The sequence below is a fragment of the Bubalus bubalis genome, chromosome 5 (genome assembly GCF_019923935.1).
Source record: "Bubalus bubalis isolate 160015118507 breed Murrah chromosome 5, NDDB_SH_1, whole genome shotgun sequence".
NCBI lineage: Eukaryota > Metazoa > Chordata > Mammalia > Artiodactyla > Bovidae > Bubalus > Bubalus bubalis.
Genome location: NC_059161.1, coordinates 108,006,871 through 108,078,959, shown reverse-complemented (window position 1 = coordinate 108,078,959; position 72,089 = coordinate 108,006,871). Strand labels below are relative to the sequence as shown.

Below are 72,089 nucleotides of genomic sequence, written 5' to 3'. Positions count from 1 at the left end.
GTGATTCCAACATGATCAGCCATTACATGTGTGACATTCTCCCACTCCTCCAGCTCTCCTGCAGCAGCACTTATGCCAATGAGATCGTGGTTTCTGCTGTTGTGGGGACAGTTGCCATAGTATCTAGCCTCATTATCTTAATTTCTTATGCTTTCATTCTTTTCAATATTCTTCATATACCATCATCTAAAGGTTGGTCCAAAGCCTTGAGCACCTGTGGGTCCCATATTACAACAGTTGGTCTATTCTATGCATTTGGGCTGCTCACTCATGTCAGGCCACCGTCTTCTAGTTTTGTGGAGCAGGGAAAATTTTTCTCAGTGCTTTACACTAATGTGGTACCCATGCTGAACCCTCTCATTTATAGCCTCAGGAACAAGGATGTCAAAATTGCTGTGAAGAAAACCTTGAAGAGAATCACAAAATGAATGAAACCAGTTATGCCACCTTTTCTTTATTTTTTTAATCTTTTGTTTTGCTCCACTGTATCCTCTTCCTCTTATTGTTTTGTCACGCTCTTCATTTGTCTTTCTAATGTCCTCTTGACAGGATTTCATTTCTAATGTCTGATGTCTTTTCTTCTCTTATCACTTAATGTAACCTGTGGGCCTATTTAACTGGAGAATCATCTTCAGCCTTAAGTGATCCCATAGCAGGTGCAGAGTAGGGACCAATAACCTTTCCCATCTGATGATAACACTATTATTTCCTTTGTGTCTGTTCGTCCAAGGTACGCCATAGAGTAGGATGCAGTCTGACCAATTCTCTTCTTGCTTGCTTTCATTACTTAGAGCCCTTTCCTGTATCAGTGCTGTCATTACTTACCGTTCCACTAAAACTGAGACATACCGACAAAAATGTGGACATGGTAAAGATGTAAAAATTCCCCCAATTTTTCTGGATTCTTTTAGCAATAGCTCCTGTTCTGTATCTTAAGTCCCACATAGGTAAAGAAATTGAACACTTTGTTGAACCATAGTTCTTTATTCTTGAGGGTACTTGAAAATGAATAACTAAATTATTCTGTCCACCTTTCTCAATCCACACTAATAACATATGCCTCTTTTTATTGTATTGGTCAATTGATACACTGCCATAAAATATGATTGAAATTGTTATCAATTTGCATATCAGTGGATTCTGATAGTGATTAAAAGTTAAACAGTGATATTTTTGACTATAGAATTCATTATCAAATGTAAGGTCAAGATTCATTGTCTAATTATGTAAGAGTACCTCACTTTTGCAAAGAAAGATGTGTTTCCCACTTTTCAAAACAAAGCAAAAATATTTGACAGAAACATTGTCCTGTTGATATTTATTCTTTTAGTTCATAAACTGGGCTCTTTCCCTTTATTAGAGGAAAAATTAAATCTCTAGGAAATAATATGTTCTAGAATTTTATAAATGGTCTTAAAAGATAAGTCTCCTTATCTGAATTTTTGCTAAGGAAATAGTTCTGTGACTTGCTGAGAATCAAATAGCTAAAAATGCAGAGACCAGTTTTTGAACCCACTGTTCATCTTTTGAAAACATGGAAGGAAAGAAACAACTGTGAAGAAAAAGATGGAACTTCTGGAGAATTGTTTCTGAATGAGCTTGCAAGTGGAAATTTTCCAGTGTGGAGGTATTTCAAAAAGCTAGAAACAGAAATACCATATGTCCCAGTAATTCCACACCTGGGTATATATCTGAAAAATATGAAAAGACTAATTCAAAAAGATATTTGTACCCCAATATTCAGCACAGCATTATTTACAATTGCCAAGATATGGGAGCATCCTAAATCTCCATCAACAGATGAAGGGAAAAGATGTGGTAAATAGATAAAATGGAATATTACTCATCCATCAAAAGAATGAAAACGCCCCATTTGCAGCAACATCAATGGACTTGGAAGGTGTTGTGGTAAGTGGAATAAGTCAGGCAGAAAAAGACAAATATGGTATCACTTATATGTGGAATCTGAAAACTGTAACAACTTAGTGAATAGAACAGAAGAGATAGATTCACTGATTAAGAGAACAAATTTATGGTTACCTGTGGGGAGACGGAAGTGGAGACAGGCAGTATAGGGATAGGTGATGAAGACATACAAAATATTATGTATAAACTAAGTTATAACAATAGAATGTACAACACAGGACATATAGCCAAGATTTTATAATAACTATAAGTGGAATATAACCTCTAAGAATTGTGAATCTCGTAGCTCATATAATGTATATCAAAAACACTTCAATAAAAATAGAAAAAAATGAATTCTTGATTGGTAATTGATATTTCATTACTAAAACCAGATAGAAAAAATTACATTCCACATACAAGTACACATTTCCATTAAGATTATGATGATATTTTGTATGGAAATATTATCTAATAGATAAAATCATCATAATTTTGGTTTGTTGTTGTTCAGTCACTCAGCTGTTTCTGACTCTTTGCGACCCCATTGACTGTAACACCCAGGATTTCCCTGTCCTTCACCATCTCCTGGAGCTTGCTCAAACTCATGTCCATTGAGTTGGTGATGCCATCCAACCATTGTCATCTGTCATCCCCTCTCCTCCTGCCTCCAATCTTTCCCAGCATGAGGGTCTTTTCTAATGAGTCAACTCTTTTCTAATAAGTCATCACTTTGCATCAGGTGATCAAAGTATTGTATTAAGTTCTGCTTTAAATATGAGTATTTTGAGTTTTTAGATAGTTTACATTAACATTGAAAAAACCTGTTTTTCTTATTTATTCATCAAACATAACAGCCATACTGAAAAGTTCACTGAACATTCATTTGCTGCTGCTGCTGCTAAGTCGCTTCAATCGTGCCTGACTGTGTGCAATCCTATAGACGGCATCCCACCAGGCTCCTCTGTCCCTGGGATTCTCCAGGCAAGAATACTGGAGTGGGTTGTCATTTCCTTCTCCAATGCATAAAAGTGAAAAGTGACAGTGAAGTCGCTCAGCCGTGTCTGACTTTTGGTGACCCCATGGACTGTAGCCTACCAGGCTCCTCCACCCATGGGATTTTCCAGGCAAGCCTACTGGAGTGGGTTGCCATTTCCTTCTCCAGAACATTCATTTATGTTTTGGTAAATAATGAAAACTTCAATTTAATGTCTACCAAGGTCATAAAATATTTCCACCATAGTTTAGTCAGTGCTTATAGCTTTATTTTCCCCATGTGTATTTGTCCTCTAAAATCTAGCTGAATGATATGAGATGGGTAAGTTTTAGAAGAGCTTATTTAGTCATATGAGGGTGAGTAAACTTTGTGCTGTCACTGACTTTTGCTGACTGTCTTTTTACTTGGAGAAATATTTGTGTAAATAGACATATATATATATATATAGTTGAAAACTGAGATAACATACATCATAGTTTGTGAGTTTTTGGTAGTTTTCTTAATGAAATACTTGACAGATATATTTTAGAGTCCACAGAGTCATGTACCTGTTGTACACAAAATATTTTGGAAATAAATTATTAGATAAGTTTAGACAGCTAAATAGGTCTTTCATTCTAAATTTTCTCATGCCAGATGGATTTACCTCCCTTGATTCCTGTACCGGAAATCTTATATCTGATCTTTCATAATATTGTATTAACTCTTTGTGGTTTGTCTAAGACCCTTTTCTTATCATTTTTGAACTACAAACATATTTTAATGCTGGAATTTATTTTTTAAATGCATTTTTATTGAAGTATAGCTGATTCACAATATTATTTTCAGGTATACAGCATAGTGATTCAGTGTTTTTACTGATTATACTCCATTAAGATTTATTACCAGATAATGGCTATAATTCCCTGTGCTATAAAATATCTTCTGCTGCTGCTAAATCACTTCAGTTGTGTCCGACTCTGTGTGGCCCCATAGATGGCAGCCCACCAGGCTCTCCCGTCCCTGGGATTCTCCAGGCAAGAACAATGGAGTGGGCTGCCATTTCCTTCTCCAGTGCATGAAAGTGAAATGTGAAAGTGAAGTCATTCAGTCGTGTCTGACTCTTAGCAACCCCATGAATTGCAGCCCACCAGGCTCCTCTGTCCATGGGATTTTCCAGGCAAGAGTACTGGAGTGGGGTGCCATTGCCTTCTCCAAAAATATCTTCTAGTTGTTTATTTTCTTCATACAGTCATTTGTGTTTCATAATCCTGCACCCTTTCATTCTCCTCCTCTTTTGGTTACATCTAGTTGTTTGTTTTTTTTTTTTTTCCCCTTTTCTTTGTGAATTTCTCTATGTTTTGAAGTATACATTTCTTTGTTTTATTTTTAAGATTCACATATAAGTGGTATCTTATTGTGTATTTCTATATGAGAATTATTTCACTAATCATAAAATTGTCTAGATCCATGTATGTATTTGAAAATGAAAAACTTTATTCTTTTTATGGCTGTGTAATATCCCATTGTATGTATATCCATTTGGTTGTTTATGGACACACGGGTGGCTTTCATTTCTTGGCTATTGTAAATAGTGTTGCAATGAATATTGATGTGCATGTTTCTTTTTTTGTATTAATGCTTTATTTTTCTCCACATACATACCCTGATGTGGAATTGCAGGATATGTGGTAATTCAATTTTTACTTTTTTAAAAATTAATTAATTTATTTTAGTTGGATGATAATTACTTTACAATATTGTGGTGGTTTTTGCCATACATTGACATGAATCAGCCATGGGTGTACATGTGTCCCCTGATCCTGAACCCCGCTCCACCTGCCTCCCCATACCATCCCTCTGGGTTGTCCCAGTGCACCGGCTTTGACTGCCCTGTTTTATGCATCAAATTTGGACTGGTAATCTATTTCACATATGGTAATATACATATTTCAGAGCTATTCTCTCAAATCATCCCACCCTCACCTTCTCCCACAGAGTCCAAAGTCTGGTCTTTATATCTGTGTCTATTTTGCTGTCTTATATATATGATCATCATGACCATCTTTTTAAATTCCATATATATGCGTTAGCATACTGTACTGGCATTTTTCTTTCTGACTTACCTCACTCTGGATAATAGGCTTCAGTTTCATCCACCTTCTTAGAACTGACACAAAAGCGTTCTTTTTTGTTAACGGAGTAATATTCTATTGTGTGTATGTACCACGGCTTTGTTATACAAACGTCTGCCAATGGACATCTAGGTTGCTTCCATGTCCTAGCTATTGTAAACAGTGCTGAAATGAACATTAGGGTACACGTGTCTCTTTCAATTCTGGTTTCCTCCATGTGTATGCCCAGCAGTGGGATTGCTCGGTCATATCGCAGTTTTATTTCCAGCTTTTAAAGGAATCTCCATGCAGTTCTGCATAGTGGCTGTACTAGTTTGAATTCCCATCAACAATGTAAGAAGGTTCCCTTTTCCCCATACCCTCTCCAGCAAGTATTTTTTGTATACTTTTATTATTGTTTGTAGACTTTTTTGATAGCAGCCATTCTGATGGGTGTGAGATGATACCTCATTGTGGTTTTGATTTGCATTTCTCTGATAATGAGTGATAGTGAGCATCTTTTTATGTGTTGGTTAGCCATCTGTATGTCTTCTTGGGAGAAATGTCTGTTTAGGTCTTGGGCCCATGTTTTGATTGGGTCATTTATTTTTCTGGTATTGGGTTGCATGAGCTGTTTGTATATTTTTTAGATTGTCAGTTGCTTCATTTGCTATTATTTTCTCTCATTCTGAAGGCTGTCTTTTCACCCTGCTTATAGTTTCCTTCATTTTGCAAAAGCTTTTAAGTTTAATTAGGTCCCATTTGTTTATTTTTGCTTTTATTTCCATTTCTCAGGGAAGTAGGTCATAGAGGATCTTGTTTTGATTTATGTCAGACAGTGTTCTGCCTATATTTTCCTCTAAGAGCTTTATATTTTCTGGTCTTTAATTTAAATCTATAATCTGTTTTGAGTTTATTTTTGTGTATGGTATTAGAAAGTGTTCTAGTTTCATTCTGTTACAGGTGGTTGACCAGTTTTCCCAGCACAACTTGTTAAAGAGATTGTCTTTCCTCCATTGCATATTTTTTCCTCCTTTATCAAAGATAAAGTGTCCATAGATGCATGTATTTAGCTCTGGGTTTTTGGTTTTGTTCCATGGATCTATATTTCTGTCTGTGTCAGTACCATACTGTCTTAATGACTATAGTTTTGTAGTATAGTCTAAAGTCAGGCAGGTTAATGCCTCCAGTTCCATTCTTCTTTCTCAAGCTTGATTTGGCTATTCAAGGTTTTTTGTGTTTCCATATAAATTGTGAAATTATTTGTTCTAGTTCTCTGAAAATACTGTTTGTAGCTTTATAAGGATTACATTGAATCCATAGATTTCTTGGGTAGTAAACTCATTTTCACTATATTGATTTTTCCAATCCATGAACATGGTATATTTCTCCATCTAGTTGTGTCATCTTTGCTTTCTTTCATCAGTGTTTTATAGTTTTCTGTATATAGGTCTTTTGTTTCTTTAGGTAAATTTATTCCTAAGTATTTTGTTCTTTTTGTCTCAATGGTGAATGGGATTGTTTCCTTGATTTATCTTTCTGTTTTCTCATTGTTAGTCTATCAGAATCCAAGGGATTTCTTTGTATTAATTTTACATCCTGTAACTTCACTATATTCATTGATTAGCTCCAGTAATTTTCTGGTGGTGTCTTTGGGTTTTCAATGTAGAGGATCATGTCATCTGCAAACAGTGAGAGTTTTACTTCTTCTTTTCCAATCTGGATTCCTATTATTTCTTTTTCTTCTCTGATTGCTGTGGCTAAAACGTACAAAACTATGTTGAAGAATAGTGGTGAGAGTGGACACTCTTGTCTTGTTCCTGACTTTAGTGGGAATGCTTTCAATTTTTCGCCATTGAGGATAATGTCTGCTGTGGGTTTATCTATGTGGCTTTTATTATTTTGAGATATGTTCCTTCTATGCCTGCTTTTTGGAGAGTTTTTGTCATAAATTGGTGTTGAATTTTGTCAAAGATTGTCTGTGCATCTATTGGAAGAAATGGACAAATTCTTGGAAAAGTATAATCTTTTAAAACTGAACCAAGAAATAAAAAATCTTAACATACCCATCACAAGCATGGAAATAAAAACTGTAATAAAAAATCTCCCAAAAAACAAAAGCCCAGTACCAGATGTCTTCACAGGTGAATTCTGCCAAAAATTTAGAGAATAGCTAACACCTATCCTATTCAAACTCTTCCAGAAAATTGTAGAGGAAGGTAAATTCCCAAACTCATTCTCTGAGGCCACCATCACCCTAATACCAAAACCAGACAAAGATGCCACACACACACACACACACAAACTACAGGAGGCACTGATGAACATAGATGCAAAAATCCTCAACAAAATTCTAACAAACAGAATCCAACAACATATTAAAAAGATCATACATCGTGACCAAGTGGGTTTATCCCTGGGATGCAAGGATTCTTCAGTATTTGCAAATAAATCAATGTGATACACCACATTAACAATTTTTAGTTTTTTTGAAGAACTTCTGTATTGTTTTCCATTGTGGTGAACCAATTTACATTCACACCATTATACAAGGGTTCAATTTCCCTCACATTCTTTCAAGATTTGCTATTTTTTGTTTTTTTGATGATAGACATTCTGACAGGTGTGAGGTAATATCTCATGGTTTTGATTTGCATTTCCCAGGTGATTTGCAAGGGTGAGCATCCTTTTATGCACTTGTTGGCCATCTGTATGTTTTTTTTGGAACAAATGTCTATTCAGTTCTTCCACTCATTTCTTAATTTGGTTACTTTTTTCCTTGATATTGGTTTGTATGAGCTGCATATATATTTTGAATATTAACGACTTGCTGGATATGTAATTTGCAATCATTTTCTCCTATTCATTAGACTGATTTTTTTATTCTGTTGATAATCACCTTTGCTGTGCAACAGTTTAAAGTTTAACTAGGTCACATTTATGCATTTTTCTTTTTATTTCATTTGCCTTTGGAAACACATTGAAAAAAAAATATTGCTACCATTATTTCAAGGAGTGTTCTGCCTATGTTTTCATCTAAAAGCTTCATGACCTCAGACTTTAATCTAGGTTTTCAACCTATGTTGAGGTAATTTTTCGTATGGTTTGAGGGAATGTGCTAATCTCATTGCTTTACATGAATTTCTTCAGTTTTCCAGCATCACTTCTTGAAGAGACTGTATTTTGTCCATTGCATATTTTTGACTCCTTGTCATTATTTATTTAAGCATAATTGTGTGAATTTATTACCAGGCCCTCTCTTCTGTTTTACTGATATATGTGTTTTTTTGTGTGTGCAAGTTCCACACTGTTTATATTGCTATAGCTTTGTATATAGCAATATAGTATGGTCTGAAGTCTGGGAGGGTGATACACCCAGCTGGTTCTTTTTTCTTAAGATGGCTTTCACAGTTTGAAGTCTTCTGTTGTTCCATATTAATTTTATGATGATTATTTTTAGTTCTTTAATAAATTTCATGGGTGGGAACTGCCTTAAACTTGTAGATAGTTTTTGGTAAATGGCCATTAATATTAATTCTTCTAATCCATAAATATGTGGGATATTGTTCCATTTCTTTGTATATTCTTCAGTTTTCTTCATCCATGTTTTATATTTTCAGAGTATAGTACTTTCCCCTTTTTGGTAAGTTTATCCCTGGGTAAGTTCTCCTTTGCATGTGGTTTAAATGGGATTTTTAAGTGTTATTTTTCGAATATTTCATTATTTTTTATGGAAAAGAAACAGAATTTTGCATATTAACCTTATGCTAATTAACAAATCCAAATTTCTTGCCTTCATTAATTAGTTCTGATAGCTTCTGAGCAAAGACTTTAAGGTTTTCTATAAAAGTATCAGGGCATCTGCAAACAGTGACAGTTTTCCTTCTTCTCTTGTAATGTGGATGCCTTTTTTTTTTTTTTTTTCCTGTTTCTTATATGGTTTGTATGGCTAGATCTTCCAATACTGTGTTACATAGAAATAGTGAGATTAGTCTTTTTGTCTTGTTCCTGATTTTAAAGGAAAGGTTTCCAGCTTTTCACCACTGAGTATGATGAAAGTTGTCTTACATGGCCCTTTATTATGTTAAAATATATTTCTTATTTATCCACCATCATGAGAGTTTTTACCATTATTGGATGTTGAATTTTGTGCAATGTATTTTCTGCATCCATTGAGATGGTCATATGACTTTTATCCTTCCTTTTGTTAATCTGATATATCAGTGGAAAGTTGCTCCAGTATTCTTGCTGGGACAATCCCATGGACAGAGCCTGGCTGGCTATAGTCCACAGTAACAAAGAGTCAAACATGACTGAGTGACTAATCACACACACACACACACACCGCACATTGATTTAACTGAGAATATTGAGCCAACCATGCATCCATGGAATAAATTCTACTTAATCGTAGTATATAATCTATTTCATGCATTGTTGAATTCATTTTGGTATTTCATTGAGGGCTTTTGCATTTACATTCCTCAGAGGCATTAGCCTGTAATTTTTTGAAGTGTCTTTGGTTCTGCTTTCAGCATAGTGGTGGCCTTTTAGAATAAGTCTGAGAGTTCTCCATTCTTTTCAAATTTTTGGAATAGTTTGAAAAGGCTAGGTGTTAGCTCTTCTTCATAGGTTTGGTAGAGTTTCCCCATGAAGCTGTTCAGTCCTGAACTTTTGTTTGCTGGGAGACATCTTTTATTGCAACTTTAATTTTGCTACTAGTGATCAGTCCATTCACATTGTCTGCTTCTTTTAGATTCTATCTTTCCTGGTTGAGTGTTTCTAGAAATCTGTCCATTTCTTATTGGTTGTCCATTGAGTTGGTCTGAACAGTTCATGGTATTTGCTTATAAATTGTTTGTATCTCTGTGAAGTCAGTTGTTATTTCTCTTATTTCTTTTCTTACTTTATTTATTTGCGTCCTCTTTCCTTTCTTTTTGGTAAGCATGGCTAACAGTTTATCACTTTTTATTATATTTAAAGAAAAGCTAACTCTTTTTTCCATTAACATTTCTGTTTTTTTTCTATCTATATTTTATTTATTTATTCTCTGACCTTAGCCATGGTTTGTTATTTGAGATTTGTTTTGTTTCTTGAGGAGTGCCTGTAGTACACACCACACACATCTGTATAGTTTATTGAGTAAAGAAATTAATTTTTGGTTTATAGATACTTGTCAGCAGAAATAAGACCAGGAGCTGACTGTGGCTCAGATAATTAACTCCTTATTGCCAAATTCAGACTTAAATTGAAGAAATAAGGGAAAACCAATAGACCATTCAGGTATGACCTAAATAAAATCCCATATGATTATACAGTGTAAGTGAGAAATAGATTTAAGGGACCAGATCTGATAGACAGAGTGCCTGATGAACTATGGATGGAGGTTCGTGACATTGTACAGGAGACAGGGATCAAGACCATCCCCATGGAAAAGAAATGCAAAAAAAGCAAAATGGCTGTCTGAAGAGGCCTTACAAATAGCTGTGAAAAGAAGAGAAGCAAAAAGCAAAGGAGAAAAGGAAAGATATAAGCACCTGAATGCAGAGTTCCAAAGAATAACATGGAGAGATAAGAAAGACTTCCTCAGTGATCAATGCAAAGAAATAGAGGAAAACAACAGAATGGGAAAGACTAGAGATTTCTTCAAGAAAATTAGAGATACCAAGGGAAAATTTCATGCAAAGATGGGCTCAGTAAAGGACAGAAATGGTATGGATCTAACAGAAGCAGAAGATATTAAGAAGAGGTGGCAAGAATACACAGAAGAACTATACAAAAAAGATCTTCACGACCAAGCTAATCACGATGGTGTGATCACTCATCTAGAGCCAGACATCCTGGAATGTGAAGTCAAGTGGGCCTTAGGAAGCATCACTAGGAACAAAGCTAGGTGGAGGTGATGGAATTCTAGTTGAGCTATTTCAAATCCTGAAAGATGATGCTGTGAAAGTTCTGCACTCAATATATCAGCAAATTTGGAAAACTCAGCAGTGACCACAGGACTGGAAAAGGTCATTTTTCATTCCAATCCCAAAGAAAGGCGATGCCAAGGAATGCTCAAACTATGGCACAATTGCATTCCTCTCACACGCTAGTAAAGTAATGTTCAAAATTCTCCAAGCCAGGCTTCAGCAATACGTGAACCATGAATTTCCAGATGTTCAAGCTGGTTTTAGAAAAGGCAGAGGAACCAGAGATCAAAGTGTCAACATCTGCTGGATCATTGCAACAGCAAGAGAGTCCCAGAGAAACATCTATTTCTGCTTTATTGACTATGCCAAAGCCTTTGACTGTGTGGATCACAATAAACTGTGGAAAATTCTGAAAGAGATTGGAATACCAGACCACCTGACCTGCCTCTTGAGAAACCTATGTGCAAGTCAGGTAGCAACAGTTAGAACTGGACATTGAAAAACAGACTGGTTTCAAATAGGAAAAGGAGTACATCAAGGATGTATTTTGTCCCCCTGCTTATTTAACTTATATGCAGAGTGCATCATGAGAAACGCTGGGCTGGAAGAAGCACAAGCTGGAATCAAGAATGCCAGGAGAAATATCAATAACTTCAGATGTGCAGGTGACATCACCTTTATGGCAGAAACTGAAGAGGAACCCAAAAGCCTCTTGATGAAAGTGAAAGAGGAGAGTGAAAAAGTTGGCTTGAGGCTCAACATTCAGAAAACTAAGATCTTGGCATCCGGTCCCATTACTTCATGGCAAATAGATGGGGAAAGAATGCAAACAGTGTCAGACTTTATATTTTTGGGCTCCAAAATCACTGCAGATGGTGATTACAGCCATGAAATTAAAAGACGCTTACTCCTTGGAAGGAAAGCTATGACCAGCCTAGATAGCATATTCAAAAGCAGAGATATTACTTTGCCAACAAAGGTCCGTCTAGTCAAGGCTATGGTTTTTCCAGTAGTCGTGTATGGATGTGAGAGTTGGACTGTGAAGAAAGCTGAATGACAAAGAATTGATGCTTTTGGACTGTGGTGTGGAAAAGACTCTTGAGAGTTCCTTGGGCTGCAAGGAGATCCAACCAATCCAACCTAAAGGAGACCAGTCCTGGGTGTTCATTGGAAGGACTGATGCTGATGCTGAATCTCCAATACTTTGGCCACCTCTCACGAAGAGCTGACTCATTGGAAAAGACACTGATGCTGGGAGGGATTGGGGGCAGGAGGAGAAGGGGGTGACAGAGGGTGAGATGGCTCGATGGTATCACCGACTTGGCGCACATGAGTTTGGGCCAACTCCGGGAGTTGGTGATGGACAGGGAGGCCTGGCGTGCTGCGACTCATGCTGTCGCAAAGAGTAGGACATGACTGAGCGACTGAACTAAACTGGATAGACAAACAAGATGGTGGAGGTGTAGGTGGATGTGGAGAATATCTCTCTCCGTAGATACATCTGGAATACACCTTCAGACACAGATGTGCATGCAGAAAACCAGCTGAGATCAGACAGGAGTATCTGAGCAGCAGAAAATAATATATAGAAGACACAAAACTCAATAGGACAAAGGAACTAGAGGCAAAAACAGGAGTGTTAGTAGGACTGGACCTACCCTCTGCTGGTCAGGGAACTGAAGCAGGGGTCTGAGCCCCACAGTGGCCCAATTGTCTGAGTCAGAGGAGAAACATTTTAAGGCTGAGAGTGAAACAACTGATCTGTGGCAGCGTAAATGGAAAGATATTCAGACAGTCCTCGTCACAGTCATATATACCCCGGACAGGGATGCAAGTCCTCTGGAAGGTGCAGTGGCTGAAAGCTGGAGTTTAGGGATTATGGAGCAATCCCATGTCTAGGGCTGCTGTTGACTGTGGAGAGACAGATCAAGGGGATGTGAGGGAGGAGATTGTGGTGGGAAATGCCTGTGGAGGAAAGCCAGGCAGCCATGAAACCAAGGCGATGTTGCTGAGTCACACCTAGGGGCTGGAGCCATCACCATAACCTCTCTCTCCACAGATGCAAGTGATGGCAGCTGAACAATAGAGACTGGCCCATCAAACACCTGATGCACTGACTAAAGAGTAGGAACCCAACCAGGATACCCCTCTAAGTGCCTGATATGTGATATACTGAATAGGATCCCAGCCAGGTTGGTCCCTCTATGTGCCTGATGCACCAAACAACAGAGAAGGACCCAAGGAAGGAAGACCTCTAAGTGCCTGAATGGGTGGCACTATGGAGAAAGACTGGATAGAGAGGCCTTCTGATCTCCATCTACAAGAGGCTCGAAAAAGACTCTGATAGGGCCAAACTCCTGCGACAGAGGCAGTCTGCATCCCTTCTAACTTGGCACCGCCAGGGTCCCCAAAAGCCAAGCAGCTGTGCCGCCTTCACACTCAAACTTCACTGAAGCAGAGCTGCGATAGGCAAAAATATTCTTGCGTCTATGCATGCAGGGTGACTTCTGTCGTGTCCAACTCTTTGCGACCCTGTGGACTGTGGCCTGCCAGGCTTCATTGTCACAGGGGCTCTTCAGGCAAGAATAACGGTGTGCATTGGCCAATACTGGTTGCCACTCTTCTGGAGCACTATATTTCCTGCTGCCCTAGCTGCCAACTCCCCTGAGTACCTGGTGCTGCCAGAACCCCTGCAACCAAAGCAGCTGCACCACCTCCACACCTGGCCCTCACTGGGGCAGACCCACTCCTCCAGAGAAACCGCAGGAGCAAACCCCAGTGGACAACCCACATGCAGAGGTGGAAATAAAACCACAATTGAAACCCAGAGGTGGTATCTCTAAGGAATAAGATCCAAAACATTCCCACCAGCTGTACAAGCTGCAGATTAAATCCACATGACCAACTAAGCAGACTCTTTCTCTATGGAATATATAAAAGTACACTGAGAGCTCCCACAGAAGAAAACGCACTAGTTCTGATAGATGTGGACACTGGAGGCAGGAACACATGGGTGCAGGGCCAGATTAGAATCTGAGCTGCCCTCACAGCACATCCAGAGACCAGCACAGTGTTGGAGGGCATCCTAGGGAGGTGAGGTGGACTGTGACTCCCAGTGAGGGAAAGGACTCAGACAGCAATGACTCAAGAAAATTCTTTATTATTCTTATGTTTTGACTTCTTCTGTAGATTCTTTTGATTTAAATTTTTTTTTTCTTTTCCTTTGCCCTGCCCCAGGTGTAGTTGTCAATTTTATTGGCACTATGAATTCTAATTAAGCTTTTGAGGTTTTTTTTTTTGGGGGGGGGTCACTTTTTTTTTTTTTTTTTTTAATTGTTGCTACAAACCTCTGCATCTACATCAGGCTTTTGCAGTTCTGTGGAGTTTTCCTTTTTTACTTTTTTCTGTCTTCTTCCTTTTTCTTCTTTCTTTTGATTTTCTCTTTTTTGGTTTGTTTTCATTTTTCAAACCTATTATATTTTTTCTATATTTATTCCTTTGTTTGGTTTTCCTACTGTTCTCTTCCCCTTGCAGTTAATCTTTAGTGTATATAAATCTTCTTTATCTACCTTACTTGACTTTACCTATCTGTTCTTTATTTCTTTACTTTCTTTCCTTTCCTCTCAACATATTTGTTAGTTTTGTTTTCATTGCTTAATTCCCCACATGGCAACTTGCTTTAGTTTTTTTTTTTTTTTTCCTCCAGTTTGTGCTTTAGTTAGTTTTGTTCTCAACTGGTAGATATAATTTTTTATTTCCTTTGTATGCTGGATCAATCTACTATATTTTAGTTGGATTGTTTTGATTTTACTTATGGGTGTATATGTGTATATTCCATTAATTTGATTATTATTTGCCTGGTTTTGTAACTGCCATTTGTCTGGGGTTGATCTTTGGTTTATCATTTTTTTGGTATTTGTTTTAATGTCACTTAATGCCATAATAGACCACTTGTGAAATCTTCATTCCTGAACAGACATCAAGCCTTGAGCCTTGGAGTGGGAGCTCTGACTCCAAGACCCTAGACTACCAGAGAAATAACCATAGGGAGTATCAAATAGTGAGAACTTACACAAAGGAAACCACTTGAGTACAAGACCTGGCATCACCAATCATCAGTAGCACCCTGTGCAGGACACCTCATCGAAACAACAAACAAAGCAAAAATACAAACCCAGTCATCAGCAGACCAGGATTGCCACCTTACTCAGCCATGCCTATCAGAGTTTTTTTTTTAAAGAAAGCAAACAAACATCTGGGACAATATCAAATGCACTGACTTTCAAATTATAGGGGTCCCAGAGGAGAAGAAAGAATAAAAAAGGGGTATGAGAAAATTTTTGAAGAAATTATAGTGGAATATTTCTCCAACATGGAAAAGAAAATGGTCAATTATGTCCAAGAGGCACAAAGTGTCCCAAACAGGATAATCCCAAGGAGAAACATGCCAAGACACATACTAATCAAACTAACAAAGACTAATCACAAAGAAATAATATTAAAAGTAGCAAGGGAAAAGCAACAGGTAGTATACAAGGGAAACCCCATACGTTTAACAGCTGATTGTTTAGCAGAAACCTTGCAGGTCAGAAGGGAATGACAGGATATATTCAAAGTACTGAAAGGGAAAAATCTACAATGAAGATTATTGTACCCAGAAAGGATCTCATTCCAAATAGATGGAGAAATCAAAAGTTTTTCTGACAAGCAAAAGTTAAGAGAATTCAGTACCACCAAACCAGCTTTACAACGAATGTTAAAGAGACTTTTATCATGAGGAAATGCAAGAGAAGAAAAAGATCTACAAAATGAACCCCAAACAATTAAGAGAACATCAATAGGTACATACATATCAATAATTACTTTACATATAAAGGGAATAAATGCTTCAACTGAAAGACACAGACTGGCTGATGGATGTAAACCAAGACCCATATATATACTTTCTGCAAGAAACCCACTTCAAACCTAAAGACACATATAGACTGAAAGTGAGAGTATGGAAACGTATATCCCATGCAAATGGGAAGCAAAAGAAAGCTAAAGTAGCAAACTTCATATCAGACAAAATAGACCTTAAAATAAAGAAGATTGCAAGAGATAAGGAAGGATGCTACATAATGATCAAGGGATCAATCCAAGAGGATTACATAACAATTGTAAATATCTATGCACCCAACATAGGAGCACCTCAATGCATAAGACACAACACTAGCAGACATAAAAGGAGAAATTGACAGTAACACAATAATAGTAGGAGACTTTAAAACCCCACTCACACCAATGGACACATCATCAAAGCAGAAAATTAATAAGGAAACACAAGTCTTAAACGATACATTAGATGAGATGGATTTCATTGATATCTTCAGGACATTCCATCCAAATTCAGAGGAATACACCTTCTTCTCACGTGCACATGGAACGTTCTGCAGGATAGACAACATCATGGGTCACAAATCAAACCTCAGGAAATTTAAGAAAATTGAAATCATATCAACCATCTTCTCTGACCACAACGCTATGAGACTAGATATCAGTTACAAGAAAAAAAACTGCCAAAAGCACAAACAAATGTAGATTAAGCAATATTTTTACAGGTTACTGAAGAAATAAAAGACGAAATAAAAAATTCCTAGATACAGAGTCCAAAAGACTGTTCTATACATCTGTGTCTCTTTTGCTGATGTGTGGCAGAACCAATACAATATTGTAATTAGCCTCCAATTAAAATAAATAAATTTAAAAAATAAAGCAGTAAATGTTGAATTAAATAGAAAAAAAAATTCTAGATACAAATGACAATCAAAATGAGACAACTCAAAACCTATGGGATGCAGCAAAAGCAGTTCTAAGAGGGAAGTTCATAGCAATGCAATCCCACCCAAATAAACAAGAAAAACATCAAATAGACATCCTAACTTTACACCTATAACAACTATAAAAAGGTGAATGAGAAACCCCAAAATTAGTAGAAGGAAAGAAATCATAAAGATAAGAGAAGACTTAATTGAAAAAAAAATTAAAGAAAGAATAGTAAAGACTAATTAATCTAAAAGCTGGTTCTTTGAGATTAAAAAAAAAAAAAAAAATTGACTAACATTTAGCCAGACTAATCACGTAAAAAAGAGAGAAGAATCAAAACAACAAAATTAGAAATGAAATGGGATAGGTTACAACAGACAATGCAGAAATACAAACAGTGACAGTTGAACTGTGAAGAAAGCTGAGCACTGAAGAATTGATGCATTTGAACTGTGGTGTTGGAGAAGACTCTTGAGAGTCCCCTGGACTGCAAGGAGATCCAACCAGTCCATTCTGAAGGAGATCAGCCCTGGGATTTCTTTGGAAGGAATGATGCTAAAGCTGAAACTCCAGTACTTTGGCCACCTCATGTGAAGAGTGGACCCATTGGAAAAGACTCTGATGCTGGGAGGGATTGGGGGCAGGAGGAGAAGGGACGACTAGGATGAGATGGCTGGATGGCATCACTGACTCGATGGACATGAGTCTGGGTGAACTCCAGGATGATGATGGACAGGGAGGCCTGGTGTGCTGCGATTCATGGGGTTGCAAAGAGTCGGACACGACTGAGTGACTGAACTGAACTGAACTGATGAGACTTTTATGAACAATTATATGGTGATAAAATGGATAACCTGGAAGAAATGGACAGATTCTTTGAAAAGTTCAATCTTCCAAGACTGACCCAGGAAGAAATAGAAATTATGAACAAGCCAATTACAAGCACTGAGATTGAAGCTATGATCAAAAATCTCCCCAAAAAACAAAAGCCGAGGGCCAGATGGTTTCATAGGAGAATTCTATCAAACATTTAGAGAAGCGCTAATGCCTATCTTCTAAAACTCTTTCAAAAATTGCAGAGCAAGCAACAATTATGAACTCATTCTATGAGGCCACCATCACCCTGATACCAAAACCAGACAAAGACAACACAAAAAAAGAAAACTAAAGGCCAATATCACTGATGAACATAGATGCAAAAATCCTCAACAAAATTTTAGCAAGCAGAATTCAGCAACACATCAAAAAGCTCATACACCATGATCAAGTTGGGTTTATTCCAGGAAAGCAAGCATTCTTCAATATACATAAATCAAACAATGTGATACACCATATTAACAAACTGAAAGATAAAAACCGTATGATAATCTCAACAGATGCAAAAAAAGCCTTTGACAATATTGAGCACCCATTTATGATTGAAACTTCAAAAATGGTCATAGAAGGAACCTACCTCAACATAGTAAAGGCCATATATGATAAGCCTACAGCAAACATTTTTTTTAGTGGTGAAAAACTGAAAGCATTCCTCCTAAGATCAGAAACAAGACAAGGGTGCCCGCTTTCACCACTATTTTTCAACATATTTCTGAAAGTCCTAGCTATAGCAATCAGAGAAGAAAAAGAAATAAAAGGAATCCAGATCAGAAAAGAAGACATAAAGCTCTCAGTGTTTGCAGATGACATGATATTGTATGTAGAAAATCCTATCAGAAAATTACTAGAGCTAATCAGTGAATTTAACCTTGCAGGGTATAAAATCAATACACAGAAATCACCTGCATTTCTATATACTAACAATGAAAAACCAGAAAGAGAAATTAAGAAATCAATCCCATTCACCATTGCAACAAAAAGAATAAAATATCCTGGAAGAAACTTACCTAAGAAGACAAAAGAACTGTACACAGAAAATTATAAGGCACTGATGAAAGAAATCAAAGACGACATAAATGGTTGGAGAGATATTCCATATTCCTGGGTAGGAAGAATCAATATTGTGAAAATGACTATTCTACCAAAGGCAATCCACAGATCCAATGCAATCACTATCAAATTACCAATGGCATTTTAACAGGACTAGAACAAAAATTTTCACAATTCATATGGAAGCACAAAACCCCCAAATAACCAAAGCAGTCTTCAGAAAGAAGAATGGATGGATCAACCTTCCTGACTTCAGATTATACTACAAAGCTACAGTCATCAAGGCTGGATAGTACTAGCACAAAAACAGAAATATAGATCAATGGAACAAGATAGAAAGCCCAGAAATAAACCATTCACCTATGGGTACCTTATTTTTGACAAAGGAGGCAAGAATACAAAATGTGGCTAAGACAGCCTCTTCAATAAATGGTGCTGGGAAAACTGGACAGCTACATGTAAAAGAATGAAATTGGAAAAATTTCCAACACCATAGACAAAGATAAACTCAAAATGGATTACAGGCAGAGATGTAAGGCCAGAAGCTATGAAACTCTTAGAGGAAAACATTGACAGAACACTTCATGACATAAATGAAGATCCTCCATGACCTACCTCCTAGAGCAACAGAAATAAAAACAAAAGTAAACAAGTGGGACCTGATTAAACTTAAAAGCTTTTTCACAGCAAAGGAAACTATACGCAAGGTGAAAAGACAACCCTCAGAATGGGAGAAAATAATAGCAAATGAAGCAACTGACAAAGGATTAACTTCCAAAATATACAAGAAGCTCATACAACTCAACACCAGAAAAACAAACAACCCAATCATAAAATAGGGGAAAGACCTAAACAGACATTTCTCCAAAGAAGACATACAGATGACGATCAAACACATGAAAAGATTCTCAACATCCCTCATTATTAAGGAAATTCAGATCAAAACTACAATGAGATATCACCTGACACTGGTCAGAATGGCCATCATCAAAAAGTCTACAAACAAATGCTGGAGAGGGTGTGGAGAAAAGGGAATGCTCTTGCACTGTTGGTGGGAATGTAATTGATACAGCCACTATGAAAGATGGTATGGAGATTCTTTTAAAAACTAGGAATAAAACCATCTTATGACCCAGCTCCTAGGCATATACCCTGAAGAAACCAAAATTAAAAAAGACACATGAATCCCATTGTTCATTACAGCGCTATTTACAATAGCTAGAATGTGGAAGCAACCTAGGTGTCTATCAACAGATGAATGGGTAAAGAAGTATGGTATATAATATACATATGCACAATGGAATATTACTAGCCATAAAAAGGAACACATTTGAGTCAGTTCTAATGAGGTGAATGAACCTAGAGCCTATTATACAGAGTAAAGTTAATCAGAAAGAGAAAGAGGAATATTGTATTCTAACATATATACGGAATCTAGAAAAATGGTACTGAAGAATTTATTTACATGGCAGCAATGGAAAGACAGACATAGAGAATAGACTTATGGACATGGGGAGAGGGGAGGAGAGGGTGAGATGTATGGAAAGAGTAACATGGAATCTTACATTACCATATGTAAAATAGATAGCCAATGGGAATTTGGCTCAGAAAACTAAAACAGGGGCTCTGAATCAACCTAGAGGGTTGGGATGAGGAGGGAGATGGGAGGGAGTTTCAGAAAAGAGGGGATATATGTATACCTATGGCTGATTCACGTTGAGGTTTGACAGAAAACAACAAAATTCTGTAAAGCAATTATCCTTCAATTGCAAATAAATTAAAAACAAAAAGTACCTCAACATTCAGAAAGCTAAGATCATGACATCTGGTCCCATCAGTTCATGGCAAATATTGGGGAGACAATGGAAACAGTGAGAGACTTTATTTTTGGGGGGCTCCAAAATCACTGCAGATGGTCACTGCAGCCATGAAATTAAAAGACACTTGCTCCTTGGAAGAAAAGCTATGACCAAACTAGACAGCATATTAAAATGAAGAGACATTACTTTGCCAACAAATGTCCATATAGTCAAAGTTCTGATTTTTCCAGTAGTCTTGTATGGATGTGAGAGTTGGACCATAAAGAAAGCTGAGTGCTGAAGAACTGATACTTTTGAACTGTGGTGTTGGAGAAGACTCTTCAGAGTCCCTTGGACAGCTAGGAGATCCAACCAGTCAATCCTAAAGGAAATCAGTCCTGAATATTTATTGGAAGGACCTGATAATAAAGCTGAAACTCCAATATTTTGGCCACCTGATGTGAAGGACTGACATTAGAAAAGACCCTGATGCTGGGAAAGATTGAAGGTGGGAGGAGAAGGGGACACAGAGGATGAGATGGTTGCATAGCATCACTGACTCTATGGACATGAGTTTGAGCACACTCTGGGAGCTGGTGACGGACAGGGAGGCCTGGTGTGCTGCCATCCATGGGGATCCAAAGAGTCAGACAAGGCTTGGCAACTGAACTGACTGACTCACTTCAGAGAAATATTTGATTTATATAACACACAGAAAGACAACTTTCTGGGATGTTATTGAAGTAAAAGTACTGGCATAAAATGATGTATGTATACTGGTGTTTAGTTTGTCATTGCTTTTGATGATAAAAACTGGAAGTATATAAAATCTCTGTCTATGTGAGATGGTTGGATAAATTATGTTTACAGCATAGAACACTGAAGAGGCTTCAATGAAGTTGTTTTAAATGGTCAGAAATGTTCTTCAAAATAAGAGGTCAGATACTCTTTTAAATAATATTTCTTTTAAGTCAAGGACATAGCACCTCTAAATGTATTTGAGTATATCAAACAAGTAAGAAATATGAGAGGGTATGCTAGGTTTAAACTTGTGCAACTGGGTTGATGAGCTGGAGGGTAGCTGTGAAAAGAAATGGATTGCTATGTAAAAGGGGAAGGAGGAGGATCCCAGGAAGAGGGTAAATAGGAAGCCCTGCAAATATTTCCCCACTTAAAAATAATTGCACTACCAGAATCTATCTTATATAACTATTTTGGAGCTGTGTTGCCAGGAGCAGGAGCTCCACCTATGACAAAGGTCATGAGGAAGGAGGCTTGGCATACACAAAGGCGGGATCGAGCCTCAGGAGTCCCTCTGGAAATTCTCGAGCATCTACCCCCAAAACCAGAATCTGCCTACTTTCTGCTTTGTGCTCTCACCTACACCTCTGACTTTGCGGGGAGCTGTCCCCCACTACCTCGCTCTGAAAAAAAGAGTTAACTTACAGCTCCAGTTAATAAAGTTCCTGGGTGTTATAGTGTTTCAACCTACAAACTCCTTTGGAAGTCCTCTAGCCTGCTTGAATAGGTTTTTCCGGCCACATGTGATTGCTCAGAGCCTCCCAACTGTGAGAGGGATGAGATGTTCTAAACTGTCTAAATACAGATTCCTTTGAGCAGTTAAAAGATTGATTAGAATTTGTATTGGTGAAGGGTTTTTCACTTGTTGGGCCAATGTTTGCTGCTAAGTCTCCATATCCCTTACCTGCTGTGTCCCTGGCAGTGTATTGATTAATATAATTGGTGTAAGTAGTACCTTTAATGTTTGTAACCTTGGACCCTTGAGTTAATTCTTTTTCTTGTTATAGCCCACCACACCTTTGCCCTATAGGAAAGCAACTTTATCTAATGCTTTTGGAGGGTGGCGCTTGACTAATCACCTTTAGAGAAAAATAAGTTTTCTGAAGAAAGGGTCTTAAAATGTTAACAGGCCTCCTGGCCAGAAGATGATGCAAATCACCTAAACTTTTGCATATGATAAGTTTGCAGGAAGAAAGCTTGGCTTACTGCATGACTCTACCCCTTCCCCCATTATCCTCTATGCATAACTTAAGGTATAAAAACTACTTTGGAAAATAAAGTGCGGGCCTTGTTCACTGAAACTTGGTCTCCCCATGTCGTTCTTTCTTTCTCCTTCTGGCTGAATTTTTCCTCTGAGGTGGGGAAGCTCCTCAAGCCTACTAATTTTGCCTGGGCTTCTAAGATCTGACCGGGGAGGCCTTAGTGTCTCCTCTCCTTCCGGAGAACGGGAGGACGCCTGCGGCCTTCGTTGGTGACGTAAATTCCCTGCTTTGGAATTTTATTCAGCCTCTTTTCTTCACTGAATTTCTTCGCTGAGCTATCCTTATTTCACCACTCTTTATATCCTTAATTAACGTTTAATTAAGCAGATGTTTCCTGATCCTCGCCGACGCCGTCCCCGCTTCAAATTCCCTGGATCCACTGGGGCTGGACCCCCCACTGTGTAGTCTATTGAGGCCTCACAACTTCCAGGACACTTGCACAGTTAATTGTGGTTGATTTCAGTCATTTCACTGTAGTGCAGCTAACCACGCCCAATCACAACTCTATGGCTAACCCACCTGCATAAGTTCCAGTTGAACTTTGCAAGAATGCTTATGGATGCCAGGTGGTAAATAGGACATTTTCCTTCAAATATCCAATGTCTATTCTCTGATTATTGATGGTTCCTTCTGAATCAGAGGTGCAGAGAGGACAGCAGTCATAATTGGTGCATCTCTCCACCATGGCTTTGCCCCGTCTCCCCCCTGCCCAGCTTAAGTGAGTTTCAGGGAATTTAAAGACCAGTACCTTGTATCCCTCCCATCTTCATTTTTTTTTTTCTTTTTTTTTTTTTTTTTTGTCTTTTGGAGGCCAGATATTAAAGACTTGAACTTTTAAGAGGCATACACACAAAAAATTAGAAAGTCTTCATGCATGTACAGTGAGAAGTGCAGGCTTAAACAGACCACGGAAGAACTTGTTTTGCCCGAGACTGGCCCTCAACACAGAGATTGCCTATAACAATCAAAACTACAAATATAAAAAGGGAGATCAAGATGGCAGAGTAGGAAGACAGTGGGTTCACCTTCCCTGAAGAACATATCAGACTACAACCGCACATAGAGCAACTCTTGCTGAAATCAGCCTGGGGAAAGCAGAACAGCTGTCCACAACCAAGGCTGTAAAGAGAGATCCACATGGAGTCTGGTTGGAATGTAAACTGATACAGCCATTATGGGAAACATTATGGAGGTTCCTCAGAAAAGTAAAAATGGAATCACTGTATGATCCAGCAATTACTACTCTGGGTATATATCTGAAGAAAATGAAAACACTAATTCCAACCCCGTTGTTCATAGCAGCATTATTTATAACTGCCAAGATGTGGAAGCAACCTAAGAGTCCATTAGTAAGTGAATGGGATGAAGCAGATTTGGAATATATATGCAGCAGGTACTAATCAGTCAAAAAAAAAAAATTTTTCCTATTTGCAAGATTGGTGGACTTACGAAGTTATTATGCTTAGTGAAATAAGTCATATAGAGAAAGACACATTCTACATTTTTCACTTATAAATGAAATATAAAAATTTAAATGAATGAATAACTATGCTGTTAGTATAACTAATGTGAGACTAATATAACAATGTAAATCAACTATGCTTTCATTAAAAAGTAATTAATTAATTAAAAACCTTTCTAGGATTAATGTTAAGGAGGTTGGCACCTGTGTTTTCTTCTAGAAATTTTATGGTTTCAGGTCTTTCACTTAATTCTTTAATCCATTTTGCATTAATTTTTGTGTTTGGTGTAAGATAATGGTCTAATTTTACTCTTTTGCTTGCCACAGATCTTTATTTGATTCATTTTTGGTTAGTTTTGTGCTTCTAGGAAAATCTCTTCTATACTCTTGGTATATTTCTTAGAGCAATTTTTTTTCTTTTAAGTTAGTTCCAACATTATTTAAGAAAAAAGTTCCCATCAGAGGGAGCTGTTTACTTAGATTATTGCTGAAACAATTTCCAATTGAGACTAATTCTCTTCACTGATAGGGACTGTTTCATACCTCACAACTCTATTCCTTAATACACAAGGACAATTAACACATTAATTTTTTTTTTTCACAAAAGGTTGTAGTTCTGATACAGATGAAAAGCTTATTTTAGGATACTTGAAATTTTAAGAAATCTGTCCCCTAAAAATTGGTGTCCTTTCTTTCCTTTGCCAAGAGTTATATTTAGACTATGTAGATAATTTATCTATATGAACTAGTGAATCTAAGAGAAAACCTTTTTCCTCCAAGTCATTGTTAGGACTGTTGATATGCATAGAAGGGTAAACCCCAGATAACTGCACTTCTCTTCTAATAATACATGTATGGTAACACTGTGGGATTTGCTAGGACACATTTCTAAGTTCTGTTGTCCAGAAATGCAATTATCCATTGCCTTTGCCCCCAGGATTTCTATTCTTTTGATCTGTTTAAAAATTCAAAATATGACAAGATTTGACTAAAAGAACATCCCTCAATCATGGCTACTTGCTTTGAAATGGGGAGTTTTGGTTGTCAAAATAATTCTTGTGAAGAGAGTCTGGTGTCTCTTTTTAATACCACAAACATTTCTGGAATTTCCTAGAAGGATATCTATTTGCAATTCATATAATTAATAATCATCTATTTATTTGGATTCTTTTCAAAAATGCTACATTATGAATTTCCTCATTCTCCTAATTCTATGAGGATAGCATTTTCAAAATCCAATGTGATATACTGGAATGATCCTAAACATAGATCTTAGGTTGTAGATACAAAGAATGAAGGAAAACATTCAAAGTGAAACCTAAAATTAAAATGTCAAACTGTGTAATCTTTGAGTGAAGATCACTATAGACTGACTTCTGTGTCCTCCTGAAATTCATTTTTTTTTTTTTAATTATATTTTATTTTTAAAGTTTACATAACTGTATTAGATTTGCCAAATATCAAAATGAATCCGCCACAGGTATACATGAAATTCATATATTGAAACCTAAGTGACGGCCTTAGGAGGTGAGAACTGTGGTAGTTGATTACATCATAAGGATAGAGCTCTCATGGATGGGATCAGTGCTTTTGTAAAAGAGACAGCAGAGAGGTCTCCTTTATCTTTGGTCCTGAGAGGATATAGCAAGAAATGGCAGGCTGTGAACCAGGAAGAGGGACCTCACCAGACACTGAATCTTCCAAGGCCTTGATCTTGGATTTCCTTGGATCCAGAACTTTGAGAAATAAACTTTGGTTTTTTATAAGGCCCTCAATCTGTAGATTTTACTGTGTGTGTGTGTGTATGTGTGTGGTTTGTGTTAGTTCTCCGTCATGTCTGACTCTGCCGCCCTATGGGCTGGAACCTGCCAGGCTTATCTGTCCTGAATTCCCAAGAAATTCTCCAGGCAAGAATGCTGGAGTGGGTTGCCATTCCCTTCTCCAGGGGATCTTCTCAACCCAGGGATCGAACCTAGGTTTCCTGCATTGTAGGCAGATACTTTAACATCTGAGCCACCAGGGAAGCCCCAGATTTTATTGTAGCAGCCAAAATGGGCTTCCCTAGTAGCTCAGATGGTAAAGCATCTGACTGCAATGCAGGAGACCCAGGTTCAATCCCTGGGTCGGGAAAATCCCCTGGAGAAAGAAATGGCACCTCACTCCAGTATTCTTGCCTGGAAAATCCCATGGACAGAAGAGCCTGGCAGGCTGTACAGTCCATGTGGTCACAAAGAGTTGGACATGACTGAGCGACTAACACACAGCCAAAATGGAATCATGCAATGTCTTTTAATCTTTTCAATATTTCTCCCTTTAGAGTTGCTTTGCAAAAAATATCCCATAATTGTGGTAGCACAGGTCATTGTTCTGGGTTTTGAATTGTGACCACTTCTTATTCTGTGCAGTTTGACAAATTTCAGAGAGTCTGGTAATTTCTTTAACTACTTAGGGGACCCTGCTATATAGGTAAAAATGATACTGTTTTTCCCTACTAAATGTTGTTTATTTCTAAGTTGTGTCTGACTCTTCTGTGACCCCATGGACTCTAGCCCAGCAGACTCCTCTGTCCATGGGATATCCCAGGAACGAATACTGGAGTGGGTTGCCAGTTTCTTCTCCAGCGTATCTTCCTGACCCAGGAATTGAACAACATCTCCTTTGCAGGTGGATTCTTTACTATTGAGTCACTAAGGTAGCCCTACTAAATATGTGTGTGTGTAAATAAATATGTATGTGTTCTTTAGGCTTCCCTGGTGGCTCAGGCGGTAAAGAATCGTCCTGCAGTGAAAGAGGTGTGGGTCAACCCCTAGGTTGGTAAGATACCCTGGAGAAGGAGAAACCTGTTCCAGTATTCTTGCCTGGAGAATTCCACGGACAGAGGAGCCTAGCGGACTACAGTCAGTGGGGTCACAAAGAGTCGGACATGACTGACTGACATTCTACATTCTCTCTATTCTATTTTTCAGCTCCATGATTTCTGCTTAGTATTTTTAAGTTTTCTGTATCTTTGTGAAATTCTCACTTTGTTTATGTATTATTCTCTGATTACAGTAAGTGTGATACTTTTTTGAATTCTATGTCAGGTAATTTACATATCCATTCCATTAAAGTCAGTTTGGAGTACTTTATCTTAAACTCTTTTGGAAAATATTTCAACTATTTTCATCCTCATTAACTCTGCTTTGGTGTCTGCATGTTGCACAAAACACTCACCTGTCTAATTTTCATGGGCTGGCCTTGTGCTGGAGAAAGTACTAATAAGCCTGGCCAGTGTGGACTGCTCAACCTTTGTGTTAGTTCAGCCTTCTCTCTTTGTTCTTGGTGGGCTTCCAGGTATTCCAAGTGTGCGTGGTCTCCTCAGTGGTCTAAACAAGCAAGACCGAAGCCAAGACCACATGCAGCCCCCAGATATGCTGTATCCTGAGATGTATGGTGCATTTCCTTCCTCTCCAGGGAAAGCTGTAAGAGAGGGGTTTTCAGTACTTTGCTCTCTGCTGATCTGGTAAGGGGGAGCTATAGTGACTTCCAGCCCTGGATGGTTCTCTCTCACCCAGGATAGCTACTAATTCTTTATCCTGGGTCCCCTCTGCTTTCTGACACACAGGCTGTCTTGAAGCCAGTCTCCTGGGCAGCCCGAAGAAAAGTTGGGGCATTGGCCACATAGTGCATACCTTTCCTTCCTCAGGGAGAAGCTAGAGCTGGGGAGTTGGTCCCCACCTGAAGGTTCTTTGGAAGAATAAGTCCTATGAAAAGAAGACATTTTTGGACTCTGTGGGAGAGGAGGGGGGGATGATTTGGGAGAATGGCATTGAAACATGTATAATATCATATAAGGAACGAATTGCCAGTCCAAGTTCGATGCAGGCTACAGGATGCTTGGGGCTGGTGCACTGGGATGGGGAGGGCGGTGGGAGGGGGATTCAGGATTGGGAACACGTGTACACCCATGGTGGATTCATGTTGATGTATGGCAAAACCAATACAATATTGTAAAGTATAAAAAAATAAATTAAAATAAATAAATAAATAAAATAATAAAAAATAAAAAGAAAAAAAAACCAATGCAATATTGTAATTAGCCTCTAATTAAAATAAATAAATTTAAAAAATAAATAAAAATAAAAACTAAAAAAAAGGAAAAAAGAAAAGAAGATATCCTGAATTTCCCTAACAGTTTTGTATAACTGGTTTCACACATTACTAGGAGCTGAACCTTTTTAATGGCTCTATGGATTTCTTACAAAGGAAATCTGTACTTGAAATGTTTCTGAATCAGTGTGTTCATGGAGGGTAGGCGATTCTAGGGCTTCCTTTTCTATCATCTTGCTGAATAGGTAACAGGAATTTATTTTCAGCTTTTCCTTGGGGGATGTATATCTCTATGAAAGTGAAAAGTCACTCAGCTGTGTCCGACTCTTTGCAACCCCATGGACTATACAGTCCATGGAATTCTCCAGGGCAGAATACTGGAATGGGTAGCCATTCCCTTCCCCACCCAGGGATCAAACCCAGGTCTCCCACACTGCAGGCAAATTCTTTACCAGCTGAACCACCAGGGAAGCCCAGAATATATTTTGTCTGCACCACGTGGCCTGTGAGATAAGTTCCCTGACCAGGGATTGAACTTGGCCCCCTGCATTGGAAGCTTGGAGTCTTAACCACTGGACGGCCAAGGAGGACAATAGTCCCTATAGTGATGGGAAAACTTGAGGAAACATTTGAATCCCTAAGGGATGAAAAACACATAATGGTCATATTTGTAAATAAAATCCCCTCAGGTCCTTATTACACCTAAAATGTTTTCCTGAGGAAGTGTCTGAGCAAGCTTCTGCCCTGGGATAACTGAGTATATGACATCATTACACTCACGTTAAATCTTCTGTGGCTTTCCAAGTGGCAAAGATGATAATAATAAAAACTCATTTTGCTCAAAAATTATGAGCTGTAGTTCTGAAAAATTTATGGGGCATATCAGAAAGTAAGTGTAGGTTGCATCCTCTTAGAAAGAAAGGAAACAAAGCCTCAGAGCCTGAAGTTGCTCTTCCAAGACATGGGGGTAAGAAATCAAATTAAGGAAATAGCAAGGTTGATGGCCTAAGAAAGGTGAGTTTCTGAATTACACTTATATTAATGCCCTCCTTTTGTGATGAGTGTTCAGGGAGCTAAGATAGATGACTTTTTTTTTTTTTTTTTCATTTTTGTAGTCCTGGGATTCAGCAAAACTGGCAGAAGAATATGTTAAAAGAAGGGTGCCAGGAAAGTTTAAAGACATTATTTCTCTCAGAGAATGCGTTATCTCAATCAGTTCCATCAAAGACATCTCATTCTTCTATATTTATGGTTTTTACCTTGTGACATAGAGCAGTAACTTAATCCCTCCTAGATTCTGGTCCCTTAGTTTTGGTTTAGAAAATCCTCTTGATTCTTCCTCAACCAAGTCTAATCTATGTTTGAGACAAGTACCAGGTTAGTGGGGTTGCTGTCTCCAATTTTACTGTGAACAGAAGGGTCATGTGAAGGAACAATTGATGAGGGGTAGAAGGGTAACTATGTCCTTGTCCAAACTTCTCCAAAATCCTGTGGATTTTACAGCAGTCATATTTGCATCTGGAAGCAAAGTGCTTCATGCTGTAGGCTAAGTTTTGATACTTTTTGCTCATATAGCTTATAAAGACTAACAAGGGAATGCGCATGTCACTCAGTTTCATGATAATGGTAAAATAGGCAATGGTCCACATTGTCCAGGTCTCAGATCTTGCCAGTGCATGCAGCATTCTTTGGAGAACAGATGTTGTCTGAAAGTTGAATTTTTCTCTGTGTAATTCTTTCTCCTCTGTCCACAGATTCTCTTAGAGAAGAATGGCTTCTGGAAATGGTTCATTTGTGACTGAATTCCTTCTATTGGGATTAACAGACCAACCAGATATCCAACTCCCCTTGTTCTTCCTGTACCTAGTAACATAAAACAGTCACTGTGTTGGGAAACTTGGGCATGATAACTTTAATTGGGATGAATTCACATCTACACACCCCCATGTACTTTTCCCCTTTTAACTTGTGCTTCATAGATTTCTGTTATTCTTCTGTGTTTACACCAAAAATGCTGGTTACCTTTATATCAAAGAATAACATTATTTCTTCCATGGGGTTCATGACCCAACTTTTTGTGTGTTTTTGTTCTTTCTGAAATCTATTTGCTGACATCAATGGCCTATGACTGCTATGTGGCCATTTGTAATCCACTTTTGTATAATGCTGCCATGTCCCCTAAAGTGTGTTCCAGCCTTGTGCTTGGTTCCTACTTGATGGCATTTTCTGGTGCCATGGCTCACGCTGGAAATATGTTGACACTGACTTTCTGTGATGCAAACATCATCTGCCATTTTTTCTGTGACATGCTCCCTCTTGTCAGCTCTCCTGCACAATTACCACATCTATAAGCTAGTACTTTTCATTGTGGTGGACATCAATATCATTGTGCCCAGTCTCACCATCTTTACGTCTTATGGTCTCATCTTCTCCAGCATCCTCCATATCAAATCCATGGAAGGAAGATCCAAAGCCCTCAGCACCTGTAGTTCCCACAGAATTGCTGTTTCCCTGTTCTTTGGATCAGGTGCATTTGTGTATCTTAAACCATCTTCTGCTGGGTCCAAGGATGAGGGGAAAATCTCTTCTGTCTTTTATACCAACACTGTTCCCTTGCTATACCCCTTAATTAATAGCTTGAGGAACAAAGACATTATACTTGCTCTGAAAAAAACCCTGAGTACGAGATAGTTTTGATCAAAGAGTATCTGTCTGCACAGTTGGTTATATGACAAGGAGATTCTGTGCTGCAATTATATATTATTCATGGCAGCCTCTTAATCCTATTTTTCCCTTAACCTGATAAAGGAAATTTGAGTCTTTTTTCATAAGTAATTTCTAGTCTTTCTGGAGTAGGTCTTTTTTTTTTTTTTTCTCGTGATTACCAAAACATCTTTCTACCCTTTTTTTTTTTTTTCCCGTTTACTAATAGCATTAATTAAATCATAGCATTATCTCCATCTTTTTTATATTATTGTCACCTTTGAACTCTTTTTTCCCTTTGGAACATTATGCTGCTGCTGCTTCTAAATCGCTTCAGATGTGTCCGATTTTTAGTGACCCCATGGACTGCACCCTACCAGGCATCTCCGTGCATGAGATTTCTCAGGCAAGAGTACTGGAGTGGGGCAATTGCAGTCTCCCAGAACATTATGCGTGGTCTTCAAATAAAGACATTCTTTAACAATAGAGTGACATTATATCCTCGAGGGTGTTTTTATCTGCCACTTGCTATTAAAAGCATGAATTAAATATTTCTACTCTTTTCATGCTGTTTTCAAGAATGCCAGAGTTCAAAGGTTCTATGATAATTATCAAGGATAATCCAGTTTACATATATAAATGTTACACGTTAAGCTTCTTTTGGCAAAAAGTTTTTTTTTTTTTTTAACCTTTGTACAGTCAAGGTGAGACATAACAGTTCATCAAACTATATTTATTGTATGCATGCAAAAGTTAACATTAGAGTGGTTAGATTTCCTTAAGTCACTTAGCTTTACAAAGAAAACCTGATTTCAAGTTTCCTACTTTGTAATCTATTTTGCTGTTACTTTCTTCTATTACTTTTATTTCAGTAATGGTGGAATATGAGAAAACACTGCTAATTTCAAAGGTGACTCTGCTTTGTCCCAAGATGATAAATGAATTTCCCTCAGTGTGCTTATCATGTTTTTTAGTTATTTTTTAGAAAAACAGCTCAATTGTTCTTTTTGTTGGGACAGAGGAAAACTTTGGGGTTAATATATTGGGGAGCAGATTGGCTCAAATAAGGAAGTTACTTTTTCTGGAAAAAAAAATTAAAGAATTGAATTTAGAAAGTTTGCAACTATCTGTAATTCAGGAACAGTATATGTGAGAAAAAGGAGTCTAAATCATGCAATATGTCAGGACTGAGAGAGACACATGGTCAGAAAATAAGAGGTCCCCCTTGGGAGTGATCATGATACAGTTTCAATCTGAATTTATATCTCACTGAGTATTGTAAATACATTCTGGTGTCCATAAGGCCTTAATAAAATTATAATGCACAATGTCCATACAATGGTAGTGTTTGGAAATGAAGATGGAAAAGTTATAGCCATGTTTGGGGAAGCAGGTAGAGAGCTCTTCAGGAGATAAAATTGTTGTTCAGTGGCTTAAGTCACATCCAACTCTGTGAGCAGGACTCTAGCCTGCCAGGCACCTCTATCCGTGAGATTTTTCAGGCAAGAATACTGGAGTGGGTAGCCACTTCCTTCTCCAGGGGATCTTCCCAACCTGGGGATTGAACCTTTGTCTCCTGCACTGGAGAAGGAAATGGCAACCCACTCCAGTGTTCTTGCCTGGAGAATCCCAGGGATGGGGGAGCCTGGTGGGCTGCCGTCTGTGGGGTCGCAGAGAGTCGGACATGACTGAAGCGACTTAGCAGCAGCAGCTCCTGCATTGATGGGCAGATTCTTTACCATTGAGCCACCTGGGAAGCTCCAGAAGATAAAATAGCTAGGGATAACTGGAACTCAATTTAAGAAAAAGGAATTTAGAACAAAGAATGGTAGATAATGGAAGCCCTTACCCATAGCTTTCTACATTCTGGAAGGCCCTAGATATGTTGTGGAGGTCACATAACTTGGATGATAAAACATAATTTACTCTAATAAAAAGAAAAAATAAACTAAACCCACGGAACTGGAGGACTTGGAAATGACTAAATAGCACCTTCTTGTTGGCTTCCATATGCTATTTCCATTTGGATTTTTAGGTATGAAAACCTTGAACTGCAGTTGGTGTAGCAATGAGAAATTAAAGAAATTAAAAAAAAAATATTGGCTGAATGAACCAAGTTGTGACCATGACTTCTGGAAAGGATTCTGAATTATTATAATTTTGGGGAAAAAAATGCAACTCTAAAAAAAGCAACTCTAAAAACCCTCAACTCAATGTATCAAGGGAGAATTTAAATATTTTCTAGGATACCTTTGTTGATATTCACCATTTGCCACATTCCTAGTCTCCACTCACTATTCAGTTATTTTAAAATTCAGCATAATTGGCTTGTTTGTCTGTTAGTTTTTTGGATGCTGTGATTGTTAAATACTGTCTTAGTTTAAAAACACCACTCATTCCCCTCCCCTGACCCAATATTAACACAATTTATTTTAACTTCACAAGTTCTAATTATGTGAAATTGTTGATTTTGGCTGCAGCTTTCTGCTTCTTTCCCTTTCTTTTACTTAATCTTTATTTCAAAAAACTTGTTTTCTTTGCTGAAAGAAAAGTATATATAAACAGGTACAAATAATATCCAAGTGGTATTTGGAAATCTGTGGACATCACAGAGGTGTGTCCACTAGATTATATGTTCTATCATAACTTGAGGTGGCAACAAGAGTGGCTGAAACCCAGTTACTAATATTTCATGAACATGAAAATGCAAATAAAATGTGCTTCATTTACAGAAAAAATTAAAGTTTCCTTGAAAGTAATTTGTCTTTGACTAAATGGAAAAAATTAATAAAATAGTTTAAATAGTATTTGTTATAATAAAGAGTGGTGACATTTCCAAAGATATAATTTAGCTGAGAGTTGAGCAATTTGAACGCATTTTAGTTAGAAACAAGTACAGCTGCTGCTAAGTCGCTTCAGTCATGTCCGACTCTGTGCAAACCTACAGATGGCAGCCCACCAGGCTCTCCCGTCCCTGAGATTCTCCAGGCAAGAACACTGGAGTGGGTTGCCATTTCCTTCTCCAATGCATGAAAGTGAAAAGTGAAAGTGAAGTCGCTCAGTAAGTGTCAGACTCTTCGTGACCCCATGGAGTACAGCCTACTGGGCTTCTTCGTCCATGGGATTTTCCAGGCAAGAGTACTGGAGTGGGTTTTGTACTTCTTTCAAAAGAGGGAAATCAAGTCAGGCTATTTTGCTTGCACAGCATAGTTATGCTTAGTTGTTTTTGCTTCTTTGATATACATGACTGGAGCCAAAAAGTAACAAGGGAAATTGTTGAAATTATCACAACTGAGAGTTCATCAGGTAAACCACGGAATGTGACTGTAATTATGTACTAAATATAGCTGAAAGCTCCGGTTTTCTAGTTTTAAGAAAAATGGTCCTCTGAATCACAGACCAGAAAGTTCCTAAATTACATACTGAAAAATGGTAGCGATTAACGACCATTAGTTAAAATGGTAAAGCATAAATAGAGTCACAGATGTAGAGAACAAACTTATGGGTACTAAGAAGGGAAGAGGCTTCCCTGTTGGCTCAGACAGGTAAAGAATCATCCTGTAACATGGAAGCCCTGGGTTTGATCCCTGGGTTGGGAAGATCCCCTGGAGAAGGGAATGACTACCCACTCCAGTATTCTTTCCTGGAGAATCTCCATGGACATAGGAGCCTGGTGGGCTGCAGTTCATGGGGTCCCAGAGAGTTCCCTGGACAGAAAAATCAAGTCATTCAATCCTAAAGGAAATTAACCCTGACTACTCATTGGAAGGACTGATGCTGAAGCTGAAACTCCAATACTTTGGCCACCTGATGCAAAGAATTGAGTCATTGGAAAGGACCCTGATGCTGGGAAAGATTGAGGGCAGGAGGAGAAGGGGATGACAGAGGATGAGATGGTTGGATGGCATCATCGACTCAATGGACATGAGTTTGAGCAAACTCTGGGAGATAGTGAAGGATAGGGAAGCATGGCATGCTGTAGTCCATGTAGTCCCAAACTGTCAGACAAGACTGAGCAACTGAACAACAACAACAACAAAAAAAAAAAAAAAAAAGAAGAAGAAGGAGAGGAGTTGGGATGAATTAGGACATTGGGACTGACATATAAACACTACTATATATAATATAGATAACTGATGAGAACCTGCTGTATAGCACAAGAACCTCTATTCAATTCTCTGTAGTGAGCTAACTGGGAAGGAAATGAAAAAAAAAAAAAAAGATTGGTTATATCATTACATATAGCTGATTCACTTTTCTGTACAGCAAGAAACTAACACAGCATTGTAAAGAACAATTACACTGAAATAAAAATTAACTAAAAAATGAAAACTATTAGGCACCGTCTATGTGCTAGACCAGTGATATCCAATTTAAATATACTTCAAGTCCTTTTACATGTGATTTCAAAATTTTTGCTAGCCAAATTAAAAAGGTAAAAGAGAAAGATGTGACATTAATTACAATAATGATTCATGTAACTCAATATACCTAAAATATTATCACTTCATTGTACCACCAATATAAAAATTAAGACATTTTTACCTTTTATTATACTAAGCCTTCAAAGCATTCTCAGAACAGCCCAGATCAATGTTACACTAAATTTTTTTAATTAAAAACGCTTGATCTCTATTTAGATTTCATTAAATTTACAACTGAAGAAATAGATTCCCATACATAAGTTGTTCCAAACATGCATCTGGGCTATCTCTAGTTGTGGCGAGTGGGGGTTGCTCTCAAGCTGTGGTTCGTGAACTCAGTAGTTGCCGCACAGGCTTCAGTTGTTGAGGCCCAAGGGCTCAGTTGTGGTGAATGGACTTACTTGTACCAGGACATGTGGAATCTTCCTGTATCAGGAATTGTACTCATGTCCCTTGCATTGGCAGGTGGATTCTTTACTACTAGACCACCAGGGAAGTCCAATGGCCATACATTTTCTGTCATTTAAAAAGAAAATATCTTATTTAGTAACTTTTCATACATTTGCAGTTTTACTGAGAAAAAATTGACTGTATACTTTTAGTGAAAGTGAGAGCTACTCAGTCATGTTTGACTCATTGCAACCCCAGGGACTATACAGTCCATGGAATTCTCCTGGCCAAAATGCTGGAGTGGGTAGCCTTTCCCTTCACCAGGGGATCATCCCAACCCAGGAATCAAACCCAGATCTCCTGCATTGCAGGTGGATTTTTTACCAGCTGAGCCACAAGGGAAGCCCAAGAATACTGGAGTGGGTAGCTTATTGCTTCTCCAGCGGATCTTGCTGACCCAGGAATTGAACCGGGGTCTCTGCATTGCAGGCAGATTCTTTACCAACTCAGCTATCAGGAAGCCCAGTTTTAGGGAACATGGTTCAATATGGTGACATAGGAAGATCCTGAGCTCATCTCCCTCCATGAATACAGTGATTCTACAGCTATATATGAAACAATCACCTCTGAAAAAGATCTGGAAACTTGCTGAGCACTTTCTTCACCTTGTAAGGTGACAAAAAGGCCACACTGAGGTAGATAGAACAGGCTGAGATACAGTCTCACTGTAAACTCTACTCTGGTGCAGAAACCAAAAATGGTGAGGGTACACACAAACCTGAGTTTTTTGCACTGTTCAAGTTCTGATATAGAAGAAAATTGTTATTTCAGAACCATTTAAATTATAAGACAGCTTTCACCTGAAGACCCAGTGTTCTTTTACTCCTTTTTTTTTTTTTTGATAAAGTATTTTGTCCTTTTTTATTTATTTTATTTTATTTTTTATAATTTAATTTTAATTATTTTTAAATTTTATTTTATTTTTAACTTTACAATATTGTATTGGTTTTGCCTTTAATAAGATTTATTTTCTAGACTGTGTAGAGAATTGATGGATTAGAAAATCTCAGAGGGAACATTTTTCCTATAAGTGAGTCATTGATAGGCCAGTTTATTGGGATTTCCAGCTGGTAAAGAATCCAAATGCAATGCAGGGGAACCTGATTCCATTCCTGGATCAGGAAGATCCCCTGGAGAAAGGATAAGCTACCCACTCCAGTATTCTTGGGCTTCCCTGGTTTCTCCGATTGTAAAGAATTCATCTGCAATGAATGACACATGGGTTCAAACCCTGGGTTGGGAAAATCCCTGGAGGAGGGCATGGCAACCCACTCCAGTATTCTTACCTGGAGAATCCCTATGGACAGAAGAGCTTGGCAGGTTACAGTCCATAGGGTCACAAAGAATTGGACAAGACTGAGTGAGTAAGCACAGCACCAGTACTGATTTGCTAGGACACATTTCTGAATCATATTCTACAGAAATGCAATTGCTCATTGCCCTTACACCCAGCTTCAATATGTCTGACTTCATGCATGAACAGGGTGAAAGACTCTCTTAGCAATTTTCTGAATCTTACATATTTGGTACATAAATTGTTTTTATATCATTTTTTTTTTTTTTGTAGGAAAAAAGAGACTAGGGCTTCCTCTTCATTTCTGTAATCTAAATGAACAGAACATGGGAGTTTTGGCTCTTCTTTGGTGAATGGACAATCCCTAAGTGAAGGGAAAAGTTGAGTAAACTATGGAATCTCTAAGGGACTAAGGACAGATTAAGGTACAGGATGCAAATGCAATCCTCCCAGGTCCCTATTATACATAGAGTGTTTCCCTGGGGAAGAGATTGAACAAGCTTCTGCCACATTTATAACTGAGTGCATTATAGCATTACACTCACATGAAATCTGTGGCTTACCAATAAAGAAGAATGTTTATTTTTCTCTGCTGCTTGAGTGGACTGAAAGTCATAAACAGAAATTATGATCTATATTTTTAAAAGATTTTGAAGTCAAATCAGAAAATACATGTGGGCTGCATTCTCTTAGAATCAAAGGAACCAAAGCTTCAGAACCTGAAATTGCCCTACTAAGACCAGAGGGTAAAACCAATGATAAGAAAGCCCTGGGGTTTTCTGGAGAAAGGAAGGTGAGTTTCTGAATTCCATTTATTCAAGCCCTTCTTGTTTGAATTGGAAGTGCAAGGATCTAAGATATTGCAATTTATTTCCAATTTAGCACCTTGAGACTCACATAAAACTTAGAAAAATGTCTATTCAAGGCATGGATCAGTGAATGCTCAGAGACACTAGGGGCCTAAAAGGATGCATTAGATCAGTCAGTAAGTTCCCTCTCCATGGACAGAAGTCTCACTCATCTACAGTTACAGCTTTTACTCTGTAATGTGGGGCGAAGAGTTAACCTCTCATAGACTCTGGCCATTTAGTTTTAGTTAAGAAGCAATTTGCTTTGTTCTCACCCCACCAGGTCTAATCTGCTTTAAAGGCCAGCACCTGATTGCTAGAGTCTCTGCCTATAGTTTTACTGGTGAGGGGAGACTCCAAGTGAAAGGAGAAAAGTTGAGATGTGGGAATGAGTCAGTCCTCGTCCAAACCTCTCCTTTATCCACTGTTTGTTTCCTTCCCCAAACAGCCAAGTCTGCACAGGGCAGTAGTTTCCTTCCTTCTGTAGGCTAAGTTTGATATTCTTTTCTACTTAGTTTATAAAGACCCCAAAAAGTGAAATTCCCTGTCACTTAGTTTCAGGATAATGGTAACACAGTTCCATGAGAGAGTAGGTAAGACAATTCCATAAGTCCAGGCTGGGTGACTCTCAGATATCCCCAGCCCAAACACTACACTCGTGAGAGGAGATATTGTGTGAAAATTGAGTCATGGTTCTCTATGTAACCTTTTTCTTCTGTTCTCACAGATCACCTTAGAGAAGGATGGCTCCTGGAAATGGCTCTTTTGTGACCAAATTCATTCTGTTGGGATTAACCAACCAGCCGGATCTCCAACTCCCTCTATTCTTCCTGTTCCTAGGAATGTACATGGTCACTGTGCTGGGAAATTTGGGATTGATAGCGCTAATTGCACTGAATTCACACCTACACACCCCCATGTACTTTTTCCTGTCTAACTTATCTTTCATAGACCTCTGTTATTCTTCTGTATTTACACCCAAAATGCTGATTAACTTCTTACCAAATAAGAATATTATTTCTTACATGGAGTGCATGACCCAGCTCTACTTCTTCTGTTTTTTTAGCATTTCTGAATGCTATGTGCTGACATCAATGTCCTATGACCGCTATGCGGCCGTCTGTAAGCCACTCTTATATAATGCTGCCATGTCCCCTAAAGTGTGTTCCAGCCTTATGCTTGGTTCCTACTTGATGGCATTTTCTGGTGCCATGGCTCATACTGGATGCATGCTGAGACTGACCTTCTGTAATGCAAACACCATCAACCATTATTTCTGTGACATCCTCCCTCTGCTCGAGCTCTCCTGCACAAGTACCTACGTCAGTGAGCTGGAAGTGTTTATTGTAGTAGGCATCAATATCATTGTGCCCAGTCTCACCATCTTTGTCTCTTATGGTCTCATCCTCACCAACATCCTCCACATCAGCTCCACAGAGGGCAGGTCCAAAGCCTTCAGCACCTGCAGTTCACACATCATTGCTGTTTCTCTCTTCTTTGGATCAGGGGCATTCATGTATCTCAAACCACCTTCTGCTGTGTCTATGGATGAGGGGAAAATCTCTTCCGTCTTTTACACCAATATGATTCCTATGATGAACCCATTAATCTACAGCTTGAGGAACAAAGACGTTAAACTTGCTCTGAGAAAAGCTCTGAGTAGGAGACAGTTTTAATTAGAACTGTCTGTGTGCACAAGTAACTTGTACCATGAGATTTTGAGTTTTTTAATTTTAATGACAACCTTTTTACCATATTTTTATTATCTTTTTTTAAACCTAGTATCTTAAAGAAATTCGAGTCCTGTTTGAATAATTTATTCCCATTTTTATATATTTTTCTTAGTGTTTTCAAAATACATATCATCTATTTTTCTTGCATAGTAATAACATTAAATAGTGAATATAATATCTTTTTCATTTTCATTTTGAAAGTATTTTTCCACTGGGAAAAGACGAATGGCCTCCAAATAATGAATTACATAACATTAGACTGAAACATATCACATGGGTTACTTTTAATCTATCAACTTGTATTAAGAAGGATAAATAAAATACTCTGTTTCTACTCTTATCTTTCCACATTTCATTTGGCAATATATGCCTTCTTGAAATACCAGAGATTGATGGTTCTAAGAGTAACAAGGATAATCCCTTTCCCATCTGTAAACCTTTAATGTTAAGCTTCTTTTTGCAAAGAGTTTGATTTTTAATGTTTGTAAGTAAAACTGACACATAACCAGTCATCAAAATACATGTTTTGCATGGGTGGGAAAGTGAAGCCAAGAGTGGATAATGATTTACTTAAAGTCACACAGCTTTAGAAAGAAAAATCGTAGACTAAATTCTTACCATTTTGACTTCAAGTGTATTATTCTTCAGTATACTCTATACACACTTGATTATGTTATTCTATTTCAAAGAGCATGAAATATAAAAAAAAATTCCTGATTTAAAGTCAACTCTCCTTTGTCTCAGAATGACATATGAATTTCTCTCAAGCTGGGTATTCCTTTCTTTTCTTTTTAGCAAAACAGTTTGATTGTCTTTTGCTGCTGTTGTCAGAAAGAGAAAGACTTTTGGGCTCATATATCATGCTAGTAAAGTAATGTTCAAAATTGTCCAAGTCAGGCTTCAGCAATATGTGAACCGTGAACTTCCAGATGTTCAAGCTGGTTTTAGAAAAGGCAGAGGAGCCAGAGATCAAATTGCCAACATCTGCTGGATCATCAAAAAAGCAAGAGAGTTCCAGAAAAGCATCTATTTCTGTTTTATTGACAATGCTAAAGCCTTTGACTGTGTGGATCACAATAAACTGCGGAAAATTCTGAAAGAGATGGGAATACCAGACCACCTGACCTCCCTCTTGAGAAACCTATATGCAGGTCAGGAAGTAACAGTTAGAACTGGACATGGAATAACCAACTGGTTCCAAATAGGAAAAGGAATATGTCAAGGCTGTATATTGTCACCCTGCTTATTTAACTTATATGAAGAGTACATCATGAGAAACGCTGGGCTGGAAGATGCACAAGCTGGAATCAAGATTGCCAGGAGAAATATAAATAAGCTCAGATACACAGATGACACCACCCTTATGGCAGAAAGTGAAATTTGGCTTGCTTCCCTGGTGGCTAAGAGGTTAAAGCGTCTGCCTGCAATACGGGAGACCTGGGTTTGATCCCTGGGTCAGGAATATCCCCTGGAGAAGGAAATGGCAACCCACTCCAGTATTCTTGCCTGGAGAATCCCATGGACAGAGGAGCCTGGTGGGCTACAGTCCACGGGTCGCAAAGAGTCAGACATGAGTGAGCAACTTCACTTCACTTCAAGATCATAGCATCAAGTCCCATCCCTTCATGGCAGATAGATGGGGAAACAATCGAAGCAATGAAAAACTTTATTTCGTGGGGATTTAAAATCACTGAAGATGGTGACTGCAGCCATGAAATTAAAAGATGCTTGCTCCTTGGAAGAAAACCTATGACTAACCCAGACAGCATATTAAAAAGCTGAGACATTACTTTGCCAACAAAGTTCCGTCTCGTCAAAGTTATGGTTTTTCCAGTAGTCATGTATGGATGTGGAAGATGGACTATAAAGAAATGTGAGCACCGAAGAATTGAAGCTGTGTGGTGTTGGAGAAGACTCTTGTGGGTCCCTTGGACTGCAAGGAGATCCAACCAGTCCATTCTACAGAAAATCAATCCTGAATATTCATTGGAAGGACTGATGCTGAAGCTGAAACTCGGATACTTTGGCCACATGTTGTGAAGAACTGACTTATTGGTAATGACCCTGATGCTAGGAAAGCTTGAAAACTGGAGCAGAAAGCATACAAGAGAGGATAAGATGGTTGGATGGCATCACCTACTCCATGGACATGAGTTTGAGCAAACTCGGAGAGTTGGTAATGGACAGGGAATCCTGGCATGCAGCAGTCTATGAGATCACAAAGAGTCAGACATGACTGAGCGACTGAACTGAACTGAGAAAATGGAAGCCAAATTCCCTTTTCCTATTTGCCTCAAAGTTCTCCCAGGAGATACACATATACTGACATAGGTAATAGTACAGTGAAAATTACAACACTACTTCTAAGAGCAGTGGTAACACCCTATTCATTCTCTTTATTATTATTTGAAGTGGATTAATTTAGTTTGATGTCAGAGAGACTTTAAATATCCAAGGTGACTCCATCATTCTACCACTCACTGAGGAACCTGGAAATTCCAGCCTCAGAATGTAAAACTTCACTACACAGAGAGGAAATTTAACATACAAATGTATATATTTTGTGCAGCAAAACCTTGCATATAAACCACCTACTTCCTCTGATGCTAAAATGAATATAGAATGAAATGTCATAAAGATATAGAAAACACCAACTGTGCCAGACTAAGGGCAAAATGGCATGTCTATCCTCAACAAGGGCATTTGCTGACATAATCATTTTTTAGGAATAATTGTAACCATGTAAGATCTGTTTTGGGATCTACGCACATATAGGATGTAACTCTGTTATTTAGTCACTACATCGTGACCAGCACTTTTGGGACCCCATGAACTATAGTCCACCGGGTTCCTCTGTCTATGAAATTTCCAAGGCAGGAATACTGGAATGCCTTGCCAAAGTCTACTATATTGCAAATGAAAATGTAAATGTATATCATTATTAGAGTAATGCGAATCAAAACCACAATGAGATACCATTTCATGCCAGTCAGAATGGCTGTGATCCAAAAGCCTACAAGCAATAAATGCTGGGGAGGATGTGGAGAAAAGGGAACCCTCTTACATTCTTGGTGGGAATGCAAACTAGTACAGCCACTATGGAGAACAGTGTGGAGATTCCTTAAAAAACTGGAAATAGAACTTCCATATGAGCCAGCAATCCCACTGCTGGGCATACACACCAGGGAAACCAGAATTGAAAGAGACACGTGTACCCCAATAGCTAGGATGGAAGCAACCTAGATGACCATCAGCAGATGAATGGATAAGAAAGCTGTGGTACATATACACAATGGAATATTACTCAGCCATTAAAAAGAATACATTTGAATCAGTTCAAATGAGGTGGATGAAACTGGAGCCTAGTATACAGGGTGAAGTAAGCCAGAAAGAAAAACACCAATACAGTATACTAACACATATATATGGAATTTAGAAAGATGGTAAGGATAACCCTGTATCAGTTCAGTTCAGTTCAGTTCAGTTGCTCAGTCGTGTCTGACTCTTTGCCACCCCATGAATCACAGCACACCAGGCCTCCCTGTCCATCACCAACTCCCGGAGTTCGCTGAGACTCACGCCCATCGAGTCAGTGATGCCATCCAGCCATCTCATCCTCTGTCGTACCCTTCTCCTCCTGCCCCCAATCCCTCCCAGCATCAGAGTCTTTTCCAATGAGTCAACTCTTCACATGAGGTGGCCAAAGTAAGCATCATTCCTTCCAAAGAAATCCCAGGGCTGATCTCCTTCAGAATGGACTGGTTGGATCTCCTTATAGTCCAAGGGACTCTCAAGAGTCTTTTCCAACACCACAGTTCAAAAGCATCAATTCTTTGGCGCTCAGCTTTTTTCACAGTCCAACTCTCACATCCATACATGACTACTGGAAAAACCATAGCCTTGACTAGATGGTCCTTTGTTGGCAAAGTAATGTGTCTGCTTTTCAATATGCTATCTAGGTTGGTCGTAACTTTTCTTCCAAGGAGTAAGCATCTTTTAATTTCATGGCTGCAGTCACCATCTGCAGAGATTTTGGAGCCCCAAAATATAAAGTCTGACACTGTTTCCACTGTTTCCCCATCTATTTCCCATGAAGTGATGGGACCAGAGGCCATGATCTTAGTTTTCTGAATGTTGAGCCTCAAGCCAACTTTTTCACTCTTGTCTTTCACCTTCATCAAGAGACTTTTTACTTTCTCTTCACTTTCTACCAGAAGGGTGGTGTCATCTGCATATCTGAGGTTATTGATATTTCTCCCGGCAATCTTGATTCCAGCTTGTGCTTCTTCCAGCCTAGCACTTCTCATGATGTACTCTGCGTATAAGTTAAATAAGCAGGGTGACAATATACAGCCTTGATGTACTCCTTTTCCTATTTGGAACAAGTCTGTTTTTCCATGTCCAGTTCTAGCTGTTGCTTCCTGACCTGCATACAGGTTTCTCAAGAGGCAGGTCAGGTGGTCTGGTATTCCCGTCTCTTTCAGATTTTTCCACAGTTTATTGTGATCCACACAGTCAAAGGCTTTGGCATAGTCAATAAATCAGAAATAGATCTTTTTCTGGAACTCTCTTGCTTTTTTGATAACCCTTTTTGGAGGACAGCAAAAGAGACATAGATGTATAGAACAGTCTTTTGGACTCTGGGGGAGGTGGAGGGGGGGATGAATTGGGAGAATGGCATTGAAACATGTATGATATCATATAAGAAATGAATTGCCAGTCCAGGTTCGATGCAGGATACAGGAAGCTTGGGGCTGGTGCACTGGGATTACCCAGAGGGATGGTATGGGGAGGGAAGAGGGAGGGGGGTTCAGGATTGGGAACCCGTGTACATCCGTGGCAGATGCATGTTGATGTATGGCAAAACCAATACAATATTGTAAAGTAATTAGCATCTAATTAAAATAATTAAATTTAATTTAAAAAATGAAACAAGTTTTATTTTTATTTATTTTTAAATATAAATTTATTTATTTTAATTGAAGGTTAATTACTTTACAATATTGTATTGGTTTTGCCATACATTGACGTGAATCTGCCACAGGTGTACATTTGTTCCCCAATCCTGAACCCCCCACAAGTTTGATTTTTGTTTTGAGGCTTCACAAATGAAAGACTTGACCAACTTTTAACACAATTTTGGCATCTCAAATAGTGATAAAATATATAATGGACTAGATGGGCCTCTGCAATGCCCAGAAACGTTCCCAAATTGTGTAATTATTATTTGCTTATTTAGATATACTTTAGAAGCAGAAGTGGACTTAAAATCAGAAAGCTAAATTTGGTCTAGACTTTTTCATTGAAAAGATATATAACTGCAAATAAGGCAATAACTACATTAAACTTTATTCTCCCAAACAGGCAATAAATATATATTGACAATCCATGAGGTACAGGACTGGGTGTGCAAAGGTAAAAATACCCTTTGCCAGATGAAGCCTAATGTGAAGTGTTACAGATACAAAATGGGATATACTAAACATTTATTATAGAACCTTCCATCTCAGGCATTAAAGGAGAAATAAATATTCTTGCTCAATGAAGGCTAGAGACACACAAAAATCAAACATTGTCTGATTCATGCTTCCAATAACAAGGGGCAGATAAGACATCTCCAATGATATGTCAGTCTAATGGTCCCTGCTTCCAACAACACAAGAGAAGACTCTACAATTGGACATCACCAGATGGTCAACACAGAAATCAGATTGATTATATACTTTGCAGCCAAAGATGGAGAAGCTCTATACAGTCAGCAAAAACAAGACTGGGAGCTGACTGTGGCTCAGATCATGAAATCCTTATTGCCAAAATCAGACATAAATTGAAGAAAGTAGGGAAAACCACTAGACCATTCAGGTATGACCAAAATAAAATTCCTTATGATTATACAGTGCAAGTGAGAAATAGATTTATGGGACTAAATCTGATAGAGTGCCTGATGATCTATGGATGGAGGTTCGTGACATTGTATAGGGGACAGGGATCAAGACCATCCCCATGGAAAAGAAATGCAAAAAAGCAAAATGGCTGTCTGGGGAGGCCTTACAAATAGCTGTGAAAAGAAGAGAAACAAAAAACAAAGGAGAAAAGGAAAGATATAAGCATCTGAATGCAGAGTTCCAAAGAATAGCAAGAAGAGATAAGAAAGCCTTCCTCAGTGATCAATGCAAAGAAATAGAGGAAAACAACAGAATGGGAAAGACTAGAGATCTCTTCAAGAAAATTAGGGATACCAAGGGAATATTTCATGCAAAGATGAGCTCGATAAAGGACAGAAATGGTACGGACCTAAAAGAAGCAGAAGATACTAAGAAGAGGTGGCAAGAATACACAGAAGAGCTGTATAAAAAATATCTTCACGACCAAGATAATCACAATGGTGTGATCATTCACCTAGAACCAGACATCCTGGAAAATGAAGTCAAGTGGGCCTTAGAAAACATCACTATGAACAAAGCTAGCTATTTCAAATCCTGAAAGAGGATGCTGTGAAAGTTCTGCACTCAATATGCCAGCAAATTTGGAAAACTCAGCAGTGGCCACAGGACTGGAAAAGGTCATTTTTCATTCCAATCCCAAAGAAAAGCAATGCCAAAAAATGCTCAAACTACCGCACAATTGTGCTCATCTCACACGCTAGTAAAGTAATGCTCAAAATTTTCCAAGCCAGGCTTCAGCAATACGTGAACCATGAACTTCCTGATGTTCAAGTTGGTTTTAGAAAAGACAGAGGAACCAGAGATCAAATTGCCAACATCCGATGGATCATGGAAAAAGCAAGAGAGTTTCAGAAAAACATCTATTTCTGCTTTATTGACTATGCCAAGGCCTTTAACTGTGTGGAATACAATAAACTGTGGAAAATTCTGAAAGAGATGGGAATACCAGACCACCTGACCTGCCTCTTGAGAAACCTATATTCAGGTCAGGAAGCAACAGTTAGAACTGGACATGGAACAACAGACTTGTTCCAAATAGGAAAAGGAGTATGTCAAGGCTGTATATTGTCACCCTGCTTATTTAACTTGTATGCAGAGTACATCATGAGAAATGCTGGGCTGGAAGAAGCACAAACTGGAATCAAGATTGCCGGGAGAAATATAAATAACCTCAGAGATGCAGATGACACCACCCTTATGGCAGAAAGTGAAGTGGAAGTAAAAGGCCTCTTGATGAAAGTGAAAGAGGAGAGTGAAAAAGCTGGCTTAAAGCTCATCATTTAGAAAACTAAGATCAAGGCATCTAGTCCCATCACTTCGTGGGAAACATGTTGAAATAGTGTCAGACTTTATTTTTGGGGGCTCCAAAATCACTGTAGATGGTGATTGCAGCCATGAAATTAAAAGATGCTTACTCCTTGGAAGTGAAGTTATGATCAACCTAGACAGCATATTGAAAAGCAGAGACATTACTTTGCCAACAAAGGTCCATCTAGTCAAGGCTATGGTTTTTCCTGTGGTCATGTATGAATGTGAAAGTTGGACTGTGAAGAAAGCTGAGCGCCAAAGAATTGATGCTTTTGAACTGTGGTGTTGGAGAAGACTCTTGAGAGTCCCTTGGACTGCAAGGAGATTCAATCAGTCCATCCTAAAGGAGACCAGTCCTGGGTGTTCATTGGAAGGACTGATGCTGAGGCTGAATCTCCAATACTTTGGCCACCTCATGCAAAGAGTTGACTCATTGGAAAAGACCCTGATGCTGGGAGGATTAGGGGAAGGAGGAGAAAGGGACGACAGAGGATGAGATGGCTGGATGGCATCACCGACTCATTGGACAAGAGTTTGGGTGAACTCCGGGAGTTGGTGATGGACAGGGATGCCTGGCGTGCTGCAATTCCTGGGGTGGCAAAGAGTCGGACACGGCTGAGCAACTGAACTGAACTGAACTGATTTCATCATCTATAGAACAGTCTCGTATTTCCAGAGACAAAATCACTGGAAATGATAAAGAAAAAAACCCAGAGATGCCTTTCTTCTTACTAGTATTAGTAAGTGGGAAAAGAGGAAAGGAAATTGTGCAAACCATGCGGAAAGAGGAGACCTACTCTCCAAAAGCTGAAAATAAGAGAAGATTCAAATTTTCTTCAACACGGTGAGAAAGAAAAAAGAAAATTGTCAATAAAGTTATTTTAAACACAGAAAATTCCTGCCCTGTGACTAATTGCACAGAGAGATGATTTCTAATTAAATTTGTCTCCTACTCAGAGTTTTTCTCAGAGCAGTTTTCACATCTTTATTTCTCAAGCTGTAGATTAATGGATTCATCATGGCAACCACATTGATGTAAAAGAGAGAAGAGATCTTTCTCTCATTCGTAGACCCAGCAGAAGATGGTTTGATATACATAAATATGCATGATCCAAAGAACAGAGAAACAGCAATGATTTGGGAACTGCATGTATTGAAGACTTTGGACCTGCCCTCTGTGGAGCATGTGAGGAGGATGTTGGTGAGGATGAGCCGTAAGAGACAAAATGGTGAGATTGGGTATAATGATGTTAATACCTACCACAATGAAAAGTTCCAGCTCATTGATGTAGGGACTTGTGCAGGAGAGCCGGAACAGAGAGTGGATGTCACAAAAGTAATGGTTGATGGTGTTTGCATCACAGAAGGTCAGTCTCAGCATGCATCCAGTGTGAGCCATGGCACAAGAAAATGCCACCAACTAGGAACCAAGTATAAGGCTGGAACACACTTTAGGAAACATAACAACATTATACAAAAGTGGGTTGCAGATGGCCACATAGCGATCATAGGCCACTGATGTCAGTGCATAGATCTCAGGAAAACAACAACGACAACAACACAGAAAAAATAAAGCTGAGTCGTGCACCCCATGTAAGAAATAATATTCTTCTTTGATGTGAAGTTAATCAACATTTTGGGTGTAATCACAGAAGAATAACAGAGATTTATGAAGGACAAGTTAAAGAGGAAAAAGTACTCGGGGGTGTGTAGGTGTGAATTTAGCCCAGTTAGAATTATCAATCCCAAATTCCCCATCACAGTGATCATTGCATTATGACAAACAGGAAAAACAGGGGGAGTTGGAGATATGGTTGGTCTGTTAATCTCAACAGAACGAATTCAGTCACAAAAGAGTCATTTATAGGAGCCATTCTTCTCTAAAGGAATCTGTGGACTCAGGAGAAAAGAGTAACATTAGAAAACACCTCAGTTGTTGCCATAATATTTCATCCTACAATAGAGTGTATATACTGTCAATGGATGAGCTTAGACCCTACCTAGACCCGTGGAGTTTACCTTTACCATTATCATGATACAGAGTGAAATGGACTTTCATTTTATCAGAGCTTTTATAAGCTAATATAGCAAAGACATCACAAACTTAGCCTATAGTGGGAAGACAATAGGCAATGATGACGCTGGAAAAACCAAGGGAGAAGAACTGTTGATCAGGACTGGATTGTATTACTTTCCTCTCAACGTTTCCTCATTCACCTGAACTCTTCCCTCACCAGGAAAATTGGAGGCAGTCTTCCTAGCAATCTGGCGCTAGTTTCTAATGCAGATTAGTCTTGACTGGTAGGAACCAAGAGCACTGTTTCTAATAAAAATGAAGGCACCAGAATCCTCATGCGGTTAAGTTATTTCCCCTGCCAGACAGTAAAAGCTACAAAGGTAGAAGACTGAGAGTTCCACCTACTTAGAGGAGACTTCCTGATTGATATACTCTTTGAGCCCCTGAATGAATCTGAATATTCTCTGACCAATCCCCTGAAGAGATTTTCCCACAAGCTTCACTTGAGTCTCAGAACTACACAAAATGGGAAAAAATTGACATATTTAGATCCTTGGATTTTTGTTTCAAAACAAGGATTATATGTTGTAATTTTAATTCAGAAACTTACCCCCCTTAGTTCAGAAAACTTCAGGACTGGCTCTTTTATCAGTGGTCTCTACCCAGTTGATACTGGAAATGCATTTTCAGATTCTTAAGCCTTAATTCCTTTGATTGACTTAATTTGACATATTCCTTGGAAATTTTTCTTAACTAATGTAATATCTGATAATTATGTTCAGTCCTTTTGAGCAGCAGAGAAATAAAAAAGGGTTTTTATTATTACACTTGCTCCCTGATTAGACACAGAAGATTTAATGTGTGTGTAATGATGGGATGCCTTTGGTTAAAAATAGGCTAGAAACTTGTTCAGTCTTTTCCTCAGTGTGTAGGTTATATGTATACTTGGGAATAAGGCAATTATATATCTTGGATCATGACCTGTCTTTTGTTTCTAGTGGTCTCACTGCTTTACTCCTTTTTTTTTTAGGTATTGTACATCCCTCAGTGTAGATTTGAAGTAACTTCTCATCTCCTCATTACCTTCACCTCTAAGGAAAAACTAATACATTATTTTGTTCCTTCTTATTCCCATTTCCCCAGTGGACATATTCTCTGTAAGGCTCCTATTTCCAGGTTTCCTTATTTCTTTATCTGAAAATTTTCAAGTGTTGCAGCAACTCATTTCAGTTCTTCTCTCTCTAGAATATCTCTGAAATAATTTGCAATGTTGTATACTCCTTTACCCACTTGAAAATTCAAGCAATGTAATAAAAATTTACTTCTCAAAATTATGATTACATATTGGTTAAAACTAAATAAGAAATTGAGTCAGAGTTATCTTTGATGAGAAGCCATGAAAAGACCAATTTGATTTATGAAGTCTTTTGCACAAATTAACTATTGTAAAAAATGTAACCTTCTTAAAACCATATTAAGGAAAATTAGAGAAGGTTTACTTTTCTGAGACAATGCAATTGCTTTGGTAAGTTCAACCTATTTTAGAAATATATATGTGTTTGTATGTGAAAAATAAATGTTTATATGTCTATATTTATACACACATTGCTTACATTTAGTGGAAGGAAGGGGAAGATAATCATTTTGCAATATAAGAGGCTTCTCTTATTAAGAGAAAAGCATCAAACTCTCAAAAGAATGATTTCAATTTGCTCAAAAAGTAGTTCCTCACACACAAAACAGTGACTTGTGCTACCAAAATTAAGTGATTTATTTATTTTCATAACAACTCCTGAGAGAGAGAGATGGAAAAGACCAATAGGCACTGAATTTCTAATGAATAAATATTAAGACTATGCCATCTAAAACTTTTGTTTTTTTTTTTTTAAATTTTTTTCATAGCTCCCTACCTCTTGTTTACAAGCTTTCAAATATATTGTGTAATATTTAAATCTACTAGTCTAACTAAATTAGGTAAGAAGGTATGATACATGATATAGCATTTTGAAAAAGAATCCAATGTATAGAAAAAATTACTAATTATATACACAGAGGTTAGAAATACCCCAGGAAACTTTACAAATGCTTATGATATTAATATTAAATAAGAGACACTAGACTCTCTTCAGGGAAATCCTTGTACCAGTCCTGGCTCTCCATCTCAAAGAAAGTATAATTATACACAGTAAAGATCCCAGTGGAAGTTATGATGTATTAAGAGCTGACTAAGTGGACTGTGCTTCTGAGGCCCTAAGTAAAGATAATGAAGCAGAAAAAGGACCTCTCAGTTCATGTGATCAGGGCTCAGTTTTCACGTCCTCTTCAGAACCAAGTGGCCATATCTGAGTGCCCTTGCATTTCCTCAAAAAATTCCATAGCCAGAAGTTTCTGAACAAATGAAAGAATGAAAAATATGATGCAGAAATGTGTCTTAACAAATCCCACAGTGTAACAGTACATGCATTATTTGAAAAGAAGTGCAATAATCGGGTTTACTCTATTTAGGGTATCAACTATCCTATCAATGATCAACACTTACAGGAAAAATATCTTGCCTCTGAGATTTGTTAGATTTGTTAGAAATTAAAAAAAAAAAACAGCATAATAAATGATAGATGAGGAAAAAAAGCACTGGTTCTAAAGATCTTTTTTTTTTTTTTTTTTCCTAAATGGGAAAAGAAAGCCTTCTTACAAATAGCATCTGCCCTAAAAGTAACAATAGCCTTCAGAATCAAAACTATCAGAGTATGAAAAATCAATCTCTGATAATTCTCCCTGTGAATTAAGTGAAAGTGAAAGTCATTCAGTCGTGTCAGACTCTTTGCAACCCCATGGGTTATACAATCCATGGAATTCTCTAGGCCAGAATGGTAAAGAATCCACCTGCAGTGTGGGAGACCTGGGTTCAGTCCCTGGGTTGGGAAGATCCCTTGGAGAAGGTAAAGTCTACCCACTGCAGTATTCTGGCCTGTGAATTAAGGAATAATGTTATTTGTCTCTGAGTAGGTCCTTGTCAGAGAATGAGGATTTTATCGTTGGGAAATGTTTTGGAAATATTTTTAAATGTTTTCAAGATATTTTAAGCAACCAGCTCCCATTGGTGGGAAATTTTGACTTGGATAAGATTTGAATTAATTAAAAAAAAATTGCTTTAGTGAATTTCCCAAATGAGGGCTCTTAAGAAAAATTTTAAAAATCAGATTAAGATCCTTGAAATGTATGCCTAAAATTTTAATTGCAGAAAAATTTATAATACTATGGGAGAACAAATTGGTAATTATTTTGCAATCTAATTTCACCTCCTCTTATGTCACTCTGAGAAGACTTTGAGTTCCTCAGAGGAATGTTAATAAGTAAGGAAAACAGTTCTTTTTTTTATTTAAAATTTTAATTTCTATTGGAGTATAGCTCATTCACAATATTGTGATAGTTTCAGTTGACAGTGAAAAGACTCAGCCATATACATACATTTTTCCATTCTTCCCCAAACTCCTCTCCTATCCAAGCTGTCACATAGCATTAGGTAGAGTTCCCTGTGGTATACCAGAGGTCCTTGTTGGTTATCCATTTTCAAATATAGCAGTGTGCACAAATCCATTCCAAACTCCCTAACTATCTCTTCCTCCCATCCTTCCCCCAGCAACCATTAGTTCATTCTCTAACTCTGTGAATCACTTTCTGTTCTGTAAGTTCATTTGCATTATTTCTTGTTGGATTTCAAATATAAGGGATTTCATATGATATTTCCTCTTCTGTGTCTGATGTACTTCATTCAGTATGACAATCTCTAGATCCGTCCATGTTTCTGTGAATGGCATTATTTCATTCGTTTTTAATGGCTGAGTAGTATTCCATTGTATATATGCACCATGACTTCTTTATCCATCCCTCTATTAATGGATATTTAGATTGCTTCCATGTCTTGGCTATTGTAAATAGTGATGAAATGAACATTGGGGTGCATGTTTATCTGTTCAGTTGATGCTTTTCTCCAATATATACCCAGGGGTGGGATTGCAGTGTCATATGGTAGTTATTTTTTTTTTTTTTTAAAGAACTGCCATACATTCCCACCAGCAGTGTAGAAGGATTCCCTTCTCTCCACATCTTTTCCAGCATTTATTCTTTGTGGATTTTTTTGATGATAGCCATTCTGGCAGGTGTGAGGTAATACTCAACCTAACGTTAGTGGAAGTAAAGAAATCCTAAAGATAAGAGCAGAAATAAATGCAATAGACAAAGAAAGCAGTTGAAAAGATCAATGAAATGAAAATATGGTTCTTTGAAAAGATAAACAAAATTGATAAACCTTTAGCAAAACTCAAATTAAAAAGGGAGGGGACTCAAATCAATAAAATTAAAAATGAAAAGTAAAAAGTTACAAATGACTCCACAGAGATACAAAGAACCATGAGACTATGATGAGCAACTGTATGCCAATAGAATGGACAACCAGGAAGAAATGGGCAAATTCTTAGAAAAGCACAGTCTCTCAAGACTGAGCCAGGAAGAAATAGAAGATATGAACAGACCAATCACAAGTACTAAAATTGAAACTGTGATTAAAATACTCCCAACAAACAAATGGCACCCCACTCCAGTACTCTTGCCTGGAAAATCCCATGGATGGAGGAGCCTGGAAGGCTGCACTCTATGGGGTCGCTGAGGGTCGGACATGACTGAGCGAATTCACTTTCACTTTTCACTTTCATGCATTGGAGAAGGAAATGGCAACCCACTTCAGTGTTCTTGCCTGGAGAATCTTAGGGACGGGGGAGCCTGCTGGGCTGCCGTCTATGGGGTCGCACAGAGTCGGACATGACTGAAGCAACTTAGCAGCAGCAGCAGCAGCAGCAACAAACAAAAGCCCAGGACCTGATGATTTCAAAGGTAATTCTACCAAACATTTACAGAAGAATTAATACATATGCTCCTGAAACTGTTCCCAATAATTGCAAAGGAAGGAAAACTTTTAAACTCATTCTATGAGGCCACCAAGACCTGAAACCAAAGCCAGACAAAGATAGCACAAAAAAGAAAATTATAGGCCAATAGCATTGATGAAAATAGATGCAAAACTCCTCAACAAAATTCTACCAATCTGAATTCAACAATACTTTTAAAAGATCACACACCATGATCAATTGGAATTCATCCCAGGGATGCAAGGATTTTTGAAATTCTCCAAATCAATCAATGTGATATACCACACCAACCAATCAAAGAATAAAACAATATGATTATCTCAATAGATGTACAATAAATTTTTGACAAAATTCAGCACCAATTTATGATAAAAACTCTCCAGAAAGTCATAGAGGGTACATGTACATGTGTGCTAAGTCCCTTCAATTTTGTCCAACTCTTTGTGCCACTGTGAACTGTAGCCCGCCAGGCTCCTCAGTCCATGGGATTCTCCAGGCAAGAATACTGGAGTGGGTTGTCATTCCCTTCTCCAGGGGATCTTCCCAACCTGGGGATCGAACCTTGGTCTCCTTCTTTGCAGGCAGATTCTTTATCACTGAGCCATAGAAATTAGGGAGTAGCAGAGACCCTTAGGCTTCTGAAAGTCTGTTTTTGCCCTGTTTCAAACCAGGGATCTTTGACATGTGAGGCAAACATGATAACTACTACACTACAGATACAAGGCCTAGAGGGTACCTCAGCATAATAAGGGCCACATACAACAAACCTATGCAACCCACTCCAGTATCCTTGCCTGGAAAATCCCATGGGCAGAGGAGTCTGGAGGGCTACAGTCTTTGGGGTCACAAAGAGTAGGACACAACTGAAAGACTGTGCACAGAGTCATGTAAGTATTTTAGAGTAACCATTTCCCCATATTTTCTCAAAAAGAAAGTAATCCAACATCCTATTTGAGAAAAGTCATAACTTGAATTAGTCATCAAATATTCCTTTCAAATTATCATTTTCTAAAAGAATTTTGAGTATTTTATACCTGAAAAATCCATGAGGAAGTAGCCAACAAAAGCAGAAATGATAAAGTTTTGCCCAGGTCACATACAGTGTTGGAGGTTGGTGAGTTAAATTTTTTAATTATCAAATAACTTTTCATTCTATCCGTAGAAATCCTGTGATCTCCTTCATATTTCTAGGTCTTCCAGAAAAAAGAGAAGGGAATCATAAAAATGAGTCTTTTATTTTCAAAATTTTATTTCCTAGATCCCTTATCCCTAATTTGAGTTTTAATCACTAATAGTTTATCTTCAGGGGGAAAAAAAATGTCCTATAACTTTTTCCTCACAGGTAGTCACAACTTTTTTACCTTCATCTCAAAAGACACTAATATTGTATGGTCACTGTGTATCATAAGTCTATGAAAGTTTTATGGACTAAACATTTAATGTATTAGATGGAATAGGTAAAAAGCCCATGTTTAAATGCAATTCCTAAGCCTCATGAGAAATCCCCACAAAGACCTCTTATTTATTGGCAATGTGGCTTGTTGACCTTGGCCTCATGACAGGATTCTGAACTCTTTAATCTACCTAACCCTGTTCCTTGAATTACAAACACTTGAAAGTGTTCCTTTTTTTTTTCTTAATTTTTTGGAAAAAACAATGTCCTTATTTGAGCCAGTCATTTCCCCAGTATTCAGGTCCATAAGGCTTCCTATTTCCCAACAACATGGACAAAATAAATTATTTTCATAAGCAAACAAAGAAACAAAAAAACTGAAAAACAAAAACAAAAACAAAAACCGATCCTGAGAAAAATTCATGTGACCCAGGGACAAAGCATAGTCAAATTTCAAATTAGAATATTTTCCTCTGTGCCATGTTTAATTAAACAAAAATAATGAGAAAAAGCAGAAGCAAAGTATATTGAGATTAGTAGACTTTAAAACATAAAACTGAATTTAGTCTAGATGTCTTCATTAAGAAATATACAAACCACTATGTGGTACCATTTCATGCCAGTCAGAATGGCTGTGATCCAAAAGTCTACAAGCAATAAATGCTGGAGAGGGTGTGGAGAAAAGGGAACCCTCTTACACTGTTGGTGGGAATGCAAACTAGTACAGCCACTATGGAGAACAGTGTGGAGATTCCTTAAAAAACTGGAAATAGAACTAACTGCCTTATGATCCAGCAATCCCACTGCTGGGCATACCCATTGAGGAAACCAGAGTTGAAAGAGACATGTGTACCCCAGTGTTCATCACAGCACTGTTTATAATAGCCAGGACATGGAAGCAACCTAGATGTCCATCAGCAGATGAATGGATAAGAAAGCTGTGGTACATATACACAATGGAGTATTACTCAGCCATTAAAAAGAATACATTTGAATCAGTTCTAATGAGGTGGATGAAACTGGAGCCTATTATACAGAGTGAAGTAAGCCAGAAAGAAAAACACCAATACAGTATACTAACGCATATATATGGAATTTAGAAAGATGGTAACAATAACCCTGTATGCGAGACAGCAAAAGAGACACTGATGTATAGAACAGTCTTTTGGACTCAGTGGGAGAGGGAGAGGGTGGGGTGATTTGGGAGAATGGCATTGAAATATGTATAATATCATATATGAAATGAGTCACCAGTCCAGGTTCGATGAACGATACTGGATGCTTGGGGCTGGTGCACTGGGACGACCCAGAGGGATGGTATGGGGAGGGAGGAGGGAGGAGGGTTCAGGATGGGGAACACATGTATACCTGTGGCAGATGCATTTTGATATATGGCAAAACCAATACAATATTGTAAAGTTAAATAAAATAAAATTTAAAAAATAAAAAATAAATAAAAGCTAAAAAAAAAAAAGAAATATACAACTGTAAATAAAGCAATTACTACTCTAAGTTATACTTTCCCATCCAGGAATATATGTTAATAATCTGATATGTGCAGGACTGGCTGTACAAAAGTAAGGAAATTCTTTGTCAAAAAAGCAAAATGTACATTGTCAACAAAAACAAAATTTTTTATACTTAGTCATTATGTAACTTTATATCTCAGAGATTAAACGAAATATATTCTTGCTCAAGGAAGACTGGAAGGAAAAGAGGAGAAAACATTGTCTGATTCATGCTTCCAATGGCAAATGTCAGATAAGACAATTGTAAAGACACAACATCAAACGAATGTTCCCCGATTTAATCATCCGTAGACAAGTCTTCTATTTCAACAGGGAAAAAGTTCAAACTGATAAACAGATTTAATAAATTTTTCTGAAGAGTATTAATAAATGGGAGAAATTGTGCTAGTGGTAAGAAATGAGAAACCAATTCTAAAAAGTGGAAATAAATTGTGAGTTGACTCAGCTATCCTTCCACATGGTGAAAAAGAAATAAGATAGTCAATAAAGTTACTATGATTAAACACAGAAACTTTCTGCCCTTGACCAACTTCACAGAGAGATACTCTATTCAAAATTATCTCCTACTCAGGGTTTTTCTCAGAGCAGTTTTCACATCTTTATTTCTCAAACTATAGATTAAGGGGTTCATCATAGCAACCACATTGCTGTAAAAGACAGAAGAGATTTTTTCCTCATCCATAGAACCAGCAGAAGATGGTTTGAGATACATGAATGACATTGATCCAAAGAACAGAGAAACAGCAATTATGTGGGAAGTACAAGTGCTGAAGGCTTTGGACCTGCCCTCTGTGGACTTGATTTGAAGGATGTTGGTGAGGATGAGACAATAAGAGACAAAGATAATGAAACTGGGCACAATGATGTTGATGCCCACCACAATGAAAACTACAAGCTCATTGACATAGGTACTTGTGCAGGAGAGCTGGAGCAAAGGGTGGACATCACAGAAATAATGGTTGATGGTGTTTGCATCACAGAAGGTCAGTCTTAGCATGCATCCAGTGTGAGCCATGGCACCAGAAAATGCCATCAAGTAGGAACCAAGCACAAGATTGGAACACACTTTAGGGGACATAACAACATTATACAAGAGTGGGTTACAGATGGCCACATAGCGGTTGTAGGCCATTGATGTCAGCACATAGCATTCAGAAATGACAAAAAAACAGAAGAAGTAGAGCTGGGTCATGCACCCCGTGTAAGAAATAATATTCTTCTTTGATGTGAAGTTAATCATCATTCTGGGTGTAAACACAGAAGAATAACAGAGATCTATGAAGGACAAGTTAAAGAGGAAAAAGTACATGGGGGTGTGAAGATTTGAATTCAGTGTGATTAGGATTATCAATCCCAAATTTCCCAGAATAGTGATCATATACATTCCTAGGAACAGTAAGAACAGAGGGAGTTGGAGATCAGATCGGTCTGTTAATCCCAACAGAATGAATTCAGTCACAAAAGAGTCATTTCCAGGAGCCATTCTTCTCTGAGGGAATCTGTGGATACAGGAAAAAAGGGTTCCATTAGAGAACAACCCAGCTCTTCCATAGTGTCTCATCCCAAAAAAGAGCTCAGTTTTTTTCTTGTTTAGTCATTAAGTTGCGTCCAACTCTTTTGTGATCCCATGGATTGTAGCCCTCAAGGTTCCCATGTCCATGGAATGTCCCAGGCAAGAATACTGGAGTGAATTGCCATTTCCCTTACCAGAGGTTCTTCCCAAGCCAGGGATCAAACCACATCTCTTGCACTAGCAGGAGGGTTCTGTACCACTGAGCCACCAGGGAAGCCCAGAACAAAAGAGTATACACACTGGGAATGCCTGACACTATTCCAACCTGGTCCCATAGAATCTGACTTTACCATTATTACAATACATAGTGATGTGGACTTGACCTTTATTAGAGCTGTTATAAGCTAAATATAGCAAAGTACATCACAAACAGTCTACAGAGGGAAGGCCAGTCCTGCCATATGCAAGCATACCTGCTGGATAATTCAAGGCGAAGACGGATGGATTAGGATACAATTGTTCTCCTCTCATTGCAACATTTCCTTATTTTCTTCAACTCTTCCCTCACCACTATAACTGGAGGCAGTGATCCTAGCAACTGGCCCTGGCTTCTAATGCAGGTTAGCTGTGACATGGTCTAAACCAAAATATGCTTTCTAATCCAAAATGGGGGGACCAAAATCTATAAGAGTTCTTACTCCACTTGTCACAGAGTTAAAAGCCATAAAGTTAGAAGAGTGAGAGTTACACCTACTTAGAGGAAACTTCCTGACTGATATGTCTTTTGAGACCCCACCTGTCTCTGAACAGTCTCTGATCCCTCTCCGACAAATTCATCCACTAGCTTCACTTGACTCCAAGAACTACACAAAAGGAGAAACAATGGACCCTGGATTTTCATCTCAGAGCAAGGAATAAGTATTGTAAATGGAATTCAGCATGTGAGATGAATTCAGAAACTCACCCTCCTTAGGGCAGAAAACCTCGGGGCTGGCTCCCTTATCATGGGTCTTCACCTTGTTGGTACTGGAAATGTAATGTCAGGTTCTTGAGGCTTGATTCCTTGACTCTAAAATGAGACAGCATTGATGTATGCCCTCAAAAACTTTATGAACTACCATAATTTCTGGTTATTTTCAGTCCCCTTAAGAGGTAGAGGAAAATAAAGCATTTTATTACCACACTCGCAACTTGATTAGACACAGAAGATTTAATATGAGTGTAATGATGTAAGCCACATGGTTAAAAACAGACTAGAGGTTTGCTCCAACAATTCCCCAGGGAGTAGATCATATATTTAAAAAAGAAGAAGAAGGAAACTATATACATGGTTCATGATCTGTCTTTAGTTCCTTAGGGACTCACTCTTTTAGCCATTTTCACTTTACTCTAGGGATTGAATATCCTCAGGTGGATCAAAGTAAATTCCTGTCTCCTCATTATCTACACATCTGAAGGGAAAGCTACTGCATTGCTTCATTCCCTCTTTATGTCCATTTCTTAAATGAATGTGTTTTCTTGAAGGGTCCCATTTTCAAGTTTCTTTATTTCTTTATCTCAATGTTTTCAAATGTTGAAATAACTCATTTCACTTGTTCTGTCTGTGGGAAATCACTGAAATAATTTGCAATACTCTATGTCCCTTCTATGGGGGCTTCCCTCATAGCTCAGTTGGTAAAGAGTCTGTCTGCAATGCAGGAGACCCTGCAGAAGGGAATGGCAACTCACTCCAATAGTCTTGCCTGGAAAATCCCACGGACATAGGAGCCTGGCAGGCTACAGCCTGAGGGGTCACAAAAGTTGGACACAACTAAGCATACAGCACACATGTCCCTTCTATATTTTATACGTTTGCAGTTTATAACTCTAACACACACCTGAAATTTCTTCCTCTACTGTTGGGTCACTTTCTGTAAAAATTCAGTAACTGAAGTTATCAGTTTCTTCCCATTATAGAAAACACTAGGGACTATGGAGTTAGACAGTTGTGAATTTGCTTTCCTTCTTCCAACATTAAACTGTAACAGTTGCACAGTTTAGTTGTTCAGTCATTTTTTTTTCTACAATATTCTGACAGAATAAAAACTAATATGAAAGAACATTTACCATATCAAAAAATGAAACAAATTTAACTTCCATTTTGAGGCTTCTCAAAAGGCAGACTTGTGACCAGCTTTAAAACTACTAGACCATTCAGGAATGACCTAAGTCAAATCCCTTATGATTATACAGTGGAAATTAGAAATAGATTCAAGGGATTAGATCTGATAGACAGAGTGCCTGAAGAACTATGGATGGAGGTTTGTGACATTGTACAGGAGACAGGGAGCAAGACCATCCCCACAAAAAATAAATGCAAAAAAGCAAAATGGCTATCTGAGGAGGACTTATAGCTGAATAAAGAGAAATAGCTGAGAAATACCTATTTCTGAGAAAAGCTGAGAAAAGAGGAGAAGCAAAAAGCAAAGGAGAAAAGGAAAGATATACCCATTTGAATGCAGAGTTCCAAAGAATAGAAAGGAGAGATAAGAAAGCCTTCCTCAGTGATCAGTGCAAAGAAATAGAGGAAAACAATAGAATGGGAAAGACTAGAGATCTCTTCAAGAAAATTAGAGATACCAAGGGAACATTTCATGCAAAGATGGGTTCAATAAAGGAAAGAAATGGTATAGATCTAAGAGAAGCAGAAGATATTAAGAAGAGGTGGCAAGAATACACAGAAGAACTATATAAAAAAGATCTTCACGACCCAGATAATCACAATGGTATGATCACTCACCTAGAACCAGACATACTGGAATGAGAAGTCAAGTGGGCCTTAGAAAGCATCACTACGAACAAAGCTAGTGGAGGTGATGGAATTCCATTGGAGCTATTTCAAATCCTAAAATATCATGCAGTGAAAGTGCTGCACTCAATATGCCAGCAAATTTGGAAAACTCAGCAGAGGCCACCGGGCTGGAAAAGGTCAGTTTTCATTCCAATCCCAAGGAAGGGCAATGCCAAAGAATGCTCAAACTACCGCACGAATGCACTCGTCTCACACACTCATAAAGTAATGCTTAAAATTCTCCAAGCCAGACTTCAGCTGTTCGTGAGCTGTGAACTTCCAGATGTTCAAGCTGGTTTTAGAAAAGGCAGAGAAACCAGAGATCAAAGTGCCAACATCCATTGGATTATCAAAAAAGCAAGAGAATTCCAGAAAAACATCAATTTCTGCTCTATTGACTATGCCAAATCCTTTACCTGTGTGGATCACCACAAAGTGTGGAAAAATATTAAAGAGATGGGAATACCAGACCATCTGATGTGCCTCTTGAGAAACCTGTATGCAGGTCATGAAACAACAGAAATGGACATGGAACAACAGACTGGTTCCAAGTTGGGAAAGGAGTATGTCAAGGCTGTATATTGTCACCCTGCTTATATAACTTATATGCAGAGTACATCATGAGAAACACTGGGCTGATGAATGAAGCACAAGCTGGAATCAAGATTGCTGGGAGAAATATCAATAAACTCAGATATGCAGATGACACCACCCTTATGACAGAATGTGAAGAAGAACTAAAGAACCTCTTGAGGAAAGTGAAATAGGAGAGTGAAAAAGTTGGCTTGAGGCTCAACATTCAGAAAGCTAAGATCTTGGCATCCAGTCCAATCACTTCATGGCAAATAGATGGGGAAACAGTGGAAACAATGAAAGACTTTATTTTTGGGGGCTCCAAAGTCACTAAAGAAGGTGATTGTAGACATGAAATTAAAAGATGCTTACTCCTTAGAAGAAAAGTTATGACCAACCTAGATAGCATATTAAAAAGCAGATATATCTTTGCCAACAAAGGTCCATCTAGTCAAGGCTATGGTTTTTCCAGTAGTCATGTAAAGATGTGAGAGTTGGACTGTAAAGAAAGCTGAGTGCCAAAGAATTGATGGTTTTCGACGGTGGTGTTGGAGAAGACTCTTGAGAGTCCCTTGGACTGCAAGGAGATCCAACCAGCCCATCCTAAAGGAAATCAGTCCTGGATAGTCATTGGAAGGACTGTTGTTGAAGCTGAAACTCCAGTACTTTGGCCACCTGATGCGAAGAACTGACTCACTAGTAAAGACCCTGATGCTGGGAAAGATTGAAGGCGAGAGGAGAAGGGGACAACAGAGGATGAGATAGTTGGATGGCATCACCGACCCAATGGACATAAGTTTGAGTAAACTCTGGGAGTTGGTGATGGACAGGGAGGCCTGGCGTGCTGCAGTCCATGGTGTTGCAAAGAGTCAGACATGACTGAGCAACTGAACTGAACTGATGGAGAACATATTGGTAATTGTTTTTCCTCCTACTTTCACCTCCTATTATCTCCTTGGAAGAAGGCTTTTAGTTCTATGGAGGAATATTAATAGGTAAGGGAAGCAGCTGTTCTAGGAACGAGTTCAGGAGAGAAAAAGTGTAAAAGTTCTTACCTTTACCTCTCTATCCTCTGTCTTACTGTTCATGATGGTCACAAATGATGAAATTTGTAGTTTGAAAATATTATAACACCATACCCACCTCTGTTTTTACCCAATGGAAATAAAACTATTTTAAATAAATATATTTTAAAATAGTGATGCAAGCACATTGGAGAAATGAAGTGAAAGAAAATGAACATTTAGAGCACAGATATGAATTCACTGCATTTACATACACACATGTGATGGAAAAACATATGTGTGTGTATATATATATATATATATATATATATATATATATCTCAGGGAGTCTGAAAATAAGCCACTCCATTTATGTTCACTTGATTTTCAACAGGGATGCCAAGATTATGTGGTAGAGAGAGAAGTCTTTTCAACAAAACCTACTAAAATAATTGTCTGTTTTAAAAGAATGAATTTGGAGCACTCCACAAAGTAAGAAAGTTAATTCATAATAACCTTATATCTAATTATGAAAGATAATATTATTAAACTCCTAGAAGAAAACATCAGAGTAGATTTTTTTGACTTTGGGGTGGACAATGGTTCTTAGATATGACTGTTGCTGCTGCTGCTAAGTTGCTTCAGTTGTGTCTGACTCTGCGACCCCATAGACGGCAGCCCACCAGGCTCTCCCATCCCTGGGATTCTCCAGGAAAGGACACTGGAGTGGGTTGTCAATTCCTTCTCCAATGTATGAAAGTGAAAAGTGAAAGTGAAGTCTCTCAGTCATGTTCGACTCTTAGCAACCCCATGGACTGCAGCCCACCAGGCTCCTCCGTCCATGGGATTTTCCAGGCAAGAGTACTGGAGTGCGGTGACATTGCCTTATCCATAGATATGACTAATAAAGGACAAATGCAAAAAGCAAAAAAATAAAAAATAAATAAAGGACGCTGAACATTATGAAATTAAAAACTTTTGAGGTTTCAAAGGTATCATCAAGAGAATGAATAGAGGACTAACAGAATGGAAGAAATGCTTGTAAATGGTATATATGATAAGTACATAGTATCCAAGATATATTCGAATCCAAACACATAGAATTTTTTTTCCCATTTTATTCATTTCTTCTGGGTTTTGAAATATAATTTGCTTCCTTGATGGCTTAGATGCTGAAAAATCTGCCTGCAATGCAGGAGACCTGGATTCAATCCCTGGGATGGAAAGATCCCCTGGATAAGAGAATGGCTACCTACTGCAGTATTCTTATCTGGAGAATTCCATGGAGTTTCTGGGCTACAGTCTATGGGATCACAAAGAGTAGGACACTACTGATAAACTAACACTTTCACTTTTTTTCATACAGCATTGTGTAAATTTAAGGTGTACAGCATAATGATTTTATTTACATGCATCATGAAGTAATAACCACAATAAGTACATCCATCATCTGATATGGATACCAAATAAAAGGGAAAAAAAGTATCCTTTCTCTTTGTAATGAGAACTCTAAGGATATCCTCTCTTAACAACTTTCACAGAAAACATTAAGCAGTGTTGTTTGTATTTATCATATCGTATATTACATCTAGTACTTATTTATCTTCAGTTCAGTTCAGTTCAGTCGTTCAGTCATGTCCGACTCTTTGCGACCCCATGAATCGCAGCACGCCAGGCCTCCCTGTCCATCACCAACACCCGGAGTTCACTCAGACTCATGTCCATCGAGTCAGTGATGCCATCCAGCCATCTCATCCTCTGTCGTCCCCTTCTCCTCCTGCCCCCAATCCCTCCCAGCATCAGAGTCTTTTACAATGAGTCAACTCTTCGCATGAGGTGGCCAAAGTACTGGAGTTTCAGGTTTAGCATCATTTCTTCCAAAGAAATCCCAGGGCTGATCTCCTTCAGAAAGGACAGGTTGGATCTCCTTGCAGTCCAAGGGACTCTCAAGAGTCTTCTCCAACACCACAGTTCAAAAGCATCAATTCTTTGGCGTTCAGCCTTCTTCACAGTCCAACTCTCACATCCATACATAACCACAGGAAAAACCATAGCTTTGACTAGACGAACATTTGTTGGCAAAGTAATGTCTCTGCTTTTGAATATGCTATCTAGATTGGTCATAAATTTCCTTCCAAGGAGTAAGCGTCTTTTAATTTCATGGCTGCAGTCACCATCTGTAGTGATTTTGGAGCCCAGAAAAATAAAGTCTGACACTGTTTCCACTGTTTCCCCATCTATTTCCCATGAAGTGATGGGACCAGATGCCCTGATCTTCGTTTTCTGAATGTTGAGGTTTAAGCCAACTTTTTCACTCTCCACTTCACTTTCATCAAGAGGCTTTTGAGTTCCTCTTCATTTTCTGCCATAAGGGTGGTGTCATCTGCATCTCTGAGGTTTTTGAGATTTCTCCCAGCAATCTTGATTCCAGTCAAGCATTTCTCATGATGTACTCTGCATATAAGTTAAATAAGCAGGGTGACAATATACAGCCTTGACGTACTCCTTTTCCTGTTTGGAACCAGTCTGTTGTTCCATATCCAGTTCTAACTGTTGCTTCCTGACCTGCAAACAAATTTCTCAAGAGGCAGATCAGGTGGTCTGGTATTCCCATCTCTTTCAGAATTTTCCACAGTTTATTGTGATCCATACAGTCAAAGGCTTTGGCATAGTCAATAAAGCAGAAATAGATGTTTTTCTGGAACTCTCTTGCTTTTTCCATGATTCAGCAGATGTTGGCAATTTGATCTCTGGTTCCTCTGCCTTTTCTAAAACCAGCTTGAACATTAGGAAGTTCACATATTGCTGAAGTCTGGCTTGGAGAATTTTGAGCATTACTTTACTAGTGTGTGAGATGAGTGCAATTGTGTGGTAGTTTGAGCATTCTTTGGCATTGCCTTTCTTTGGGATTGGAATGAAACTGACCTTTTCCAGTCCTGTGACCACTGCTGAGTTTTCCAAATTTGCTGGCATATTGAGTGCAACACTTTCACAGCATCATCTTTCAGGATTTGGAATAGCTCAACTGGAATTCCATCACCTCCACTAGCTTTGTTCCTAGTGATGCTTTCTAAGGCCCACTTGAATTCACATTCCAGGAGGTCTGGCTCTAGGTCAGTGATCACACCATCGTGATTATCTGGGTCATGAAGATATTTTTTGTGCAGTTCTTCTCTGTATTCTTGCCACCTCTTCTTAATATCTTCTGCTTCTATTAGGTCTATACCATTTCTGTCCTTTATTGAGCCCATCTTTGCATGAAATGTTTCCTTGGTATCTCTAATTTTCTTGAAGATATCTCTAGTCTTTCCCATTCTGTTGTTTTCCTCTATTTCTTTGCATTGATTGCTGAAGAAGGCTTTCTTATCTCTTCTTGCTATTCTTTGGAACTCTGCATTCATATGCTTATATATTTCCTTTTCTCCTTTGCTTTTTGCTTCTCTTCTTTTCACAACTGTTTGTAAGGCCTCTGCAGACAGCCATTTTGCTTTTTTGCATTTCTTTTCCATGGGGATGGTCTTGATCCCTGTCTCCTTTACAATGTCAAGAACCTCAGTCCATAGTTCATCAGGCACTCTATCTATCAGATCTAGTCCCTTAAATCTATTTCTCACTTCCACTGTATAAATAAGGGATTTGATTTAGGTCATACCTGAATGGTCTAGTGGTTTTCCCTACTTTTTTCAATTTAAGTCTGAATTTTGCAATAAGGAGTTCATGGTCTGAGCCACAGTCAGCTCCTGGTCTTGTTTTTGTTGACTGTATAGAGCTTCTCCATCTTTGGCTGCAAAGAATATAATCAGTCTGATTTTGGTGTTGACCATCTGGTGATGTCCATGTGTAGAGTCTTCTCTTGTGTTGTTGGAAGAGGGTGTTTGTTATGACCAGTGCATTTTCTTGGCAAAACTCTCTTAGTCTTTGCCCTGCTTCATTCTGTATTCCAAGGACAAGTTTGCCTGTTACTCCAGGTGTTTCTTAACTTCCTACATTTGCATTCCAGTCCCCTATAATGAAAAGGTATCTTTTTTAGGTGTTAGTTCGAAAAGGTCTTACAGGTCCTCATAGAACCATTCAACTTCAGCTTCTTCAGCGTTATTGGTTGGGGCATAGACTTGGATTACTGTGATATTGAATGGTTTGCCTTGGAAACGAACAGAGATCATTCTGTCGTTTTTGAGGTTGCATCCAAGTACTGCATTTCAGACTCTTTTGTTGACCATAATGGCTACTCCATTTCTTCTGAGGGATTCCTGCGCGCAATAGTAGATACAATGGTCATCTGAGTTAAATTCACCCATTCCAGTTCATTTTAGTTCGCTGATTCCTAGAATGTCGACATTCACTCTTGCCATCTCTTGTTTGACCACTTCCAGTTTGCCTAGAACTTGTTATTTGTCCTGTCTTTATCCACTTGTTCTTCTCTTCAGATTGCTGCCTTTGGTAACCATAAATCTGATATATTTTTCTATACATTTGTTAGTTTGTTTGCTTTTAAGGTATAACTTACCAACACTATTATATTAGTTCCTAATGGGTAATTACTTTGCCAACAAAGGTCCATCTAGTCAAGGCTATGGTTTTTCCAGTGGTCATGTATGGATGTGAGGGTTGGACTGTAAAGAAAGCTGAGCACCAAAGAATTGATGCTTTTGAACTGTTTTGTTGGAGAAGACTCTTGAGGGTCCCTTGGACTGCAAAGAGGTCCAGCCAGTCCATCCTAAAGGAGATCAGTCCTGGGTGTTCATTGGAAGGGCTGATGCTAAAGCTGAAACTCCTGTACTTTGGCCACCTCATGTGAAGAGTTGACTCATTGGAAAAGACCCTGATGCTGGGAGGGATTGGGGGCAGGCGGAGGAGAGGACGACAGAGGATGTGATGGCTGGATGGCATCACCGATTTGATGCATATGAGTTTGAGTAAACTCCGGGAGTTGGTGATGGACAGGGAGGCCTGGCGTGCTGCATTCATGGAGTCGCAAAGTCGGACACGACTGAGTGACTGAACTGAACTGAATGGGTAATAAGCTGATTTGCTATTTCTATACACTTTGAAATTAAAATCAATATGTCTTGTTACCAACTTTCACTGTTCAAAGATACTACATAATAATCAACTATATTCCCCACACTGTTCATGCCTATCACTTGTTTATTTTGCAACTGGAAGATTATATCTCCTAAAGTCTCTCACCAACTTCTCTCCTGCCCCCTCTTCTTCCCTCTGGCAACAAACTGTTTATTCTCTGTATCTGTGACAGTTTCTGCTTGCCCACATTTATTTTTTTCTGTTTTGTAGATTCCAAATATAAGTGAAATCATACAGTATTTGTCTTTTTCTATCTGACTTATTTCACTTAACATTCTCTAATTTCATTTATGTTGTCTCAAATAGCAAGATTTCATTCTTTTTTATGTATGAGAAGTATTCCATTGTATAAATACATACCACGTCTCCTTTATCCAATCGTCCATTATATCACTGAGCCTTTAGGCATACATATCTTGGCCAATAATTCTTCAATGAACTTCAGGGTATGTATATATTTTTGAATTGGTGGTATTGTTTCCTTTAGGTAGATGCTCAGGAGTGGAGTGGCTGGACTGTATAGTAGTTCTATTTTTAATTTTTGAGGAACCTTCATACTGTTTTCCATTGTGTTTACATGTCACCAACAGTGCACGAGAGTTCCCTTTTCCGTACATCTTTACCAACAGTTTTTGCTTATTGCCTTTTTGTTTGCCATTCTGACAGTAATGAAGTATCTCCTTGGATTTGATTTGCATTTCTCTGAAGATAAGTGAAGCTGAACATCGTTTCATGGGTCTGGTAGTCATCCATATGTCTTTGAAAAAATACACCTCTACCCATTTTTTAATTGGGTTATTTGTTTTCTAGATGCTGAGTAATACAGGTTATTTTCATATTTTGAATATTATTAGCCTGTTTTCAGACATAATGTTTTCTAATATCATCTCCCATTCAGTAGACTGAGTTTTTATTTTGCTAAGTTTCTTGTGCTCTACAATGTCTTTTCAATTTGATGCAGTCTCTTCTGCTTAATTTTACTTTTATTTCTTAGGCTGAGGAGACATATCTAAAAAACTTTTTTGATACTGCCATAAACTTTTCTGATATTCACCTTGAGAAAAAGTCATATACCACCCAAAGACAAAGTTTGAAAGTCAACTTTCACATTAGAGTATTTTCTCCTTTCCATGTTTACTGAAACAAAAACAATGACACAAAGTAGAAGTAAAGTACTACTCTGAACTTAGCTTTTACATCCAGGTCATATATTTTAACAATATGTTATGTGCAGGACTGGATGTGCAAACTAAGAAAAAGTTTTTCCAGGAAAATATAATGTGTAATGTTTAGAGAAGTAAAGTGGTTTATACTTAGCAGTTATTATAGAACCTTCCATCTCAGGCATTTAAGGAGATACATTCTTGCTCAAGGAAGATTGAAAAGACAGGAAGAGAAAAATTGTCTGATTCATCCTTCCAATGGCAAGTGGCAGATAAGACATCCTCAATGACACTATGTCACCCTAATGTTCCATGTTTCGTCATCTATAGAGCAGTTTTATATTTCCAGAGGGGAAATATGTTCAAACTGAGAAAAAAAAAAGCAAGAGGTAATACTTTTTTCTAATAAGTGTTAATAAATGGGAGACGGTGAGAAATTCAGCAAATGGTTAGGTAAAAGAGAAGTATGGCTCTACACAGAGTGGAAATAAATTGAGAGATGACTCAGATTTCCTTCTACCTGGTTAAAAAGAAACAAAAAGATTGTCAACAAAATTATTAAATACAGAACCTTTCTGCCCTGTGACCAACTGCACAGAGAGATATTCTATCAATTCGAAATTCTCTCCTACTCAGAGATTTTCTCAGAGCAGCTTTCACATCTTTATTTCTCAAGCTGTAGATTAAAGGGTTCATCATGGCAACACATTGGTGTAAAAGACAGAAGAGATTTATTTCATCCGTAGACCCACCAGATGAAGGTTTGAGACACATAAATGTACATGATCCAAAGAAGAGAGAAACAGCAATGATGTGGGGATAGCAGGTACTGAAGATTTTGGACCTGCCGTCTATGGAGCTGATGTGGAAGAAGTTGGTGAGGATGAGACCATAAGAGACAAAGATGGTGAAACTGGGCACAATGATGTTGATGCCCACCACAAGGAAAACTACCAGCTCACTGATGTGGCTACCTGTGCAGGAGAGCGCGAGCAGATGAAAGACATCACAGAAATAATGGTTGATGTTGTTTGCATCACAGAAGGTCAGTCTCAGTATGCATTCGGTGTGAACCATGACACCAGAAAATGCCATCAATTAGGAAACAAGCATAAGGGTGGAACACACTTTAGGGGACATGACAACATTATACAAGAGTGATTTACAGATGGCCACATAACAGTCGTAGGCCATTGATGTCAGCAGATAGCATTCAGTAATGATGAAAAAAATGGAAAAAGTAGAGCTGAGTCTTGCATCCCATATAAGAAATAATATTCATCTTTGATAAGAAGTTAATTAGCATTTTGGGTGTAAATACATAAGAATAACAGAGGTATATGAAGGACAAGTTAAAGAGGAAAACGTCCACGGGGGTGTGTAGGTGTGAATTCAGTGCAATTAGCATTATCAGTCCCAAATTTCCCAGCAGAGTGAACATGCACATTCCTAGGAACAGGAAGAACAGAGGGAGTTGGAGATCATGTCAGTCTGTTAATCCCAACAGATTGAATTCGGTCACAAAAGAGACATTTCCAGGAGCCATTCTTCTCTAAGGGAATCTATAGATACAGGAGGAAATTGTTCAATTAGAGAACAACTCAGCTCTTCCCACAGTGTCTCATCCTACAAAAGAGTATTTTTGCTGTTGTTGAGTTTCTAAGTCATGTCCGACCCTTTTGTGACTCCATGGACTGGTTCCATGTCCATGGGATTTCCCAGGCAAGAATACTAGAGTGGGTTGCCATTTCCATCTCTGGGGATCTTCCTGACCCAGGGATTGAGCCTGCATCTCCTGCATTAGAAGATGGATTCTTTGCACTGAGCCACCAGGAAAGTTCAGCACTAAAGAGTACAAACACTGTGGCTGCCTGACACTATCCCAACCTAGTCCCATAGAATCTGTCTTTACCTTTGTCATGATATGGAGCTTTTATAAGCTAAATATAGCAAAGGATATCACAAACAGCTTACAGAGGAAAGGCCAGTGCTACCATATGCAAACATACCAGCTGAAAAAACCAAGAGAGAAGAGGGGTGGATTAGGACACTGTCATTCTACTCTCAACATTTCCTCATTCACTTGAGATCTTCCCTCATCAGTAGAACTCCAAGCAGTGACTCTAGCAACTAGGCGCTGGCTTCTAATACACATTAGATTTCGTATGGTCAGAACCAAGAATTCTGTTTGTAACCCAAGAAAATAGTCTATGAGAATTAAGTAACTTCCCTTGTCACAAAGTAAAAGTCATAAACGTAAAAGAGTGAGAGCTTTAATCTCTTAGAGGAAACTTCCTGACTGATATGTTTTGAGCCCATTCATGTTTTGGAACATTCTCTGATCCCTCTCCAACAGATCCCCTGGGATCACTTGAGTCTTAGAACTACACACAATGAGAAAGACTAGGCATATATTTGGTTCCCCAATTTTCATCTCAAAACAAGGACAAGGAATAAGTATTGTAAATTGAATTAGGTATGTAAGTTAAATTCAGAAACTCATCCTTCTTAGTTCAGAAAACCACAGAGCTGATTCCCTTATCTGTTGGTATTGGAAATGTAACTTCAGATTCTTGAGGCTTGATTTCCTTGATTCTAAGAAGAGACAACCTAAACATATGCTTAGGAAATTTTTATGATCTAGTGTAATTTCTGATTATATTGTCCTTTCAAGCAGTAGAAAGAGTCAAAGCCTTTAATTATCACACTTGCTAGTAATTAGACACATAAAGATTTAATGTGAGTATAATGATGTAATGCTGTTGGTTAAAAACTGGGTAAAAGCTTTCTAAGTCTCTTCCCTGAGGTGTAGATTATATATATGTATAATCTACATATAATATATATATATATATATATATATATATATATATATATATAAAGGAAATTAAGATCCCCGTGTGTGATCTGCCTTTAATTCTGATGGACCTACTGTTTTAATCATTTTTGCTTTACTCTGGGGACTGTGCCACTCTCAGGTAGATCCAAAGTGAATTCCCATCTCTTTATTATCTTCACCTCTGAAGGGAAATCTAGGACACTGCTTCAGTCCCTCTCTATGCCCATTTCCTAAATGGACATATTTCTGTAAGAGTCTTACTTACAGTCTCTTTATTTCTTTATCTGAAAATTTTCAAATGAAGCAATTTTCAAGTTTTGCAACAATATGTTCCATATTATACACGTAAGCATCCTAACTCGATTTCCCTCCTTTTAGTGAGGTCCAAACAGATATAAAGAGCTTCAGTTGCTAACAAGAAATGATAATTAAGTTGATTCCTTAATCTATTGCCAAATG

At 38.2% G+C, this 72,089-nt stretch overlaps 3 protein-coding genes and 3 pseudogenes across 3 annotated transcripts in view; 3 read left to right on the top strand and 3 right to left on the bottom strand.

Moving 5' to 3' along the window:
- The window catches only part of LOC102392620 (olfactory receptor 143-like), a 1,003-nt gene extending 529 nt beyond the window's left edge, over positions 1 to 474 (top strand). The window contains exon 1 of the mRNA XM_006056083.3: positions 1 to 474. This exon is cut by the window's left edge and continues 529 nt beyond it. Within this exon, the coding sequence (XP_006056145.1) occupies positions 1 to 428 (428 nt within the window). The 3' untranslated portion in view covers positions 429 to 474.
- A 29,350-nt stretch (positions 475 to 29,824) lies between these two features.
- LOC102392947 lies at positions 29,825 to 31,081 on the top strand (annotated as a pseudogene).
- A 7,435-nt stretch (positions 31,082 to 38,516) lies between these two features.
- LOC102400737 (olfactory receptor 145-like) lies at positions 38,517 to 39,449 on the top strand. The gene has a single exon (XM_006056030.3). It carries the CDS (start codon positions 38,517 to 38,519, stop codon positions 39,447 to 39,449), a length of 933 nt encoding a protein of 310 aa, XP_006056092.3.
- An 8,246-nt stretch (positions 39,450 to 47,695) lies between these two features.
- Positions 47,696 to 48,633, bottom strand: LOC102393262 (annotated as a pseudogene).
- Positions 48,634 to 57,179: 8,546 nt separating this feature from the next.
- On the bottom strand, positions 57,180 to 58,235 carry LOC112584993 (olfactory receptor 8B3-like). Its single transcript, XM_025285205.3, has one exon. The coding sequence runs from the start codon at positions 58,182 to 58,184 to the stop codon at positions 57,180 to 57,182; it is 1,005 nt and encodes a 334-aa protein (XP_025140990.3). The 5' UTR covers positions 58,185 to 58,235.
- An 11,114-nt stretch (positions 58,236 to 69,349) lies between these two features.
- Positions 69,350 to 70,337, bottom strand: LOC102389976 (annotated as a pseudogene).
- Between the last annotated feature and the right edge of the window lie 1,752 nt (positions 70,338 to 72,089).

Excerpts from the sequence above, each read along its gene's own strand:
- LOC112584993 (XM_025285205.3), bottom strand. The coding sequence starts at position 58,184 with ATGAGACACTATGGAAGAGCTGGGTTGTTCTCTAATGGAACCCTTTTT.
- LOC102400737 (XM_006056030.3), top strand. The coding sequence starts at position 38,517 with ATGGCTCCTGGAAATGGCTCTTTTGTGACCAAATTCATTCTGTTGGGA.